This window comes from Psammomys obesus, unplaced genomic scaffold (assembly GCF_907164565.1).
Source record: "Psammomys obesus unplaced genomic scaffold, mPsaObe1.curated_primary_1811, whole genome shotgun sequence".
NCBI lineage: Eukaryota > Metazoa > Chordata > Mammalia > Rodentia > Muridae > Psammomys > Psammomys obesus.
This window is the reverse complement of record NW_026596039.1, coordinates 2,131,746-2,202,711: the sequence shown is the minus strand read 5'-3', so window position 1 is coordinate 2,202,711 and position 70,966 is coordinate 2,131,746. Positions and strand designations below refer to the sequence as shown.

At 38.9% G+C, this 70,966-nt stretch overlaps 4 protein-coding genes across 4 annotated transcripts; 2 read left to right on the top strand and 2 right to left on the bottom strand.

Moving 5' to 3' along the window:
- Positions 1–13,890: 13,890 nt before the first annotated feature.
- Positions 13,891–14,835, top strand: LOC129687729 (olfactory receptor 4D5). The gene has a single exon (XM_055622287.1). The coding sequence runs from the start codon at positions 13,891–13,893 to the stop codon at positions 14,833–14,835; it is 945 nt and encodes a 314-aa protein (XP_055478262.1).
- A 12,031-nt stretch (positions 14,836–26,866) lies between these two features.
- LOC129687510 (olfactory receptor 145-like) lies at positions 26,867–27,814 on the top strand. The gene has a single exon (XM_055621945.1). It carries the CDS (start codon positions 26,867–26,869, stop codon positions 27,812–27,814), a length of 948 nt encoding a protein of 315 aa, XP_055477920.1.
- An 11,894-nt stretch (positions 27,815–39,708) lies between these two features.
- On the bottom strand, positions 39,709–40,668 carry LOC129687739 (olfactory receptor 10S1). Its single transcript, XM_055622296.1, has one exon. It carries the CDS (start codon positions 40,660–40,662, stop codon positions 39,709–39,711), a length of 954 nt encoding a protein of 317 aa, XP_055478271.1. The 5' UTR covers positions 40,663–40,668.
- Positions 40,669–66,248: 25,580 nt separating this feature from the next.
- LOC129687562 (olfactory receptor 10G6) lies at positions 66,249–67,202 on the bottom strand. The gene has a single exon (XM_055622023.1). It carries the CDS (start codon positions 67,194–67,196, stop codon positions 66,249–66,251), a length of 948 nt encoding a protein of 315 aa, XP_055477998.1. The 5' UTR covers positions 67,197–67,202.
- Between the last annotated feature and the right edge of the window lie 3,764 nt (positions 67,203–70,966).

Sequence of the window (70,966 nt, the reverse complement as noted above, 5' to 3'; positions counted from 1 at the left end):
TCTTCTTCTTCTTCTTCTTCTTCTTCTTCTTCTTCTTCTTCTTCTTCCTCCTCCTCCTCCTCCTCCTCCTCTTCCTCCTCTTCCTCCTCCTCCTCCTCTTCCTCCTCTTCCTCCTCCTCCTCCTCTTCCTCCTTCTCCTCCTCTTCCTCCTCCTCCTCCTGTTCCTCCCCTTCTCCTCTTCTTTTTTCTTCTTCATTTTTTAAGACAACATTTCTCTGTGTAGCCCTGGAACCACTTTGTAGACCAGGCTGGCCTCCAATTCAGAGATCTGCCTGTCTCTGCCTTCTGGGTGCTGAGATTAAAGGCATGCACTACCACCACCTAGGGAGACTTTTCTAAACACAAAGACAAACTTAGAATAAAAATTTGTGTAAGTTATAAATATACATACTACTTATGTATACATATATCTGTATATATAATAGTATACTTAAGTGAATGTGTTACCTTTGCCTAGCTATAAGTAAAATACTTAGGAAGAAACAATTTACAAGGAGAAGTTATTTATTTTTGGCTCAAGAGGGCTTGGGCAAAACATCACGTTAGCTGAAGAATATGATAGAGGATGTTCTTCATATCAGTGGTGGGCAGAGAAAAACCGAAGGAGGAGAGAGGGAGGAGAAGAGGTGAGGCCAGGACAAGATAAAGTCCACAAAAACCATGCCTCAATTATCTACTTCTTCTAGGTAAGTCTGACCTAAAATTTCTATAACGTCTTCAAGTAATCTCCATTAACATCATCAGTCTGGGACCGAGCACTCAAAACGAGCCTGTGGGGGCCATGTCATATTCAATCCATGATAGTACAGTACAGGTAATAGTGTACAGTAGCCAGAATTACTGTTTTTAAATTTTCTTTCTTTTATTGGCATTTTGGGAAAGAGTTTTGGTATGTAAACATGGCTGACCTGGCTCTCAACATACGCAACCTGGAGTGGACTTTAACTCCTGCCTCTGCATCTAAGTGTTGGGATTACAGCTGCTTATCACTGTGCCTGGCTTTCAGAATATCAGATTTAATATATCACCTACATATTAATGAATAACACAATAGCAACCTGAAAGTCATTGAAAAAAAATCAAAGGCAAAAGGAACTTTTATCTTTAACAACAATTAAAGTACATATTAAAAGTAGAACTTTAGAAAGCAACTAAAAACCATGTAAAATTGATAACTTATGATAAAATACACAATGTCACTCAATATTTAACAAGCATGCTACTGATTTTGTCTATTTCTGAGAGATGTTTATAAGACATCAACATGCTTGTTTGTTTCCTGCAGAAGAGAATTCATGCACCAAGTTCAACCAGTTATCTAGATGATTTTTAAAATCTTCAGCAGGAATAATGGTGCAAAAAACTGGTACAGAATTCAGAGTGGAGTTTAACGGTAGAACACCCGCTGACCATGTGTGAGGACATGGCTTCACCCACAGCAAGCAGGAAATAAAGGCAGATTTAGGTATATTTGTAGTAGGTAAGTAGATTTCTTTCTTTCTTTCCTTTCTTTTTATTTATTTGTTTGTATTAAACCGGTTAGCTGGCGGGGTTAAAAATCAAACATGAAAGAAATGAAGTAAAGAATTTTGGAAAAAAATGTAAATTTTGGTCTTTGAATTATGGAGCTGAGATATGGAGATGATGGAGAGTAGCTAATTTATCCTTTAGGGATGGCTCATGTAGGTCACTGCTCTTCTCTGCCCTTGTTCCTGGTCCCTAGTGACACTTACCTGAAGATAGCACAGGAGGTTTTCATGCCCCACAGCTGGCATTTACCTCTGCTTTGCCAATAATCCCTTCACAATAGAACTTCAAGTCCTGAAGCCCCCTTGAGGGCCTTCCAAAATCTTTTGATCAGATTTATGCATCACCGTTTTCTGCAGTGATTTCATAAGGGAAAGCTACAGGTGAGGGGATCACAGCTGCCTCAGGAGTTTCTTCACTTGGAGGGTTTGAACCTGTGATTATCCACTGGAGTAGCACAGTGCTACATTCAGTTCAGGCTGGGGTACTAAGTGACCTTGAAGAGTAGGTCATTGTGCTTCTCTGGTCTCTAGTCTTAGGGACTTCTGAACCTAACGGTTAGCTGGAACTCAATCTGCCCTTTATCTGCTTATCTCCACAGTCTCTTATCCCGCTTTCCATGGCGAGTCAGATATTTCGGCTGTGCTCATGCATATTCTCCACGGTGACATATTTTCTTAATCTCTCCTCTCTTTGAAATTGAAACTCACCAGCTCTGCCCTGTTCTGCTTTTGACAACTAACTAGCCTCGCCAAATTACAAGGTTTAACCATGCAAATGCTTATATTCAAGATTTCGGTGGCTCACCTTCTTCTAGGCCACAGGTTAAATGCTTTTTACATAGTGCTTAATTTCCTGACTAACCCCTGCAGAGCAAACGCTATTTTCACTTTACGGTTTTGAAAACTGCGGGGTGGACTTCAGTGTCCACACGTCGCAGAGTCCGCAAGGCAGTGTGATTGTGTCTGTGAAACCTACCTTTAGGAGTTAGCAAATGCCACGTTATTGTTCTTCGGAACCCAAGGCTGACAGGTATGGAGGACCTAAGGTAAAGGAAACATGAAGTCTCTTGTGATCAGGTACTGGCCACTTCTTCCCTGGTAACACGGTATTAATAACCTTGTGCAGATATTTATCAATTATTACATTGGTTCTCAATTTTAAACGTATTTACAAAAGCGATTGCACTTCCTTACCTTTTTACCTGAAGTATCCTATAAGAAGGGAAAGAATGTGGAGGAGTTATTATTACTTTAATACAGGGCATGTTAATGTTAGTGGACAGCCTTGAGGGATCTTGAGACACTCCCTCCCCCCTGCATCTCAGGCTCGCTCTTGATGGGTGACAGGTGTGCGTTACTCCTTTGATGGCTTGTACTCTTTACACAAAGTATTGAGAGAAGGGAATGCTCACGGGACTAAAAGAAACAGATAATTCACACATGTGTGTACAGGATTCCACATAGAAACATATGCTAAAGACAAGTCAGTTCAAACCCAAATTATACATTCACATTTCTAAAAATAAGACAGTGAAGTTCTATCGAGTCTAGGGAAGAAATCAGGCACAATGAAACAGTACGTTCTTCCCGTCTTATTTTAGTCTTAAATGTAACAGTGAGTTGCTTTTGTGCAATTTTCTTTTCAGGCCATTCATCCCTCAGATGGTATGTTTATGTAAACATAAATTTATGTTTTTACTGTATCTGGGACAGCTATAAGTGTAGCCCAGCACATTTATATTTGTTATTTGTCGACCATAATATCATGCCACGGTTTTCAAAGGTTAAGCACTCCCGGTAGGCAGATATTAGAAAAACACAATGTCTTTACATTTTACATATTTGGCATTATTTCATACTTAAAACATCTCAGTGAGGCAAATTGAGTAATTTGCCATGGTTATTATTTCACATACAGGAAAGACTAAAGAGACAGAGATGAAATAAATTTTCTGGGGACACAAACATTTTAGTGCAACGGCAGAACTAGATTTCAGGTTTTGTGATATGGTTTCCATAAGCAGAGGCTGTTGATTGTGAATGAGTGCCTTCTCTGGTACCCCAGACAATCTTGTCCCCTGACTTGTTTTCAAGGCTTTGTGGCTGATTTTGCAAATGTCTCTCATCAGGCACAAGGTCGTCCACAGCCTATGCTGCCTATGTTTTTTGTTCAGCATGAAGAAGACAGTGATGAGGAATAAGTGTGATGTATCACCACTGTGACCCGACTGACTGGAAGACTGTGGTGGTGGTAGAGTGTGAGAATGTGCTGTGTGGGCACTTCAGAAGCACTTCCTGTCATGATGGAGATATCTCATAGCCGCGCGAGTCCATTGAGACTCTTGAAATATGGCTGGAACAACGTTAAGAAAACCCATTTTTAATTTTATTTAGCGAATGCTTTTATGTAAACCGACAAAGTAGGAACACGATTATACACGGGGTAATAGCTACGCTGTGATACTAGTTCAGGATAGCTGTAATGCTGTGCAGTGGATCTCACAAATTTATTCTTCCTGTCAGATGAAACTTTGTAAACTATGACCATCTCTCTTCTTTCCTCCACACTCTAATTTCTCGTTACCATCCTTCCACTATCTATGTGTTCAATGGCTATTCATTCCACATAGAAGTGAAGGCACTTGGTGTTTGTCTGTTAGGTTTCCTCTGTATTACTAATGTCTTCCTTTAGATTAATGCATGTTGGTGTAAATGACAGCATTTTCTTTGTTTTAGAGGTTTTTTTAGTGTTTCTTTGTATGTGCCACATTTTTCTTATTCATGACCCATTGGTAGATGCTGTTTCTGTAACTTGTGTATCTATTCAACATGGTCACACTGGGAATAGGAAGTTCTGTGACCCCACAAGCCAATCTCTAGGCTCTGGCATGAGGATCAGGTTAAGAATCAGAGTTATGCACAGCTAAGCAGCTCTAGCCATGGCGCTCTCCTGCCCATCATTTTTGACACATCATTGTAGACTCCATTCTTTCCTGCAAGGCAATCTGATATGTTGTTTCTTTCCAGGATATGAGCTTATTCTTTGACTAGCATTTTTGTTCTAATTCTTTGTTTCTCTCTTTTCTTTCTTTCTTTCTTTCTTTCTTTCTTTCTTTCTTTCTTTCTTTCTTTCTTTCTTTCTATTTGATGAAAGCAACACAGTTTTTCCATAATAGATTTACTAATGTACATTTCTTCCAAAAGTATACAATAACTTCTTTCCTTTACATTCTTGCTGACATTTGTTTTTATTTTGGATAATAGCCATTCTGACCTGTGTGAGGCAATATCTCACTGTCGTAGGAATTTGCCATTCTTTAATGATTAATGATGTCAGCATTTTATTCATGCGTCTACTGGCAATCTGCATGTCTTCTTTTGAGAATTTTATTTATTAATTTATTTTTTATTCACTTTACATCCTGGTTGTAGCCTCATCCCTCCTCTCCTCCCAGTCTCACCCTCCCCCTTTTTCCTCTCCCTCCCCCCTCACCTATTCCTCAGAAAAGGGGAGTGCCCCTTCTCATCTACCCCAGCTCATCAAGTTGCATCAGGACTGAGCATGCCCTTTCTCCCTGTGGCCTGGCCAGGCAGTCTTGCCAGAGGGAAGTGATAAAAAAAGCTAGCAAGTGAGTCCATGTCCAATGCAGTTCCAGCTTTCCTTACTAGAGGACCCACATGAGACCTAAGCTGACTATCTGCTACATCTTTGTAGGGGGCCTATGTCCAGTTCATGCATAGTCCTTGGTTGATGCTTCAGTCTCAGCAAGCCCTTCTGGGTCCTGGCTGGTTGGCTCTGTTGGTCTTCTTGTGGAGCTCCTGTCACCTCCAGGTCCTTTTCTGTTTCCTCCTACTTTCCCATAAGACTCCTTAGGCATCACCCAATGTTTGGCTGTGAGTCTCAGCATCTGTTTTGAGAAATCTTTATGGTAGTCTTTTGCCAGTTTTTAAAAAAGGTTATTATTTTATTGCCATTGAGAGATTCAATCAATGTAACATGATGTTTTCTATATAATATACAAGTAATCAAATTCTTACATATTTTTAATGGCAATCCCTTATCAAATAATGGCTTATGGGTGTTTGCTCTCATTTTGCTGGCTGTCTTTTTGCTCTGCTCATTGTTTCCTTTGCTGTGAAGGGGCTTGTTAGTTTGATATGATTTTATTCCTATGCTTTCACTTTTGTTTCTTTAACTTTTGTGGTCAAATCCAAAAATTCATTGGTCAGACCAATGCCATGCATAATTTCACTTTCTTAAAGTAGTTTCATCATATTTGATGATATTCTAGTTTTAAATAACATAGTTATTTTCTTTAAGAAAATTACTTACCAATGACACAATTGGCTTTCATTTTGTGCTTCTCAGTGTCTAATTTTTCTATTACCTTTTATTGAACAGAGTGCATTTTTTACCACTGTGTATTCTGATATGTGGCTAAGGGTTGCTCTATTACACAGAAAGAAACTCAGTACATCCTCATTGTCATTCACAAGTAGTTTTCCCAGACTTTTAATTGCCAATCAAATGCATTCTTCTGTCATTTCATTATTCTTTATTCTTTTAATATTCCTTTAAATATTTCCTCTGGTATAGTGGTAGACTACTTGCACTGGAAGTATAATAACAACCACACAGTTCTGCATAAGGGAGGCACTTACGTCCCTGGTGTTGTATCTACTCAGGGCTCTACTCTGGGTACTCCTCTAACCTTCTCTGCTCCTGAGACAAGGTTTCAGAACATGTCCTCAAAGTTCACTTGGATATCCTCCTATCCCTCACTGATTTCAGCTATACATCTAGTACATGGGGCCTTCTAGTGTCCCTGATGCTACTCCCAGGAATTTTTTCAGGGCTTTGTTCCCAAGGCTGAAAGGCGGCATAGTATGTGTCCTTTTGTGCCTAAGATATAACACAGCCGAAACTGCAGTTTTCAGGATGGTAGTGCAGAACAAAAAGGCTCAGGATACAAACGGAAGTACACTTTGATAAAATGGAAGCCCTTTATTGAAGAGCAGAGCTGAGGTTGAAGAGAAACCAAGCAGGTGACAATTTTACCTTTTCATCTTGTAACAATTCCAGAACAGACATCTAGGTGGCCAAAGCTTCCAAAATCAAATCTGCTCTTCTGGGCATCATGCAGGCGTTTTCAAGTGAGCAAGAATGAATTTCATTTAACAGTTTACTAGTATAAGATACAACTGTAAATACACATTAGTTTTGGTCACCGTTTGTACGCTGGTGATTCATCTCCAGAGTGATGACATGAGATGCACTGTGTGAAAGATGACATGATCCTAGGGGGTCACAGGAAGAGAACCTACTTGCTAGCCATCAATGCTGAGCATTCTACCACAAACCCACTCCTTCAGTAACTTTTGATGTCTTTTTATGCGTCATGTAGGTTCTTCTGTTTTGAAAATAACAGTCTGCACTTAAGATGTTGTAGGCTGGTGGGATGCAAACATTCAGGGTTTGATGATATTTGAAACTATGGATTTCTTTAAACTTATATTATGCATTAAGTGACACCATTTTTCCTTCAGCTTGAAATCTAACTGCTATGAATTTTGTAGTTGGTTAAGAATATGCAGTAAATGAAATACAATGTTACTTCTTGACGTTTTATGTATGCTGACTGTACTTAATTCCCCAATTTTAAGGGTGACATAGTTAGCCAAGAAAAGCAATTTCTTGGCATCAGAAAAAACCATACTAGAAGAATCTGTAGTTCGCCTAGCCCAAGGCAGAGAAGACCTTCATTAGAATAACTGTTTAGGAATGGAGGAATCCTTGTGTGGGAACGTGAGATGGGCATCGCAGCAAACTGAGGAGATCAGATCTGAATGTGGCACAGAACAGTGTGAGCAGAGGGAAAGGAAACTTCTAGAGAAATTAGCAGATCATTTCACCCCAGAAAGACGAGGAGAGGCAAACTGTAAAATGTGGTACAGAAAAATGTATGCTCTTCTACCCTCTATACTAGACACACTTGGCAATGTATTGTCAGAGCATTCACTGGTAGAAACCCATTTTCAGGTGTAATGTGGCAAAGTGATGCATACTTAGTTAACTAAAATGCTGGACTTGGAAACTCATATATTTTTAAAACAGCCCAGTGGCGGACGTGCTCAGTTTCTTCTGTGTTGTTAGACCCCCACTAACTAGCGAGTCTACGCGAGGCCAGTGTGATTGCATTTCTCACTTAGCCAGAAGATGATGGAGGAGAGTTATACTGCATAAGGATGGGGTCACGGGGAAGGGAATGGGAAGGCCTTGCTTGATTAATTATACTCTGGGCTTTTAATTACGCAAGCAGTAAGTGAATCCAATTACACAGAATCAAAACAAGCTCACGTGATGGAATGAAAATGTAGACATTACCTGCTTCATCATCTTTCGAATGTCATTAGCTACTGTCTAGAGCTAATGAAGGTTATCCATTCTGAATGCTTCACAAGAATTGCGTGCGTTTGCGTTCTATTCTAACTTCAAAAACCCAAAGCTTCCAGTAACCGGAAAGGAGATCCCATTATGTACTTCATTTTGTATACTGTCCTCAACCTTCTTCTAACTTATTTAAAAGTGTCTTTACAAGAGCTTAGTTATTCCCACTTTTCTGCTAACAAGGTTGTACTTCTCCTAGTATCTTGATTTCTCTCCAAACTTCTTAAGGCTTCTGTATGTTAAAGACCAAGAAGTGGAGTTGTGAATTCCAAATGTATTCAAATTCAAAGTGTATGCTCGCTGGAGTCTTGAGGAAAAGCTGGTCAACTGCTTCCTGAGAGGTGAGAGAGGTTTACATTTAAGTAGTATCTCATTCATCCTTGTGTTCCCCCTTCCCCACCTCTGCATTGCTTTTAACAATCACTAAACTTTAAAAATAAAAGCTCCTCATTGTTTCAAACTCTAGATATACTGGGCTACTTTTGGAGTTGAACAGGCTTCGTGCTTACTGGAGACTCTGTAAGTTATCTTTACATGCGTGTTCTCCTTCGTGCTTTGGGTTTTATTGGTTTTAATCCCATTTTTTTTTAAATGACTCAGTGCCCTGAGGAGATCTTTTCTCACACGTTTGTAGCTTCTACTGATGTCTTGCTCCTCATATGTATGACTTTGTAAATTCTGAACTGGACAAAACATTTTCTGTCATTTCACCTGACTTCTGACTTTTATGTGTTGCTTAGAAATCCCTTCATACTTCAGTGCCTTACTGAGTCCTCCACTTCCTTCTAGAACATTTATTTTATATATTATTTAAACTAAAATATTTAATCCAATTGAAATTTACTTTTCATGTGACTTTTTCATTAAAAATGGATTTGCTAGAAACCCTATTTAAAGAGTTTATAAATTTTTGACAATAAATTTGAAGCCTCAGTTTTATGATGTGTTAACTTCTCAGATAGTAAGCATCCATTTTTATTTTAAATGTATTTTATTGAAGTATATTAATGGTACAAAATGATGGCTTTTCATATGACTTTTCACTCATATATGATGTGCTTTGGTCCTGTTCACTCCTGTTCCTCTCTTATTCTTACTGGCCTGAGGTTGGTATCTCATTGAGGTTTTGGTTTGCATTTTCCTGATAATTAATGATATCGAGTATTTCCCATGCATTTCTTTGCATAGTTGTGTCTTCTTTCGAGAACTGTTTATTTATGTTTGTGACTCACTCTGTCCAGGCTACCCTGGGACTCACTATGTAATTAAATTGGGCTTTGAACGACAGTAATTCCCCTGCATTATTCTCTCAAGTAGTCGGTTAGAGATGCGGCTCTCCATGCCCTGCCATTGTTTATTTTTATTTGGGTTATTATTTATTTTCATCATTAGATTTCAGAATTCCTTGTATAGTCTACATAGTAAGACTGTTTCTTGTTTTCATTCCATTGCCGGGAAGCTCTTTGTTCGGTGTAATCTCATTTGTCTCGCGGTTTTGGCATCATTTCCACACAAAGTCGTTGCCTAGCTCATTGTTTTGTAGTGTTTTCCTGTAATAGGTTTAGAGTTTCAAGTCCTACATGTAAGTCTTTAGTCTGTTTTGATTTGATATTTTTAACTGGGAAGAGACAAGGAAGCTGCTGTTATTCTGCATGTGGAGTTTCCTGTGACAATTTAGTAAAAATGTTAAGGGTTTTGGGTTAAGAGTTAAGGGTTTTAACTCTTCCCCAACAAAAACTTCAACAGCAGTCGGAATAAAAGGAAAAGCTCTGTAATGAGCACAGAAAATCAGGCTTCTGCTCTCAGAGGTTCGCTCATTAGTAGAAACCTGTTGTGGTAGACATAGGATAGGTGGTATTGTGGCCTCAAACTCGCAGAGACCCTCCTGCCTCTGCCTTCCTGAGGACTGGGATGAAAGGCGTGTGCCACCATGCCAGGCTCCAAGTCTTTTTAGCTGCTTTGAAAGAGATTTTCTCCGGAACTAAGCGAATTCCACAGAGGCTGCAATTGCAGGTTTCCAGTTAGAGCACTTTCACTGTCAGGCAAACAGAACTCTAAGCAGCGGTGGTCACTTCTCAACGGAAAAGGCAGACCTGCTTTTCAAAACACAGGAAGCCAGGCTCACAGACCCAGAGCCCGCAGCTTCACAGTGGGATCGTAACCACGCAGAAGGGAAACTCCACCTTCTACTTCTTGTTCTAATTCCTATGTAAATTAGTATTTCCCAAGGAAGTTTGTCAATTGTATTTAATTAATGTCAAAGCTTGGCGTGCTCCCTTTTTCCTTCAGAAGGACCGTCTTTATCCAAGGCCCCAGGGTGCTGCTGTGAGAAGCACTCGAGTTTCCACGAGTGGGCTTCCTTCTAGTTTTCTCTATCCCGCTCAGCATGCCAGCATCTCGCCATATTGGTGCTGACTCAGCGCTGGAGGGTTAGTGTGAGGTCCGGTGGAACAATTACTCGTTTTTTTTGTCTTTTGGCTTATAATTGCTTTATCTAGTAAGTAAAGACTGGTAATTTCAATATTTATTTATTTTCTTTCTTTTTTTAAAACAGTGATTTGTCTTTTCAAAGAACCAGTTTGAATTTCACTTATTTTCTCTTGCTGGTTTTTACATTTTAATTACACTGATTTATATTAAATACATAATATTTATTTCACCTGTTTACTTAGGCTTACATTTCAATCCTTTTTTTTTTTAATCGAGGTGGAAATTTAGCTTATTGACCTGAAATTTTCTTATTTTCTCATCTATTTATTTAATGCTTCAATTTATTTCTGAACATTGCCTTAAATGAACACATTTTGACAAATTATATTTACCTTCAAAGACATGTTTCTTAAAATTAAAATTCTCTTGTGTCTTCTTTAAAGCATGTGTCACTGAGAAATATCTTGTTTAGTTTTTAAATATTTGGGAATAGTATTTTTTTCATTATTGACTCGTAGATTAATTCATTGTAGCGTAAAGCCACACAGTGCTGCTTATCTGCTTCTAGACTTGTTAATTGAACATGGTCCAGCTTAGAGAACGTTTGAGGTCAGTGGGAGGAGAATATGCGTCATGTTGTTGTTCTATCGTTCCTGGTCTATTGACTTACCCGTCCTTCTTTGTCAGTGTAACCGCATTCTGAACACCATGGCTTCACAGTGAGACCTAACATTGGGCAGTGTTTGTCTTCCAGTTTTGTTCTCCTTACATATTGTTAGATATTCAGCATGAGTTGCTTCTCCATAGAAATCATAGGATCAGTTTGTTGATGTCTATATAACAGCATGTTGGGATATTGATTGGGATTGCATTGAACCTACAGATCATATTGGGAAGAACTGAAGTTTTGATAATGTCAAGGTTTATTATGAATGCGGAATTCAATAGACTTTATTCATTTATTTTTTCGAATTTAAAGAAAATTATGAACTTGTAGTTTTCCTCACGTAGATATTATGCATACTTGTTAAATTTCTCTCCAAATATTTGGTGCGTTGTTTGCCCTACAGCCTCAATTTTTGACTGATTATTGACTTTCAGTTTACCAAAATTTTTCTTAAATAGAACGTTGACTTTCAAGCTCCTAGAGTGTTGAGCCTTATATTGGAAATCCCAAATTATTTGTATACATAAAGCATTCCATCAAGTTAAACCAAAGATGCGCAGAGTTTAATAAAGAAACACAGGAAACAAATCTAGGACAGAATGTGTCAAGTTCTGAGAGCTCAAGAAGGTTGGTGTGCTGAGTCACCAGGGAGTGGACTGGTTTAGAAGGATCAGGAGGTGTGGCCTTGTGGGAGGAGGTGTGTCTCTGGGAGTGGGCTTTGAGGTTTCAAAAGCCCATGCTCATGCTGGGAGCCTTGATCTCTGCCTGCTGCCAGCAGATGAAGACATAGCTCTTAGTTATTGCTCCAGTGCTATATGTGCCTGCCATGATGATAATGAACTAACCTCAGAAACTGTAAGCAAGCCTCCTTTTAAATGCTTTTTGAAAATAAGTTGCCTGGACATGCATGCTGTCTCTTCACAGCAATAGAACAGTGACTAAGACACCCAGATTAGCAAGCCATTTGATTCTTTTTGTTTCTAAATTCTTAGCATTTAGTACAAAGTTTCATAAGTAGAAGGTACTTAATATATACAAATAAATGAATAAAGCACAAGGAAATACATCACCCAAAAGTTACATTTAAAATTAAAATTAAGCTGAAATGACACTTCGTGTTTCTGTTAAGTGATATGAGGAAATTAAATCCAAATGCAATTTAAATTTTTGACATTCTAGTTCCTTTAAAAATACTTAAGTATATAGGAACACTCCTACTGTTTTAAAAGTTTCCAAATGTTGGGGTAGTTTGGCATTTAGATGATGATTCTAAAGTTACAATTACAATCTTCTCTTCCCATATTATATATGAGTAAAAGTTACTCCTTAAGTAATAGCCTTGAAATTAACATGCATTCTCAAACTTCTTGGAGTGGATTTAATATTCTAGTAACATTTCCTTGTATTTTCCCAAGGCCTGTAATTTCTCTGGGCTTCCCAGAGCCATAAGATAAGAAACTTTCTTCTTTCACACTTAAAAGAAAAATCTAATTATAGAGAAAACAGTAGTTCTTTGCTGCCTTTATGAAGTGGAAGACTGTTGTTTTCTATCTTGTAACATTACTGAAAACTTTAGCATTCTTTTATTTTATCTTATGTTTTTCCATTAAGTTGCAAGAGTTTATTTTAAAAACCTATAGTTGATTAATAAGAGTTCATGATAAAAATAGAAGCTATTTGAGGAAAGGTAAAGATAAAAATAGAAGCTATTTGAGGAAAGGTTCAAGATGGACTCTGAACACACACTAACCTAACAACGCCGATAAAACAAATGATTATAGCAAAAATGCTTTCACATTAAAATTCTGCTTTTTATGCTTTTCTCATGTTTATACAATTGCAAAATAAAAAATAAAATCCTTTGAATATTAATTATTCCCCCCCTCCCTTTTGGACCAAATATTCATTTTCCTCTAAGTGTTTGGACTTGTAGAACTTAAAATTTATATTTATTTATTTTATTTTATGCATATGAAAATTTTTTTTTCTGCATGTGTGCCTATGCACCACATATAAACCTGATTCCTGAAGAAATCAGAAGAGGGTGTTGATTCCCCTGGAACTGGAGTTAGGGAGGGTTGTAGGCTGCCATATTGGTGCTAGGAATCACAGCTGCATCTTCTGCATGAAAATCAATATTCTTAAGCCAAAGCCATCTCTCTAGTCCCATGTCCTGTGGAACGTTTTATATAATAAAATGTTTCAAACAAAAGACTGAGGTTTCCAAGATGGGTGTCTTAAATGTTTTAGTCATGAATGATTTCATTGTTCTTAGACTTCTTGCCTTTCATCCAGATTTCAAGCTACATCATCTTTAAGATAAAAAAGACCTTTATATTTTAAATAATTGAAAAGAAAAAAAAATCAGAACTATGCTATTTTCAGTTCTACAAAGCCAGGAAGCTTGTCAGTGCTGCCCTGAATTTAATCGCTTGGAGTTTGAACAGATAATGTGCTTGGAGTTCTAGTGAACCAATTCTAACCCTATTTTCTTAAGTTTAAACATATATTGGTTGATTGTGTGTGTATGTTAGTGGTGTTTGCATACTAGTGGGGGTGCCCGCATTCCACTGTGCGCATGTGGGCAATCTACGGAAGTCCTCTCCCCACCCCCACTATGTAAATTTTGGAAACTGAACTCAAGTCATTATGATTGATGGGAAGTATCTTCATCGACTAAGTTTATAATATTCTATGTTAGATAAAATAGTAGACGTTTGTATAGAAGGGGCAAAGAAAATTATTTCGGAGAAATTTGGAGCTCTTTTAATGAATATGTCCATTTGCAGGCTCATTTACCGGGTCATACCAGGCAGATGAATCCATCAAACCATTCCCAGGTGGCAGCATTCGTCCTCCTGGGGCTCTCCCAGGTATGGGAGCTTCGGTTCTTATTCTTCACTGTCTTCTTAGCAGTGTATCTTCTGACTGTTACTGGCAATCTTCTTATTGTGGCCATAGTGACCTCTGACCCACGCTTGCACACGACTATGTATTTTCTCTTAGGCAACCTTTCATTCTTGGACTTCTGCTATTCCTCCATCACTGCCCCCAGGATGCTGGTTGACTTGCTCTCGCATGGTCCCACTATTTCCTTTGGTGCTTGTCTGACTCAGCTGTTCTTTTTCCACTTCATTGGAGGCATCAAGATCTTCCTGCTGACTGTCATGGCATACGACCGTTACATTGCCATTTCCCAGCCCCTGCGCTACACGCTGATTATGAATCAGACAGTCTGTGGGCTCTTCATGGCAGCCTCATGGGTCGGGGGTTTTATCCACTCCATTGTACAAGTGGGACTGACTATCCATCTACCGTTTTGTGGTCCTGACAGGCTGGACAATTTCTATTGTGACGTACCACAGCTGATCAAACTGGCCTGCACAGATACCTTTGTTTTAGAGCTTCTGATGGTATCTAACAATGGCTTGGTCACCCTCATGTGTTTTCTGGTGCTGCTGGGCTCCTACACAGCCCTGCTCGTGATGCTCCGAAGCCACTCGAGGGAGGGTCGCAGCAAGGCCCTGTCTACCTGTGCCTCCCACATTGCTGTGGTGACTATAATTTTTGTCCCTTGCATCTACATCTATGCAAGGCCTTTTAGGACATTCCCCATGGACAAGGCAGTTTCCGTATTGTACACAATGGTCACCCCCATGCTGAATCCTGCCATTTATACCCTAAGAAACAAAGAAGTGATTGCAGCCATGAAGAAGCTGTGGAGGAGGCAGAAGAATTTTCTTGGTCCCTCACAGCATTGACTACTTAGCAGAAGACAGGATCTGAAAACCTGAGAAATGATTCAGAAGACCCACAGAGCAGATAAAACTCCATGCCTGTTACAATTGTTTCTTATGCCTTAAAATCGTTTTTAAGCATAGTTAACTTCTGGTGTCTAGAACATGGGTAGGATATTCTAGATCTGCTAGGAACCTTCTAGCAAACTGTTACGTAGTTTAGAGAGCACATTCCAGAATGAGTGTGGTGCTGACCATGCTAAGAATGTTCCAGTTTGATCTGCAATGTACCCACAAGTGATGAAGCTGGTGACCCTTTCCTGATTCTTTTTGAACACAAATCATAGAATTTTTTTTTCAATTTCATGGAGGCAGATGGGGTCTGGTGAGTAAATAAATGTACTATCCAATGGGTACTTCAGGAGGCTGAATGGCTATCTGTGAAGAAAGCTAATTATTTTGGGAAGGTTAGCTTCAGCCTTATAGTTATTATCATTATCACCATTGCCACTGTCATTACTATCCTCCAAAGTCATGCTTGTATCCTTGCTGTCACGGTCCCTGCCATGATGATCATTGGCCATCTAAAACTGTAGACCCCCAATTAAATGCTTTCTTTTTTAAGTTGCCTTGGCAGTGGTGTTTTGTCACAGCAATAGAAAATTAATTAAGGCAACTAGTATATATGAATACTTTCCTTCCGCACACACCCTGAATACCTCAGTCTTTCAAATTCAGCTGTCTGTCAGGCTGTCCAGAGCTGAGACTGACCGCTGCAATGATGCTTCATTCTCTGGTTCTTGAAAAGAGAGTGGTACAAGAAGATCCATATATGTTATTAGGAGCTCCATTTCAACTTCAGAAGCTTTGGATTTTCTTTGCTGTGCTCTCCTGACTTACTTGGACCAAGACACTGATACATGAAAGAGAAGAACAGATACTTTGGTTTCTAAACCAGCTATAAACCATTTCCTTGAACAATTTCACACAGTTACACAATGTATCATAATCATAGACCAGACCCTGCAAATTGTCTTGAGATCCACCAAACGCTTCTCCCTCCCAATCTCTATTTTGTTTTTGTAACCTTCTGAGTCCAATCAGTGTTGCCTGTATGTGTATGTATGTATGTATATGTATGTACATATGTACATGTATGTTATCTACTTGGGCATAGTACAATGAACTTTCATGACATTATTTTTGAGACAAAGCCTTTCTCTATGGTCCAGGTTGTTCTTAAACTTGTGATGTCTCTGCCTCAGCCCGCTAAATTCTGAGACTGTAAATGTGTATACCTGGCTCATAATATCACCTTGATATAATGATTACAAGACTTAGATTGGTAAATATCATTTATGCCTGCCTTTCTCAACCCCACAATAAATATTTAAAGTAGAAGGCACAATAGGTGCATGTTTTGAGAAGGCTATTTAAACATTTCAGTTTATTGTTCTCAGAGTATTTGCCCTGTGAACTACAAATTAATTCCTGTAGACTATAAAACTAATGTATTTGAGTAGACTGGTGTAACACAGATGATTGGAATTAAATGACTTTTTTTTTAACTTAATTCAGCTATGAATCTAAAATAAAATTTATGAGGGTGAGGAATCTAAACAGACTTACAATCTTAGACATGGTAAGGTTTTATGATTGCTTGGCAGAATGGTGTTATATTGTGTGACAGTTTTCCTGGAGAGATGTAAATGAACACTTACTTTCCTCAGGGAGGAACTTATGACAGGCCAAAGCAATGAGACCATTGATGTCTAATTTATGTGACATTTATCGGATTCCTTACAGAAGTGTGGACAACTCAAAGGCCTTTTCAAACATGAGCGATGATTGAAGAAAGCTGGGAACCCAGAACTCTCTGCATGACTTGCACGCAGCTTGACAAGTTGAAGAATTTCTTCTACTTAGCAATTTTCATTGCTATCTAACTTCCAGGAGAGATCAACCTTGTTAATCTTTTAAGTTTCAGGAATTTCCTGAGATTAGTGAATTTTTCACTTCCAAGTCTTAATGGGTCTACCTTCAGAGATTTCTGAGTTTTAGTGAGCTTCCCTTCAAGATGGAATTTTTCAATTTAGAGTAAATTACTAATCAAAGGTTTTTTTTTTATTCTAGGTAGGAAATCTATTTTAATGTGTTTTAATTGACACAACAAAATGATAAAACAATTGCCAAAATACTGATGCCTTCTTTTGATTTTTTCCTATTGAAATCATTGCTACCATTAAAAAAAATTAGATCAATACAGATTAAGTACCCCAGTGTATATTGTGAGTAGTTGGAGTTAATAACAGTATGATGATTGGCCATCTGCTCATTGCCATTTGGCATGTGTGACTTAGGGACCCTCTACGTATAGACTGTTTTCTTGTTTTTTAAAATGACTTTCATGAGGCAGGATAAAAGTTATTTGGCTTGCTTACAATATAAAACAGTCTAGCTGCTGTCTCTGAAACATGGAGGCTTAATGTACACAGTGTTGTATCCTACTATGTGCTTCTATGTCTCTCTCAATATATACATCTATCTATCTATCTATCTATCTATCTATCTATCTATCTATCTATCTATCATCTCTCTCTCTGTTATGTATAACTACCACCTATTTTACTCCTGCAATAATTTCAGTGATGGTACTTGCTATGATCATCTATTAGAGAAGTATTTTGACCAGGCCTAGGTATAGTTTATATGTCTTTTGGAATCTATCATTGCTAGAGCTCCAAATCATTTTTGTTAACCAGCCAAGTATGATGGTGTATACTTGTCATCTCAGAACTCATGAGGTTCAATGAAGACTGCGAGTTCAAGGTCAGACTGGGCTACATAGATGACTCTCTTGCAAACAAAACAAAACAATGTTGTATTCTGATTTTAAAAATAAAAATAATAAATAAGCTATACAAATAGCAGCAAACAACAATTTAAAACAGAATAGAAAGACTCACTATCATGTGCTTTAAGGACTGTGTGCTCTGTAAATAACCTGGATTCCTTTGTTAAATTGGTGCCATATGTTACTAAATTGGAACAAAGGTGTTATTGCATTCTATGACATTTACAAAGAGATATAAACTTATCCCCAATATTAAAAGTCACTCAACTCAATCTTGTTTTATATTTCTCTTTCTCTCTTCCCACACCATGCATGCACGTGTGTGTGTGTATGTGTGTATGTGTGTGTGTGTGTATGTGTACGTGCTGGGGGACATGAATGCTGGCATGTCTAGGGAAGTCAGAGAACAACTTAGAGCGATTGGTTCTATCCTAATACTGTGTGTTCTGTGTATGGCCTGCGGATCAAACTCAAGGTCTTCAGGTTGGGAGCAAGCACCCTTACCTGCTGTTGGACTATCTTCATACCCTCAATCTGTTTTAAACATAAGGAAACTTACAAAATTAAAAAAAAATTGGCATATGTTCAAGGATGATAAAAGTTTTACCATTCTCACTAAATGATAATACAATGAACAATTGAGGGTCATTAACTGGCTCTTGCCTACCTTTTCACCCAAAAATCTACCTTGCTTTGCCTTATAGGTTTTCATAGTCCTGAATGTGCTCAATGTACTAATGATATAAATTTTTCTCAGAATCACAAGGAAGCAGGCCACATATGCATTCATGCTTTCAAACCCACAACTGTACCTCAGAGAAAAATGTGTCCTGAAACATGGGGAGGGAAGGATAATCTAACATGCATGTTAGATATATAGACTTATTTTTTTCTAGTTCAGGGCATTATTCTAATACTCCACACTTCTAACACATTTAAACAAATTCCAAAAACATTCAGTGTAACAGTCTCATGAGAGTGCTTGCTTTGATTTGTGACATACATTATTTCTTCACAGCAGTGAGCTTAAATCACTTTTTCTTCCATAGAGCTTGAAGGTGAGTGGTTCAGGAGAGGTGTGATGATATAATTAAGGGCAGAGACATTTCTGTTGAGAAGCAAGAGATGACCCTTTGATATATAGTTGTAAAATAAAAAGGTTGACCATAGACCATGAACACCACTGAATGTTCCAAGGCACAAATGGAGAATGCTTTCCTTTGTTCAGCCATTGTGAGGACTTGAGACCAGGATGCAGGTGGATACAGGATAGTGAGGTCAAGGCCAGAGGACAAGTGACACCAATAGCACAATATTCATCGGCTCTACTGGTAGATGGTCCAGCAAAAGAGACTCAGCAAGGGCCATTTAAAACATAAAGTAGTCAATAATTTTCTTAAGATTTATTTTTAAATTTTATTTCATGTGTATGAGTATTTTGTCTACATGTGTACCTGGTAGCAATGGAGACCAAAGGAGGGTATTTTATCCTCTGCAACTGGAGTTACAGAAGGTTATGAGGTGCCTCGTGGGTGCTAAGAATTAAACCCAGGTCCTCTGGAAGAGCAACCAGTGCTCTGACTTCTAAACCATCTCTCTAGCCCAAAGTAATCATTACTACTGAGGTCACAAATGAGGTAGAATGACCAAGATAATGGCAGAACAAAGAACCCAGACAAACTCAGCTGGTCAGGAGGCTAGAATCAGTTGGAAGCAAACATGATTGTACATCAGGGCCTTCACATTGTCAGTTCAGAGTGTCAATATTACTCCACTGGTCTTGCTCTGCTTATTTCCTCTTTATTCCTAGTAACTAATAACCTGCTGCTATCCGTCTTGGTTTACTTCCAAAAATATTGGAGTCAAAAGGGCAAAAATATACTGCTTATTACTGTATTTTCATAGAGAATATGTATATTGATTGTGGCTGCTTCTGCATTTAATATTATACTCTTAAGAGCGAAGTTGAAGAGAGAAGTTGGTGCCCTGAGGATGTGATTTGAAATGTTAACTGCTTTTCTATATCTTCCATTCAGTGGGAAGAAAAAAACACTTCAACCCTACTATGAGCTAGTATCACTTACACATTATAAATGTTTTCGTTGATATACTATGGTTGATTAAAAAAATACCAACCAACAACTTAGTTCCATTTGCAAATCCAAATTCAGAAATACAACCATAAATATGTAAGGCAAGATGATGTCGCCCAAAACTACTAATTCTGCAGCAATGGACACCAGTGAGAGTGAAAAAGATGAAATTCCAATCCCAAAGTCAAAATAATTATTAGAGTAACATGATTAAACTCAGATATAAAATCAAGAAGAATACAGAACAGCTCGTGGATAAGGAAGTCAGTAGAGAAGGGAGAGAAAAAGAAATAACTGATGTTAATGACCCTTGAGACTTATTTCAAGCATTGGCTGAGATTAATAACATGTTGACAAGGATGAATGGAAAGGGTAACACTTATTCATTGCTTCTGGGAGTACAAACTGGTACATCCACCTTGGACATCAGTGTGAAAGCTCTTAAAAAGCCAAATACAGATTTACCACAAGATCCAGCTATACCATTCTTGGGTATAACCCCCCCAAAACTCTACATCTTATGGCAGTGATACTTGTTCACCCAAGTTCGTTGCTTCTTCCTTCATAACAGCAACAAATTAGAAAGAGTCTAGATGTTCATAAACTGACAAATTGTTATTAAAAATCTGATACATTCACATACTGTAATATTATTCAGCTCTTACTAAAATTGAGATTTGTTGGCAAATGGATGGAGGCACAAACAATTATCCTGAGTAAAGTAACCAGACTCATAAAGACAAACATTGTGCATTTTCTCTTCTAAATAGATTTAGCATTTGTGATTTAGATATGTGTGTTTAATTTAGAATACCTACAGATGCTGGGTAATTAGTATGAGACCAGAGGTGGTGAGGAGGAGATCTTTCAAGGAAGGGAAAATAGAATATAGTGTTATGAAGAGATAAAAGAAAAACTAGAGGTGAAAGATTAAATGGGAGGGCTATGGGAAGGCAGGGTAGAAAAGGGGACACAGAGAGAGACAACTGAAACTGAAGGCCTTTTGAAATAGCCATGTAGGAGCTTATGACTGTATATAGAAAATGGGTTTAAATGGAGTTACCATGTAATGGGATATAGCCCAACTAGATATCTTATACTACCAAACAAAGTTTCTAGTACTAGAAATGGGTTACATCGTCTTTATGTATTCATCCCAAGGACAACGGTAATGCTAGTTAGTGGTCGCTCTCCACAACTTGATGGTAAGATGTTTTTGCTGAAGGTGTGGCAACAGAGAGATCTTGTTGGCACTGAACTGGGAGCTTTGTGCCCACTGGCTAGCATTCATAGTTCTGAAAGACGTTATACACTTTTTCCGAGGAAAAAAGTAATTATCGGTTCTCCCAAGTATTAATCCAGTGAGCCACAGTAAGGAGATGCCTGAAAGATACTTGTACAAGAGTGGCATGCATGGAATCTATCAAAATTTAAAGATGAATTTAAGGCCTGTTCCAAGAAATGGAGCCCGTATCTGACACTGTCAATGAGGTCAAGACCCTGAGTCTAGATAGGTCATGGGCCCTATCATACCTAAGACTGTTTGAGAACCCCCTTTGGAACTTAGTGTTTTTGTTTTTTTTTTTAGATTCACATATGTATAGAATATATTTCTTTCTATTTATGCATATCCATACATGTATGTGCGTTATAGTTATTGTACATAGGAAATATTGCTCATTCTAGAGTCCATAAATTGCTACCTCAGTGCCAGATGTGGTATATTTTCCTTAAGTTTTTGTAAAAAGTGTCCTGGAGACTGTCAAAATAAACTTTTGCAATTGCTTTTTGTTGACCACCAGAATTATTACACATGCTACATACACTGGTTACAGGACATGGAGGAATGAATTTGGAACTGAACAGGATACTTCATTCCTACTGGCTTTTCATAGTACTGGAAGATGGTATGCAGCTTCTGGGGGAAAAGTCATTTACACTCTTACTCAGTTGGGAACAATGTGAACTTCAACAATGACTGACGTGTCAATATATGCTTGTTGGTGTAATAGTGGCATAGGTGCTATGGTGGCAAACAATTGTTTTCCGATTGGATTTAAGGCAAATGCCTGGTACTATAAACCTCTCCCAAAACCCATGGCTGGGAGTGATACAAACCCTAGAGATGAATCTATGAATACTATTCTCCTACATGGACATAGTAGCAAACTGCCTTCTAAATATACTCTTAGACTTCACTAGAGAAGTTTAATTTTACAATGGGAAACATTTACTACAGAAACTTACAACTCATCAAAATGTAGAGAACAGGTTTCTGTGTAGTGCTCAGACATACACCTTCTCCCAAACACTGAGGGATGATGTAGGAAGAGGGAGTAGAAAGAGGATGAGAACCAGAGGTGGGAGAGGACTGGGGCAAAGCAGTGCCTTCTTGACATGACAGGACAGCTATGCCTGTTAACTCTCAGTAGCTGTGGTTTGACCTGAGCAAGGTCCAAACCAGTCAATGTAACAACATGGGTGTTGGAGGGGTACACAGGTTCTCTTTCCTAGCTTAAGAGCAACTAAGAGTTGATGGCTTTTTGGGAAAAAGAGTAAATTTTCTTTAAGGGTGTGGCTCCTGGTAGTTGCACCATGGTCCAGTAGATGGCCCCATATTCATGAGTCTATGGGCATCACAAATCAGACCTGGTGAGCCATGAAAAACAAAACAAAACAAAACAACCCTGAAAATTAGGAGGGGGTGTTTGGATGGCTCTTGTAGGAGTTAGGGGATGACTGACTGAATATTATCAAGATACATTGAATACATGTGTGAAATTATCAAAGAATTAATTAAAATACACTAAAAGTAATGAAGTATATTTTTAAGACATAAATGAGGAAAAATTAAAATTGTCAAATAAAAAGCTCATAAAGTCAAATAAAATCTCAGTGAAGAGCTATATAAATAGAAGTGACAAGTAAGACAAGATAATCAGAACTTAGGAGAAGATCTATCATGTATTTTATTTACCATGTTCACTCCAGAAATGCAAGGATGGATTAACATACACAACTCAATAAATGTAATATATTTTGTTAATAGATGATGCAAGTTCAGAAATTATATGATGAGCTCTATAGATGAGGAAAAGGCTATTGGCAAGATCCAACAATGAATGAAACTAGAACAACTAACCTTGAGTCAGAAAACATAAACCATGCCAGTGTGTATAATATAACTTGTATTTGTAGCCAATCGTTTTTATTTTTTAAACATTCTTGGATCTCTAAACATTGCCTCTTCAATAAAATTGAATGGTGAATGTCCGAATAGCTCTCTGCTAACACTGGGAAAGGGAGTTAGTGATGAGCCAGCCTTTCTCCAATTTTCAGGAATTCAAGGAAGCACGTCCCAAGAGTGTTAATTGGACACTGCAAGTGAACTCTGCTTCCTCTATTCTTGCTTTTCTTTCCCTCTGTACCCAGATTTGTCTTTGTTGTTTGTTTCAGTAAGACACACGAGCGGATATGTGTGCCACACCAAGCACACAAACACCAACATCTAAAACATAAGTAAGAGCATGTCAAATGCTGGCCATGATCAGATGGATGATTTAAGCGGCTGTAAAGCTGAATAACAGAGACAATGATACCAGAGAGAAAAGTCCTCACCCCTCTTAGAATGCCTGATTCTAGAAAACTTGTAAATGTGAATCACCGCGTGGGAATTCTGGAGTAAAACATACAAGGGTGAATATAGGGAAGAGAGAGGTTCACTTTGTAAGTATCACACCTTCCCCAGTGCTCTGTTTCTGGATTTCCCCACGTGAGCACGTCACATCAAATTGAGCTTCTTGCTCCTCTAACCTTCCAGTACGATTCCCAGGAGGACTACTTTAATCTCATTCCTAGCAGAACACTAAGGAGACCAACAGTGCCAGTAGTAAGTGCCACTGAGGAGACCAACAGTCCTGTAGTAGCTAGGAACAAGGGAGAAGGCAGAGGCTCACAGACACCAGAGCACAGAACTCAGCAGGATGACACAGTCTTGCTGGCTGGTCCATGGACACCGGGAGGGTGCCATATATTCACCTTGCCTATGCTTTCTCCAAGCTAGCGGGTGAGCATCCTTGTGACTTGCAACTCCATGCCCTTTCATAGTCATATGTATAAATGTGCAAAGCCTACACATACATGCTCACCTAGATGGCACTTATTATAGCAATAGGAGTGACAATTTTGGTTTGGGAGAAGACATGCAACACCGACAACTTCAGGGCATTGCCTTATGGAACACAAACAGCACAACGTAGAAATAAGTTAAACAGTCCTAAGAGGTAACATTCATAGAATAGTTCATATCTTGCATGCCTCCATTTGTGTAACTTTCCTGAATGACTGTCTATAGAAATGGAGAGCGTATTAGTGGTTACCTGTGGCAAGGGAGGAGTAGGGACAGAAGCAACAAAGGCATTATTATTGAATGCAGCATAAGGTACTGCTGTGGTTATGGAAATGTTCAGGGGCTTGAATAAACATTAATCATCCTTTTTTTAATAAACACTTGGTAGTATTCATTTGCATAAATTAACATTTTAATTTATTTAAAACACAATTTATTATTTATTTTCAATATACTTGTCTTGCATATTTAAATTAATATTTATACTTGGTTTTTTAGAGGCAGGGCTTCTCTGTGTAGCCTTGGCTGTCCTGGACTTGCTTTGTAGACCAGGCTGCCCTTGAACTCACAGTGATCTGCATGCCTCTGATGCCTCTACCTTCCTGAGTGCTGGGATTAAAGGTGTGTGCCACAGCATTCCACGCTTCCCCGGGGATGGTCCAAATGGCGGTGTTGTTCTTGATTCCCGGTATAACTTAAATGTCTGGAGCTCTTGATGTCCTGCAGATGAAGGAGGAGGATGTCCTCAAATTCCTTGCCACAGGTGCCCACTTAAGTGGCACCAATTTTGACTTTCAGATGGAGCAGTACATCTACAAAAGGAAGAGTGATGGAATCTACACATAAATCTGAAGAGGACCTGGGAGAAGCTGTTTCTTGCATCTTGGGCTGTTGTTGCCATTGAGTACCTGCTGATGTCATCATCATCTCCTCCAGGAACACCGGACAGCAAGCTGTGCTGACGTTTGCTGCTGCCACTGCAGCCAGTCAGTGGCTGGCCGCTTGATACCTGGGACCTTCACTAACCAGATCCAAGCAGCCTTCAGGGAGCCATGGTGGTGACTGATCTCAGGGCTGACCACCATCCCCTAACAGAGGCAACCTGCCCACCATCGCTTTGTGCAACATAGATTTTCCTCTGCATTATGTGGACATTGCCATCCCATGTAACAACAAGGGAGCTCACTCAGTGGGTCTGATGTGGTGGATGCTGGCCCGGGAAGTACTCCGCATGCGTGGCACTATCTCCCGTGAGCACCCATGAGAGGTTATCCCTGATCTTTACTTCTACTGAGACCCAGAGGAGACTGAAAAAGAGGGGCAGGCTGCTGCTGAGAAGGCCGTGACCAAGGAGGAGTTCCAGGGCGAATGGACTGTGCCAGCTGCTGAGTTCACCACTCTTCAGCAGAGGTGGCAGACTGGTCTGAGGGTGTACAGGTGCCCTCTGTACCCATCTAGCAGTTCCCTACTGAAGACTGGAGTGCCCAGCCAGCCACTGAGAACTGGTCAGCAGCTCCCACATATGTATGTATGTCTGTATGTATATATGTATGTGTGTATATATATATATATATATATATATATATATATATATATATATATATGTATATTTTTATAGTTGTAAATTTTCTAGGCATTTGTTGCAGATTAGTCAGCACTGAAAACACACATATAAATAACATTATTCAAATAGAGCAGGTTATATTTTGAAATATATATGTATATATATAACATATATCTATGCATACAATAAAAATTTTTAGTAAAAAAAGATGTATGAATTTGAAGGAGAACAGGGAAGGATATATGGGAGGGTTGGGAGGAAGGAAAAAGAAGGAAGAAATGTAATTTTATTATCATCTCAAAAAAAGTTAGAAAAATTTTCTTTTGGAAAACAAACAAGATCCATCCTGCTAAACAATTTTCTTTTCCATCATTCTATGATAATATAGAATAATATAAAGCTTAAATTTCCACCAACATATCTATATTACAACATGTTGGGCTTTGGTAAATTAAAAAGAGAATCAGGGATGAGCAAAAATAATGCCAACAAACAAAACATTTTATAGTACTGAAGAGATTTTATAGAAGATACTGAATATAAAGAAACAGTCATCTTGATTTTTTTTAATAACTTGTGATATGCCCAAATATACATAAAATTGTGCCATTCTAGTAAGCTGTTGTCATTATTGACTAGGCTGTACATGCAGGGTACCGAATTTTGCTTAATTTCAAAGCCTGATCTTCAGAGAAAACCCTGGGGAATCACAGGCCTTCCAACTTTTAATCAGGTCCCAAGGATTATCCAGCTCATTAAGCCCCTTGGGCCGTATTATCATGTGGCTCTTTTGATTTTAGTAGGGTTGGTGAAGACACTCTGGGCAAAGCCACCCTTGAATTCACAATCTGCAGCTCATAGTTTTTCAGAGCTTGAAGGAATAGGGCTGGAGTAGGAAAAACAACAATTGAACAGACCTGTTTTTTGCCCTGCATGGTCATTTCCTAAAATTAGTTGAAGCTATTTGCCCTGCATGTGAATAGGGCAGAAGAGTTACCTTTTTCTTTCTTGAAGGGGATGTAAAATGGTTAGTCTTCAATTGTATGTAAGGTACTTTGCTTTTAGAAACCTCATCTAAGACAGCCAGAGGGGCTTTCATGGGCTTCGTCTCCTGTCTCCTTGAGATCTCACTGAGATCTGAGTGAGAAGGGAGTTAGACTGGCAAGGCATGAATGGGGCAGGGAGAGTGGAACAGACATTCTGAAAATCAAGAGAGCGGTCATTAGCACGCTGAATAAAATTGACTTCTGTGCTTTCATATTCATGCTGTATAATTATGTGCTCTCAATTATATGAAATTTAGACAAACAGAAGGGCCAAAAAATGTAGGGCTAGCATTCATCTCTTCATTCTGGCTTTCAGTCTCATCATATGGGTTTACTTGTAATGCCCCTCCTTTTCCCATTCTCATAGCTATGACTCGAGAAATGGCCTCAGAAAATAATTCTTCTGTGAAGGAGTTTATCCTGCTGGGCCTGACACAGCAGCCAGAGCTCCAGCTGCCTCTCTTCTTCCTCTTCTTGGGAATCTATGTGGTCTCCATGGTGGGGAACCTGGGCTTGATTGTTCTGATTGTTTTGAACCCTCACCTGCACACCCCCATGTACTACTTCCTGTTCAACCTTTCCTTCACTGATCTCTGCTACTCCTCTGTCATAACCCCCAAAATGCTGGTGAGTTTTGTGAAGCAGAACATCATCTCTGATGCTGAGTGCATGACTCAGCTCTTTTTCTTTGCCCTCTTTGTTATTGATGAATGTTGTATTTTGACAGCGATGGCCTATGACAGATACGCTGCCATCTGTAAGCCCCTACTTTATAAGGTGACCATGTCCCATGAGGTCTGCTTTGTATTGATGGTGGGTGGGTACACAATGGGGTTTGTGGGTGCCCTGGCCCATACAGTGTGTATGCTGAGACTCACCTTCTGCAATGGAAACATCATCAATCACTATATGTGTGACATACCCCCTCTGCTGAAGCTCTCCTGCACAAGCACCGCCATCAACGAGCTGGTTGTTTTCATCGTGGTGGGTGTCAGTGTGATAGTTCCAAGTCTCACCATCTTTATTTCTTATACCTTGATCCTCTCCAACATTCTCCGCATCTATTCTTCAAAGGGCAGGTCCAAGGCCCTCAGCACCTGCAGCTCCCACATGATTGCTGTCTCTCTCTTCTTCGGATCATCGTCGTTCATATACTTTAAGTCTTCTCCTGTTGGATCAGTGGATCAAGATAAGATATCTACAGTGTTTTATACTGTTGTGGTTCCCATGATGAACCCCTTCATCTACAGTTTGAGGAACAAAGATGTTAAAATTGCATTGAGTAAGACTTCGAAGAAAAGGTGTTCACTTAAATAGAAGATGTATTGATATACATGATGAATCCTTAGATGGGAACATACATGATACATAAAGGTATGGAGGAAAGACTCCACCATTGTAATAAAATGCAAATAATCAAATGATAGAGAAAATGAAAGTAAGTACATATCTTAAAATTATCTTAAGTACAGTTAAAGCTAGTAAGAGAGAGAAGGGAAAAGTTTATTCTCTATGTTATTTGCAGAAATTACATGAATTCAAGGAAGAAAAGGAGGTAATACCCCAGAAAAGTCAAGCTGGTCAAATTCTGGAGTTGAATTTTTCTAGAATTCTTGTGTAGCTGTCATGGAGATAACTGACTTTCAGCCAACCGCTAACATATTCATTGAATCTATTTCTGTTAAATAATGGAGATGGTTTAGGGGCTGATTTTCTGGTTTTGAAAAGGGCAGAAACATGTATCTATCTTTCTGGTCTCTTCTTACTTTATTCTTAAGGAAGGCCAAAGATTTTCCTCTGATTTTAGTTACTAGGAGCAGGAACCCAGATTTCAGTTTTTTTTTTTTTTTTTTTTTTAATCGCAGAAGTAAGCATACAAACATGAATGTAAGCTCAAATGAGGTCTTTGTTGGGAAAAAGTTGAACCACAACTGTTTGTCAGTTACTTGTAGAGGAATTGTGGTCGATCTAATTCATTAGTACTCTGCGTTTTTCCTTCATTATTAAGTTTTGTTCTTTCTCTGCCTCAGAATTTTTAAATGGTGATAATGATGATTTATTAATCAAGGAATATAATCAGAATATTTATCCTGTGCTAGGATGATTTTAAAAATAAAAATGAGTTGGTGAGGAAGATACTAATTATCTGTGGTCTCCAAAATTTATTTGGTTATAGTAAGGTCCAGATGAGTGAAAAAATCCAGCAGATAAAGAATTATTAGACAAAGATATATCTGAATATACTTGAGGAGTACCGTGGAGACTCTTTCTTAACAGAGAAGGTACAGACACTTACAATGTGTTTACTTCCTGTTGCCTGGTCAGGACAGGCTGTTCTGAGGAGGGTGTGTGCAATCAGAGTTTTCAGACAAGCCAGTCAGTAGAGCATTACAGGAAGACTGAAAACTGGACATTCTCCCAGATGCAGGAATGATTTTAATGCTTTTGAGGCATGAGTACAGATGATTGTGACTCTGATTAGTAGAAGAGAGGTAAGCACAGAAGTATCTGGCATAGAGGAAAATAATTAAGGGATGTGGTTTATGTATTTGGGCTTCGAAGGGAAAAATCGTCATTTGTTTATTTTCATTTATTCATGGAAGTGCTAAGGAGTGATCTGAAATGCTTTCAAATGCTAAACAATGTTCTACTACATCCTGAAACCCTGACATTTAAAAGTAGTAAAAATCTAGGTGCTACTAGTCACACAAAGGAATTAGCTCTTATTTGCTTTGATTTTATTTATTTTTTGACTCAGGCTCATCTATTGCTCAGGATGGCCTTGAACTACTGAGCTTAAGCAACCCTAGTGTATCAACCCCCTAAGTGGCCAGAATGAAATCTCCCTCCTCTGTGCAGAAACACCGTGAGTGTTTATTTATAAACAATCCTGGGCATTTCAGGAGCAGCTTGCTGTTAAAGCCATGAAGCAACATACTGTAAGGGACATGGAATTTCCATGGCCCGCAGGAGGGGTGATGTTTCTTTTGTTAGTTCTGCATGAGGAGAGATGAGTGTCAGCTAAACCGGAGCACAAGATAGGTGGAAATAGCTTTAATCTGGCGTTTTTTGCTTTCCCTATGCAAGAGTCTACACTTGGAGAAACTGCTGGATTTGGACCCACGTGGTCTGGTTTTGAGCCAAGGTCCTGCAAGTTTTATTATTGGTGTTCTCTTAGTATTGACATTTTCATATTAAACTAACAGTAGTTGCTTTCATGAAACTGGACACAGGGAAAACCTGTAATCCCACAGTGGACAGGTATTCAGGAAGCCATTTTTTTTTCTTTTTGAAAAGTACCATTTTCTCACTTGGGTTCACAAAGTAATTAAAAGCAGGATAAAAGTATAGACATCTGCCTTCATTTGTTTCTGTCTCCTTTTCTTTGAGTTTACTTCCTGATTTCCTCTGCATGTTAATTATTTGGTTGTTTGTTCCTGCCCTCCTAGTAATTTGCTTTACTTAATCTGTCTTAACTTCCTTCAAGGCTGAAGGCCTAGAGATAAGAATAACTGAAGTATCTTTCTGCCAATTTTCAGTGTCCCATTCCAGACTTCCAAAACATGTCATTAATCATTTGGCCCTAAATTTATAGTGACAATAGATTTTGGGATTAACAGACACATCCTCTATGATGAGGTCACCTCCAATTAGATGTGATCATGGGAATTACATTATTCCTGCAAGTGCTAAGAAACCTTCCAGGTCTATCTTTCAGAACCAGAGCTAAGGTCATGATTGGTTGGGTCCACATTTTGACCCAGCATTGATTAATTATGCAAATTCACTTTTGAACAGTTTCTTTCTCTAGTTAAACCTAAACTTCATGTCACTATCTCAAAGACAGGCTGAAATACCTAATTTCCATTTTTCCAAACATCCATTCTAATTGACATATTTCCCTGCCTTTTAATGGTTGGTTTCATTTGCTTTCTTGTGGTGACCAACTAGAACAGTCATACTGAGTGTCCAGAATCACAACTCCGGGCTAGGACTTGGGTTGAATAAGCCTTTCTTCATAGGAGAATGTTTAGAGATAGGCCTCTACGCAGGTGATAAGATAAAATGAGGTCTTTAGCCTGGGTCCTGATTTAAACTGACTGCTGTCCTTTTAAGGATAGAAAACAGGGTCTGGGGACATGGCTCCATGAGTAAGGGATTGATGGACAGGTGTGAAGACCTGAGTTTGAACCTTCTAAACCTATGTGAAACTTGGCATTATAATCTATATCTACATAGTACATATGAATACAAGAAAAGAAAAACTCAAAGCATTTCTAGGAGAACCATAAACAAGATAAATATATACATACTCTCTATCTCTGGTCAATACAGTGCTTGAAGTCTTAGCTAGAGTAATAAGACAGTTGCAGAAGATCAAGGAGAGACAAACAGAAAATAAGAAATCAAAATATTCTTATTTGTAGATGATATTATCTTACACATAAGAGACTAAAATCTAAAGACTCAATCAAAAAACACTTACAGCTGATAAATACATTGAACAAAATAGCAGGATACAAATTTAACATAAAATAAGTAGCCTTTCTAAAGTCTAACAACAAACATACTTAGAAAGAAATCAAGATAATAATCTCGTACACAATAGCCTTAGAAATATCTTATAATAAATCCAAACAAAGAAGACAAATACTTCTGCAAGGAAATGTTAAGACACTGAAGAAAGTGATGAAGATTCTAGGAAATGGAAAGCCCATGTATGTTCATGATTTGTTACAATTAATATTGTGAAAATGGCCATCCTACCCAAGCAATATACAGATTCAGTGCAATCCCTTTCAAAATTAGAAATAAACTAATCTTAAATTTTATATGGAAACACAAAGACACAGAATGGCCAAAGTAACTCTGAATAATAAAAACGGTTCTGGAAGCATTATGCTACCTGATTCCAAGTTATTCCACAGAGGTACAGAACAAAAACCGGCATGTCATTGGCATAAAAACAGAATAGACTTGTTAATAAATGTAATAGAACTGAGGACCATGCATAAGTTCACCTATCCACAAGCACCCCATTTTTGAGAGAGAAGGTAACAACACATGTTGGAGGAAAAAAATAAACCTATCATCTGTTGGGGATTGGTTTGGTGCTGTATATTCAAATGCTAATTTCTGGTCACCAAGATCTGTTGCAGTCTGGATGAGGGCATTCTCATGTACCCCAAATGATGTTGTGTAAACTTTCTCTCCAGAAATCTCTATAGGTTATATAAAGTTGCTGACAGTCTGTAACTGGGTAGAAGAGAGGTAGGTAGGTAAAGTTTTGGTACCATGGGGCAAACGGTCCATGACCATATGGCCACAAGAGCTGGCCTGAAGGAATAGAAGTAGCCCAGGCAGGAACAATTATGGCAAGTAATATTGGGGTACAAAACTGGAAAATAGCAAAATAGCTTAGAGGGTTGATATATGTCCAGCTCTAATGCTTTAAGGCTTATTATGCAGCTAAAAGATCTTTGTGTCTTTTATTCAGGAACTAAATGGTCTTAAATGGGGTAGAAACCATTAATAGTTATTTACAAGCAAAGGAGGACATAGCAAATTCCCACCAAAATAATTATTACTATAATCATCAACAAATATTCAAACAGATCTTTGTCTCCCATCTGCCACAAAACTCAGCTCCAAATGGATCAAGGATCTCAACCTAAGACCTGATACCCTGAATCTGACAGGGGAGAAAGTAAGGAAGATACTGGAGCTTGTAAGCTCCAGAAAGAGCTTTCTGCACTGATCAGGACTCTAGTAGTAGAGTCCTTAAAACTGTTGATTAATAAACAGTATGCATGAAACTAAAAAGCTTCCATATAGAAAAGGATGTAATCACTTGAGTGAAGAGGCAGTTTACCAGATGGGAACAAAATATACCCAGAAAACATACTACATCATGGATATAAAAAGATATTAAAATCTAAAGGTCAAAAATACTTTGGTGATTAGAATAAGAATTGTCTCCATAGGGTCATATATTTGATTGCTTGGTCCCTAGTTGGCAGAACTACTTGGGGAGGATTAGGAGGTGTGGTCTTGTTAGATGAGGTGTGCTGCTGGGGTGGGCTTTGAGGCTCCAAAGGCTTTGTTTTGTGGATCAAGATGTGAGCTCACACTCACTGCCTCAGTACCATGCTTGCCTGACTACTGCAATATACCCCACCATGATGGTCATGGACGCATCCTCTGAAACTATAAATCCCCAATGAAAACTTTCCTCTAACGCTTGCTCGCCTTGGTCATGGTGCCCCTTCTCAGTGACTGAAAAGTAACTAATACAAAAACAATCAGTTAAAATTAGAAAAAGTAATGAAACAAAGCAAAATATGAAATAAAATGGCTGAGAAATGTTTTTTTTTAAATGATCAGCATTTCAAAATCTGTCATGAAAATGTAAACTAAAACTACTTTGGAATTTTATATTGCCTCAGTCAGAATGTCTAACATGAAAAACAAAAGCAATGACAACAAATGGTGATGTGGATGTGAGAAGAAAAGGAACACACATTCACCGAGGGAGTGAAAAGCCATGCAGATACGAGAGCAATCAGTATCAATCTATCATATACCATTACACACATATGTAAAAATAATGTAGCTATACCATTTCGCACATATGTAAAAATAATTTAAGTAAGCCTCTAATTGGGAAACCAATGCTCCTCTTCGTCATTGTAGGCTGTGGAATAGCACAGTGCTGGAATGGAATACCTCTTTTGGTGCTGCTGGTATAGTGGTGTTGTGGAGCACCACATATGCTGTAGAACACCAAATATTTCACCCTACTGCCATTGCTCTTGGCTACTGTCTAGAACCTGATGACAGACCCTATTGCTGAAGACACCACATATTTAAAATATTAAACATGGAGAAATCAGGCTGGTTCAGAGCTGGGAGCTTTGTCTCCACTGGTTAGTTTTTATAATGCTGGAAGGTACTATACACAGTATTGGGGGAGAAAGTTTGTCATCAGTACTACCCAACTATACACTGTGAACTATAGTAATGGTGCAATAGTGGCATGAGTATTATAGGAGAAACCAGGCATTTCCTGATTGATTAGGGCCTTTTCCACAAGAAGGGCCTTGTGCTTGACACTGTTTTCAGAGCCAAGAACCTGTGGCTGGCTAAGTCTTCCACTATGGAGGATGATATTACTACAATTTTGCCAAATGTACACAGTATTAAACTGACTTTTAATGAGTTATTATTATACTCATATGTTAGTTCAGTCTTCAGTCCTCATCATCAAAGCTTTTTTTTAGCACTAGGGATGAACACAGAAACTGATAATTGACCAGCATATGGATATTTGGAAACTGCAGAGTACTCAACTCTAAACGGTTCATCTGCATCATACTCCCGCCCCCCAAGTCTTAGGGATCATCATGGAAGAGTGAATAGAGATATTGTAAAAGCCAGAGGTAATGGATGAGTACAGTCAGCCAGTGTTTTTAGGACACAGTAGGGCTGCTGCACTCATGAACTGATAGTGGTCATGTCAAAATGCCAGAAAAATCCCAGCATGGACAATTTTTGGGGGGAGGGACATGAAGTTCTGCCCTAGCTGAAGAGCTATTGACAATTGGTGGCTCTTGAGGGGAGAGAGCTTTATTCAAGAATTTGGCTCCTGAGAGACTATCCACATTTCACTGTGTTTCTGTAATGCATATACATACTAGATGTGCTGAATATATTAAATGAAGCAAAAAAGAAAACATGAAATATGGGAGGTCAGTGATGGGAAGATGAATAAACAATTGGAGTGGACTTGATTTAAAGAAAATAAATAAATTAAAAGTAAAAATATATTCTATATTACATAGCTATTATTCATTTGTAAGTGAATATATTCCATGAGTGTCTTTCTGTTTCTGGGTTACCTCATTCAGGATGTGCTTTTCTAGTTCTATCCATTTGCCTACAAATCTCATGCTTTTAATAGCTAAGTAGTATTCCATTGTTTAAATGTACCACAATTTCTGTATACATTCTTCGGTCGAGGGACATCTAGGTTGTTCCAGATTCTGGCTATTAGGAATAAAGTTGCTATGAACATAGTGGATATTAGTCATTCAATATGGGATAAACATGCTAAAATCTACAGACCTAAATAAGCTAAACAACAAGAAGGACCCTAGAGAAGAGGCTTAATTCTTACTCAGAAGGCAAACAGGATAGACACCGGAAGTGGCCGAAGAGAAGGAAGAGGATGGGAGCCTACCATAAATGTCCTCTGAAAGACTCCATCCAGAAGGGGAATGAGGCAGAGTCAGAAACTCACAGTCAAACTTTGGGCAGAGCGCAGTGAGTCTTATGGAAAAAGTAGGGGATAGAAGGTCCCGGAGGGGACAAGAGCTTCATAAGAAGACAAACAAAGCCAAAAAGTATGGGCCCATGGGTGCCTGCAGAGACTGATTCATCAACCAAGGATCATGCAGGGAGATAACCTATACCCTCCTGCTCAGATGTAGCCCAGGCAGCTCAGTCTCCATGTGGATTCCCTAGTGAGGGGAGCAGGGGCTGTCTCTGACATGAATTTGGTTGCCTGGTCTTTGATCACTGTGGCCTTGCCTGGCCACAGAGGAAGAGAACTCAGGTAGTCATTCATAATGAGACTTGATAGGCTAGGGTGAGTTGGGAGGGGAGAACTCCCACTTTCAGTGGACTGGGGGGGAAGAGAGAGGGAGGAACAGGAAAAGATGAGGTAAGGGGGCTACAATAGGGATATAAAGTAAACAAATTATAACAAAGAAAAGATATAAAAATGTACAATTTTAAGTTAAAAATCTTTTGGAGACAAAATCTTATATAAAAGTATAAAACTTAAACAGTACTATTTTGTATCAATGTATCAAATATATGAGGATAAATATAACACACTATAAATGTCAAAACGAGAACCAAAGCAAATAATAACAAAACAATGATGAGTGTAGAGATAGGACTTGTAGGGGAAAGGGTGTGTTGTAGATGGGAAAAGAGATTACAGAAAGGGAGTTACAATGACTACAGTACAGGAACAAAATGAACTTTATAAAGAAACACATGATGATTTAAGTGGTGGGAGCATTCTGGAGATGTTGCTTGTTCGATAGAAGTGTCTACGACTCGAAAGAGTCACCACTCAGAATGTAGAATCTGAAGAGCCTGGGATGCTGGTCCTGTCCCTGCCATTTATCATTTATGTAACATTGATGAAGCCCTAACTGCTGTGGGAACCTGAGACTTCTCATATATAAGACATCAATTAATGACTCCCTTTGTGTGTACGATGACCACATAGCCTGTTCAAAACAAAAAAACAGAGTGGAAATATTCAGTTTACATGGCTTTTAAATGTTTGAAATGAAAATTAAATACAGTTTTTTTTAATTTGTATTCTTTTTCAATTAATACTTTAAAACTACATTTTGTTTTAAGAATTGCATATTTAGTCTCCTCTTTTGAGCTAATGTTGTTTAATAATATTAGATTATTAAGTATCTGTTTAATTAAATAAATCTGTTCATGTAAATTAAGCCTATTATCAATTATGTTTTCTTGGTTGAAGTATATTAACATCAAATGAAATGCATGACGTTAAGTTATCGATTAATAAATTGTGACATGCATATTTCCACAAAACCACAACCACATTCAAGATGTATCCGTGTAGTAACTAACCTTAAAACTTTAAAAACAAAAATATTTTTTAAATTTTATTTTATCTTATTTGTAGAAAAACTAATAAAAATTTATATACCTAGAATTTAAAACAAATGAAATTTAAAAGTTCTTGAATAGGTTTAGAAGTTATTGATCTAACACAGTAAATGAATGCTGAATTCAAAGGCAAATAAAGGACAATATTTTTAAAAAATGAAAACAGCAACAGACCTCAAATATAAATCAAAAGTAAACAGAGGATTAAGACTTATGCAGCTCGTCAGAACATCTCTTTGCCTTTAGAATTAACAAAATAAGGATGCAAGAGCAAGAATATAAACAAATTTTAATTGCTGAGTAGTATTCCATTGTGTAAATGTACCACAATTTCTGTAGGAGGACCTCCCCTTTCAGTGGACTAAAGAAGGAGCATAGGGGAAAAAGAGGAAGGGTGGGTGGGACTGGGAGGAAATGAGGGAGGGGGCTACAGCCAGGATACAAAGTGAATAAATTTTAATAAACAATAAATAAAAATATTATACCACGCCTACACTCTCAGCTCTTACATATATCCATGTGTATGTATAGGCTAGCATCTGCATGAGAAAGAATGTGTAGGGTTTTTTATTTGTTTGTTTGCTGTTTTCATTTGTTTGCTGGTTCTTTGTTTGGGTTACCTTACTTAATAGTATACAGTCTACACATACCACATTCCTGCAGATTTTTTAAATTTCATTTTAATTAAAGCTGAATAGAATTTAAAAAAAAATAAAAGAATAAAAATGATTTTTAAAGCTTGAATGCATTAAAATTTCTCAAAGCTAAAAGGCATAAGCTCAACAACTGCCAAACTTAGTTATCCACCAACAGATGAATGGATGATAAAAATCTGCTACATATATAAAATGGAATGCTATTCAACTCTAAAGAAGAATGGAATAACAGTGCTGACCCCTTTATCACAAAGGCTGTGTCCTTTCGTTAAAAGTTGGTACAAAAATCTTTCATTTGACGCCAACATTATACACTTGATAACATACCTGTTAAAATACTACCTCATCATAACTTCTTCACAGACTGTGTACTTTTTATACTGTTTTGGATTTTCTTTAATTTACATGAAAAAATATTAGCAATGAGTACCTGAATCAGAACTGACATAAATGCAAACTAATGTAAACTTGACCCAAAATTCTATGTAAAAGGATATTTTTCAAAGAAATGGTCCTTTATTTATTCACAGTGAAGCCAGCTAAGAGCAGGAACACAGTTATTTCTAGAGCATATTATTTTAAGAATGGCTTGAAAACAATGACCATTTGGCATTTTCATCATTGGGGTAATTGCTGCTACTCAATTACTACAATCATGATTTCTTTCACATGCTCTGCCTTCCAGAGTATTGTAAAATTGTGAATATGAGCTATTGAACACAAGGCAGGATATCAATCAATCTTTTTTTTCAATCAGTGTTATTTAACTTCTTTTCATGGCTTTGGATAGCCTGTGTGAAGAATCTTTAATCACTCTTACAGGAAAACCTTTCCTGCAAATTAGAACTGAAGTTCTAGCTTCAGCTATTAAAATTGCACAGTCCTGAGAAAGCTTCTTTGCCTCTCTAGGTCATGGTTTCCCCATCTGCAGGTAGAAAGGAAAATAAAAATGTCTATTGAAATATACTCCTTATGGGCATAGTGGTGCATGCCTTTAATCCCAGTACATAGGGAGGCAGAAGCAGGCAGATCTCTGTGAGTTTGAGGCTAGCCTGGTGTACAAAGTGAGTTCAGGACAACAAAGGCTACACAGAGAAACCCTGTCTTGGGAAACCAGCAAAAAGAAAAAAAAAAAAAGAAAGAAAGAAAGAAAAATACTGCCGATGAGCAATAATATAGGTAATGCAACCATCACACTGCCTTGAGGAAATGCATTTGATAGGGGGTTATAATTACTGTATTATTCAGGGTTTTCTGGAAGAAAGAGAACAGATAGAATGAATGCATACTAAAGTGGGTTTATTAGTTTAGCTCCCATGGTATATTTTCTGTAGTTCAACAATGGCTGACTCAAACTTGGGAAGGTAAAGAACTCTGTAGATGGTCAGTTCATGAGGCTGGAGGTCTCAGCAATCCCAGTCTGTCTCTGTAGGTCTGGAAGTTTCTTAGAGAGATGCTGATCTTCAGTCTACTTTGGAATCCCGAAGAGTCTAGTTCTGATATCAGCTAAGGAAGGTAGCATTTGCAACTACAGAGGTGACGAGCTTGTTAGCAAGTGTGAAGCCAAGCAGGCTCCCCGTTTCTGTGTTCTTTCATCTGGGCTGCCACCAAAAAGTGCTGCTCAAGAGTGAAGCCTTCCACTTCATATCATATGATCAATAAAATCCCTCAACGGTGTGCCTGTCATTTTTTGGTTTAGTTTACTCCAGACCCAGTTAAGTTGATGACCACGATTATCCATTATAGTTGCTATTCTAATTCTAACACACATTCAATTATTTTCCTTCATAAATAAACCTGTAACAACATCTTTGAATTTCTAAGACCTGAGTCCATTAATACAAATTCCATCCTTTTATGTTTATTGTATTGTATTAGTTTATGAACTGATCATTCTATAAGTTATTTTCATTTGCTATAGAACATAGCATAAGGAGTAGTTTGTTTGGCTGTGGCTGTTCCTACAGAAGAACAGTACAATTAAAGTGAAAAAGTGCTGTGGGTATAATGTGTTTAGCTCAGCAGTGAAAGCACATTTATCCAAAGGTTAGGATCAGTCACTTGTCCTGAAAGGCATCAGAGTTCCTTCCCTCCACCCTATCGCAAATTACTTTAAATAGAATCATGATGGTTTTGTCACCTCATTATCGAGAAAATTTTGTTCTTGTGGTTCTTCACCAATGGAAATACCAAAACCTCGTCAATTATCTCATTTAAACCTGATACAATTCTACATGATAATTATTTTTAACTTTTTTCTTAAACTGAAGTTACAGCTATATGATTTTACAAAATTTTCTATCTATTTTGACTAGAAGATTCAGCGTTTGGGACATGGGTATGTCTCAACTCCAAGTTGGTTATCTTACCGTGAGTATGGTTTTAGGTATCAGTACCTGGAATTGGAAGAGATAAGGTCATGACTTTCTAAGTGAGGCTGGGCAAGCCACAGTTCTTGCTGGGGTTTTATGTTTAACATGATAAAACCTAGTCTCTTCTCTTAAACCAGGGGGTAAACCACAGTAATTTGGACCTTGTACTTTTGCTTTAAGAATTCATAATGGATATAGAGTCAACACAATTACTTTACAAAAAGTACTAAAAAAATAAGCATTTGAATAATATTTTACATACCCTTGAGCTTAAGTGTTGAAAATACTAGAAGATGACACCTCTGCACTCTGCATTTTATTGATGAAGAGTTTGTAATGGAATTGCTGTTGAAGGCCAAAGAGAAGAACATGCGTCCCAGTTGACACTCATCACTTTCCTCCTTAGAGTAGGACTTGAGTGGTTGTCTTCCTGGCAGGCAAAGAACACAGCTGCGGGCTCAGGTTAGGGGGCTGGGCTGCCTGCTGGAGACTCTCGTGAGCTACAAACCAGCCTTCGCAGAGCCCGCTTGACTTCCTTGTTCCTCAGTGTGTAAATGAAAGGATTGAGCAGTGGAGTCACTATGGTGTAGAAGACCGCTGGAGCTCCCGCCCCTGCGCCGGGGGAGCTTGGCTGTAGGTAGATGCAGACCGGGGGCGTGTAATACAGGAGCACCACTGTGAGATGTGCTGTGCAAGTGGAGAAGGCCCGCTGCCTTCCCTCTGCTGAGCGTAGGCGAAGCACGGCGGCCACGATGAAGACATAGGAGATGATGATGAGGATGAGGCAACCTGCAGCCACCACACCGATGTTTGCGAGCATGACGAGCTCGTTGATGGTGGTGTCTGCACAGGCTAGCTTCAGTACTGGAGGGATGTCACAGAAGAAGTAGGCAATATGGTGAGGTCCACAGTAGGGCAGGCGGAAGGGCAGGGAAGTGTGAATTGCAGAGTGCACAGCACCTATGGCCCAAGTGCTCCCAGCCATGCCTGCACACACCCTCCTGTTCATGGCCACTGGGTAATGCAGGGGCTGACAGATAGCCAGGTAACGGTCATAGGCCATGACTGTATATAGAAAGCACTCAGTGCTGGCTAGGAAGTGAAAGCAATAAAGTTGAATAGCACAGCCTTGGAAGGAGATCACTTTCCCATCTAAAGTCAGCAGGCCTGCCATGACCTTGGGCACTGTTACTGTAGACAGACATGCATCCAGGAAGGAGAGGTGCCCCAGGAAGTGGTACATGGGGGAGCGGAGATGAGGATCAGAGCCCACTGTAAAGAGAATGAGGAGATTGCCAGTCACAGTGATGCTGTAGATGAGGAGAAAGAGGAGGAAGAAGAGGCCAGGGTGCTCAGCTGTGTACATTACACCCTCCAGGAAGAAGTGGCTCACTGTGGTCTGGTTGAGGTACTCCATCTTCTCAGCCAGCTTCACACCCCCTGTTCAGTAAAGCTGACCATGGGAGAGTAAACAGCTGCCCTCTTTCTTCAAATATATTTATTGTTTGATGCAGCCCATTTTGGCCTTGTCTCAAAAGCTAAAAAGATGAACAGGTTCAATTCAACTTCCTTCTATGCTTGCTTTTCCACATTACTCTTTCTTGCAAAAATGAAGTTTTGGAAGTGTGATCTGCAGTCTTGGGTATATAACGGATTGAAGGATTGTCTGTAGAAATGCAGTTTCTAAATTAATTATATAAAGAGTATATATTCTGCTGTCATTGAGAAAGTGATTTTGGCATATGCTTCAAAATAGTGATGCTCCTGCCTCCTACTTTCCTCTGCTGTGCTTTACCTGCATCCAGCTACACTCTTAATTGCTGTTTACCATCTGGGAATTGCATGCATCTCTGGCCTTGCCTAGAGTCAGAGGGCTATTACATCAGCCAGGGACACATCTTCCCACCCATGTCTCACTCAGAGGGAGTTCTTTGGAATGTCAGCTGCCCACAACCCTCAAGAGTATGACAATGAAGCCCCTGAGAACAGACTATGTAATTACCCAAACTATTTCTTCAGTACAGTTTAGGTTCCCCCTATTTTACCTATTCTCACACTTTTGGGAGTTGTTTTCCCAAGACTTTCTTTGTGTTCCGTTCTACTAGTTCAGAGCTGGAGCATCAGAGTTCTCTTTGATAAGTTCTGTCTTCTGCATTAGATCTTGTATTATGTGAAAATCTCTCTCCTTGAATTTTGCCTACAATGTTTTCAGTTCCTACACACTTGCCCCAAGGATTTTCCTGGACTGGAATCTCATGTGCAATCTCTTACTTCCTGGTATTCCCATGATTATACACTGTTTCTCTCAGCTTCCCGAAAACGTCTTTACTATTGTTGCATCATTTTGTGACAGTCAAAGTACTGATATATCTTTCCGTTGTGATGAGAGAATCATCTTCTTCAGTCTTCCCATCCAGATGTGCCACTTATCTTCTTTTCTGCTATAATTCTCTTTGATACAATCACAGCATTCTTTCCAAAAATGAACAAAACCCTTTCAATATTCACCTATTCTGCAGGGCTAATGTTAAACTTTAATTCTCCAGAGATTCACATTTTTATACACATTTTTCTTTATACTGATTTAGATATTCCTGAAACTCAGTGGAAAATATGAATTCTCCACAATGCTCTGCCTTGGGTGATTTGATGAATCTGTGTTAGTGTCATCTAGTCTCAAGGAGAACACAGGGAAGAGTCTTATACCTTGTCTACTTTCTCCCTGACAGTTGGAGACAAAATGTTTAAAATAAGGAAGCACACAGTTTTAAGACTTGCACGAACTTTAGTTTGAAGTCCCTGTTGACCACTTATCACCTGAATGACATAGATGGTAACAATAGATCTCTCTGCTGTGTTTATTTTTCTTTCCTTGTGTTTAAAATATGGATATTACCAGTGACTACTTAATTTTTACAACTGAGTGAAGCATGTAACATAGGATCTTAAGTTCTTCATATCAAATGCATTGGTAATTGCCCTGATGTTTTTCATAAAGATCTAAAACCCCTCTGCTTGGCTAAGATCAGGAAAGCGATCGCTGTATCAGGAGAGTTCCAAGTCCAATGTTGGGTAGGCTCCTGGAATTCGGTTTTATTTACATGTTTTGTGCATTTATCCATGATGTTTCAACCAATGAAATTTTGATTTCCTTGTTCAACAATCACTCGAATGAGTATGATTAAAAACAAGAGAAAGGGCCAGCAAGATGGCCCCAAAGTCAAGATGCCTGCTGGGGAATCTGGCAACTGGGGTTTGAGTGCTAGAACCTATGGTAGAAAGTGAGACCAGCTCCTGTTCAGGTTGCCCTCTGACCTCCACACATGTACCGTGGCACACATGCACTCCTCCATGCTTAGACACAAAGCAAGTACATAAATGAATGCAATAAAATTTAAGAATCAGTTAAAGAGTAACAAGCATTTAAGATACGGAGAAACTGAAACACACACACACACACACACACACACACACACACACACACAGTGGGATTGGGTCAGCCAGATATGTAAAATGGCCTGGCTCTTTCTTGGTTAAAAGTAAACTAAGTCTACTTAACACAGATATTTTTTTAAACCCAGGAATCTGTGCAGGTTAAATAAAATGTATGTCTCTGCAAACACTTTTATCCCTGCAGAAAAATGTTCATGGCAGTTATTTGATATAGCCAAATCCTAGAAATAAGTTTGTTGCACATCAACTAGTGAACAAATAAACACAGCACATATCATAACTAAGTATTAGCAACAGAAAATTATTGGAGTACCTAAAATTCATCCAGAAATAAATCCTACTTGCATTTTCCATGTTTATGAAATATGCTGAAATAATCAGTTTAGAGCAACAATGAAAAACCACACAGTAGTAGATGCCTGAAATGAGGATACTAGTAAAAATGGCCATAAATGTTTTTTTCAAGTGCTAGAAATGTTCTAAAATGAAATTGTGGCAATAAGTAGATAGCATGCCAATTTTACCTTGTAAGCAGAGGGATTTTATTAGATATAAAGTGGGTTACATAGTAATGGGAAGAGGGACTGCCTCTGACATAATTTGACTGGCCAGCTCTTTGATCACCTCCCCCCTGAGCAGGGAGCAGCAGAAGATGACAATGCAGCTACTCCTGATGAGATCTGATAGACTAAGATCAGAAGGAAGGAGAGGAGGACCTTCCCTATCAGTGGACTTGGGGAGGGGCATGAGTGAAGAAGGGGGAGGGAGGGTAAGATTGGGAGGGGAGGAGGGAGGGGTTTATGGGGGATACAAAGTGAATAAAGTGTAATGAATAAAAAATAAAAATAAAATAAAAAAATAAAAAAAGAATAGTTTAAGCAGCTCTTTAGAAGATGCTTAGGGTCATAAAACAGAACTCAGATAAATGAGGAAAAAAATCATTGCTCAAGAAGATAATAACACTTAATATTTTCTACTTCAAAACACCCTTGATGTGAAATATTAAACCATATAAACCAAATAAAGTAGTAAAGAACTCATATATATTCATCCAACCTCTTCAAGTGCTTATGATCCCCAAGTAGATTTTGTGATGAATAGATAGAAATGGTGCAGTTTTGTTTAATATTACCTCAGAAGAGACACCCTTTTAAGACTATTTGTCAAACATGATGCCGGTGTATCTTGTTTTTAGTCAAATGCTTAATGTCTTGGGAAAACATACTTTGAGTTTATCTTCTCAAACTCTCCTGTACCACTGTTCAGATTCTGTAAAGAACTGCCTACTAATACACACTTATTTATTCAATTATTCATTTATATCACCAGTTCTGTGTAATAGAATAAATGTCAATTTGTCACCTGCTCTAATTGACATTTTCCAGTTACTCTATACTTGGTTAGTGCCCAGCTATGTCCTGGCAAAAAATTACTTTTTTATGTCCTGGACACTTTTTTATTCTCACTGCCACAACCCTAGTCTCAATGACACCTCAAAAGTTCTTTTGATGGTAACCCCACAGAAGGAAAAGAATCCCAAGGGCAAGCAGAAAGAGTCAGAGACACACCAACTCCCACATGAGGGCTTTTGCTTTGTCTTAATTGTATCATGTTTTCTCAAGTTTGGTTGTTGTCTCTTGGAGGCATGCTCTTTTCTGAAGGAAAGTGGAGTAGGAGTGGATATGGGGAAGAAGAGAGGTAGGATGCGGGATGAGTGGAGGGAGGAAAAACTGTGGTTGGGATACATTATATGAAAGAAGAATCTATTTTCAATAAAAAGCTCTTTTAAATGAAAACACTATCATAAAACAAAGGTAAAAATTCTAGGTGTACTCTACTTGTTACTAGGAGCTTGTATTCCTAAGTATTTTCTCTGTGAAAATAGGAAATACATGTATAAATAACAAGCCATCGGAATGTTCTTATTTATTATTTCTGTATCTATCCGTATATATAATAAAGTCTGTGCATTTATACTTGTACTTCCAGACCTAATTCAATAATGTCTGTTTATTCAATATGAAGACATATGGCTCTTGTCCTAGGGTTTTTATTGTTGAGATAAAAATACCATGACCAAAAGTAACTTGGAGAAGAAAGGGCTTATTTCATCTTTCACTTCCATATTACAGTCCATTCTCAAAGGAAGTCAAAGCCGGAGTTCAAGGCAGGAACTTGGAGGCAGGAACTGAAGCAGACACCATGTGGGAGCTCTGTTTACTGGCTGTTCTCCATGGCTTGGTCAGCTTTCTTTCTTTTTTAAAAAAATATTTTATTTTATTTTTTTATTTATAATTTTTATTTTTTATTTTAATCAAAGGTTATTTACTTTGTATCCCAGCCGTAGCCCCCTCCCTCAGTCCCTCTCAATCCCACCCTCCCTTCCTCTTCTCCTCCCTGCCCCTTTCCAAGTACACTGATAGGTTTATTTTTAATTTTATTAGTTACAGTTTATTCACTTTGTATTCCACCTGTAGCTCCCTTCATGGTTCCCTCCCAATCCCCCCCTCCCTCCCTCCCTCCCTCCCTCCCTCCCTCCCTCCCTCTTGTCCCTCCCCTAGTCCACTGATTGGTCTTCCTCCCCTTCCATCTGATCCTAGTCTATCAGTCTCAACAGGGTGAGTGCATTGTCTTCTGTGGCCTGGTAAGGCTGCTTCCCCCTCAGGGGGAGGTGATCAAAGAGCAGGCCAATCAGTTCATGTCAGAGATAGTCTCTGTTCCCATTACTAAGGAAACTTGTACAACCACTTTGGAAATCAATCTGATGCTTTCTCAGAATATTAGGAATAGTGCTACTTCAAGATTAGTTATACCACTCCTACGCATATCCAAAATATGCTCAGGTATACAACAAGGGCATTTACTCAGTCATGTTTGTAGCAGCTTTATTTGTAATAGCCAGAACCTGGAAACAACCCAGTTGTCCCTCAACAGAGGAATGGATACAGAAATTGTGGTACATTTACACAAAGGAATACTACTCAGCAATTAAAAACAAGGAAATCATGAAATTTTCAGGCATGGTGGGAACTAGAAAAGATCATCCTGAGTGAAGTAACTTAGAATCAGAAAGACACACATGGTATATACTCACTTATAAGTGGATATTAGCTATATGATATAGGATAAACATAGTAAAATCTGTACACCTGAAGAAGCTAATCAAGAAGGAGGACTCTGGGTAAGATGCTCAATCCTTGTTCAGAAAGGCAAAGAGGATGGACATCAGAAGAGGGAGAAAACAAGGAACAGGACAGGAGCCTACCACAGAGGGCCCCTGAAAGACTCTACCTGGCAGGGTATGAAAGCAGATGCTGAGACTCATAGCCAAACTTTGAGTGCAGGGATTCTTATGAAAGAAGGGGGAAATAGAAATACCTGGAGGGGACAGGAGCTCCACAAGGAAAGCAACAGAACCAAAATATCTGGACACCGGGGTGTTTTCTGAGACCGATACTCCAAAAAAGTACCATTCATGAAGATCACCCTGCAAAGATGTAGCCCATGGAAGCTCAGTGCCGTCTTATATGCTCTGGGAATCACCTCCAATAGTGACAGCACTGCTCACGGTAGACTGGGATCTCTAACATAAAACTGCAGTCAAGGAAGTTCCTCATAGTCTTGACCATGGTCTAATTTGATGGAGGAATTTTTTTCAATTCAGGTTCCTTCTTCTCAAATAACCAGCTTGTATCAAGTTGACAAAACACTAACCACGGCAAACAGCTCTTATTAGGTAAATATTTATTTATACATTCAAATATTTTCTTAAGTCTCTTATGTGTCTTGAATCATAAAATTACACAGTAGAAGAATGATACCTTGTTTTCTTTTGGTACTTGAATAGTCTTAAGTTTTATATTTATGTATTTAGTTCAGTTTCAGTTTATTATTTTATTCTTGTATATAGCCAATAAAATATAGATATTAATGGCTGAGTAATACTCCATTGTGTAAGAAATACTCCATTGTGTAAGAAATACTCCATTGTGTAAAGATACTCCATTGTGTAAAGAAAACCATGTTTTCTTTATCTGTTTTATTGCTGAGGGACATCTATGTCTTTTCCAATTTCTGACTATTAGAAAAAGAGCAGCAATGAATGTGTCTGAGAGAGTGTCTCTTTGGGAAGATGAAACACCCTTTGGATATATGCCCAAGAGTGGTATATATGGATCTTAAGGTAGATTGATTTCTATCTTCCTGAGGAACGGTCACACTGATATCCAAAGTGGCTTCACAAGTTTGTATGTCCACCAACAATATATAAATGTTTCTCTTATTCCACATCCTTGCCAGTAGGAGCTGTCACTTGTTTTGTTGATCTGATAGCCTTTTTGATAGGTGTAAAATGAAACCTCAAAGTAGTTTCATTTTCCTGATGGCTAAGATTATTGAATATCCTTTAATTGTTTCTCAGCCATTTTAGTTTCTTCTATGGAGAATTTTCTGTTTAGATCCGCACCCCATTATTTAATTGGATTATTATTATTTTTTTAAATATCTGGTTTCTTGAGTTCCTTATATATTTTGTGGTTTTGACAACCTGAAGATTGCCATATTTCCCTCTGGGTACAGCTTAATTTCTGAATTCCTGTGATTTCCAAACCTGTGCACCTTCCATATTCCTGACTGGCTCACCTGCTGCTCTTCTGTTTTAGTTACACCTCCCATCCCCAACCTCTTCATGTTCTCACAGTGCAGTAGTGAAGAGTGAGGACTCTGCCTAAATTTTATAGGGTTAATTCTATTTTATCATTTACTAATATAGTATTTTTCTCACTTACATGTTCTTATCTTTAGGTGATTAAATTAATGTTAAATTATTATTCTAAGTTTATTAACTTAAATAATTCAATACGTGTGAAGAAAACACTGTCTGATCTATTATTATATATATTCACTTGACTGTTAATAATCAATTTTGGAGTACTGGGTCTCTGACATTGGAAAATTATCCCTGAGATTCCCTGCAGCTTTCTGGGTGTTTCCATGGTAACATGTCCACAGACTTTAGCACAACTGACATCATGTTAGAGGCACCATTCTAAACTTAAAATCCAGCACAGAGGCCACAACTTGCCAAAAAACAAGAACAAAGACCCAATCTAACAAAGAACTGGGTCCATTATTCCAGGTTCTAAGAAAGTCCCTAAATATACTAAACTTGATTTTTAGGCTTTGTAGTTCTGCTTTTTGGTAATTGAAGTATGAGCCTGGATCTTGTTTTGAGTATAAAAGATAAAGAACTGTGAGGATTGGGGCTCCTTGAGTTAGACAAGTTCCCCATGTAGACACTGACCATCAATACAGACTTCCTTTTTAGCTTAAAAAAAATCTATATTTTGCCCAGAGACAGCAGCCACCGGGGACTATCCACAGTGAAAAGGTTTGCCCCACGCCCTCTGCCAGCCAGATTCAAGGTCCCAGCTCTGTTGGCAGTTGCAGAGGCTGCATTCATTAGGGACTACCAGAGGCAGCAGACAACAAGGAGTGCCAGCAGTGGTGAGGTTTGCTCTGTGCCCTCTGTGCACTATTTCCCATGCTCCAACTTTACCTGCAATTCCAGAGCTGGCAGCCATCAAGGACTACTGGGGACCGCTAAGCCTGCCAACACCAGGGACAACTAGATAACTAAAGGACAACATAAGAACACACTCAACAAAACCCAGGGCAATAAGATACCGCCAGAACCCAGCTATTGTACTACTACAGCAAGCCCTGGATATCCCAACACACCTGAGGCATAGGAAATGACTTTAAATGTAAGCTTCTGAAGATGATAGAGGCCTTCAAACAGAAAATAAATAAATCTTTCAAAGAAATACAGGAAAATACAGTCAAACAGGTGAAGGAAATGAATAATTCCCTTAAAGAAATACAGAAGAATACAAACAAACAAACAAAAAAGAAAAAAAATGAATAAAACTGTTCAAGACGTGAAAAGGAAAATAGAAGCAATAATAATAATAATAATAATAATAACAACAACAACAATAATAATAATAATAAACTGAAGCCATGCTGGAGATGGAAAACCTAGGAAAGAGAACAGAAACTAAGGATGCAAGCATCACAAACAAACTACAAGAAATGGAAGAAAGAATCTTAGGTATAGAAGATAACACAAAAAATTCAGGAAATTTAGGACACCACGGAAAGACTAAACCTAAGAATAGTAGGAATAGAACAAGAGGATTCCCACTTCAAAGGTCCAGAAAATATCTTCAACAAAATTATAGGAGAAAATATCCCAACCTAAAAAAAGAGAGGCATGTAAACATAGAAGCTTACACAGCATAAAACAGATTGGACCAAAAAAGAAAATCCACTTGCCACATAATCATCAAAACATTAACTGGATAGAACAAAGAAAGAATATTAAAAACCACAAGGATAAGAGCCAAGTAAGATAAAAAGGAAGACCTATTAGAATTACACCAGATATCTAGACAGAGAACTTAAAAGCCAGAAGGGACTATGCAGATGTCTTACAGACCCTAAGAGACCACAGAGGCCAGCCCAGACTACTATACACAGCAAAATTTTCAATCACCATGGGTAGAGAAAACAAGCTATCCCATGACAAAACCAAATTTAAACAATACCTTTCCACTATCCCAGCCCTACAGAGGATACTAGAAGGAAAGTTCCAATACAACAAGGGTAACGATTGTTAACAGAGGAAATAAGTAATTTCACACCAACAAAAACAAAAGAAGAGAAGCACACACAGTCATAATACTACCACCAATGTCAAAATTAAAGGAATCAACAATCATTGGTCATTAATATCTCTCAACATCAATGGAATCAATTCCCCAATAAAAAGATACAGGCTGACAAAGTGGATGTGAAAACAGGACCTATCATTCTGCTGCATATAAGAAATACAACAAAGAGAGACATTACCTCAGGGTAAAGGGTTTGAAAAAGGTTTTCCAAGCAAATGGACCCAAGAAACAAATAAGAGTAGCTATTCTAATATCCAATAAAATAGACTTTCAAGCAAAAGTAATGAAAAGAGATGGGGAAGAATACTTCATACTCATCAAAGGAAGAATCCACCAAAATGACATCTCAATTCTGAAAATCTATGCTCCAAATGCAAGAGCTTCCACATTTGTAAAAGAAACATTACTAAAAGTTAAACCACATATTGAAATTCACACATTAATAGTGGGAGACTTCAATACACCACTATCATCAATGGACAGGTCAACAAGACAGAAACTATACAGAGAAATGATCAACCTAACGGATGTTATGAATCAAATGGACCTAACAGATATCTACAGAACATTTCACCCAAACACAAAAAAATATACCTTCTTCCTAGAAGAAAAAAATATACCTTCTTCACACGGAGCCTTCTCCAAAATTCACCATATACTCAGTCACAAAGCAAGCCTCAACAGACACAAAAAGATTGAAATAAGCCTTTGTATTTTAACAGACCTCCTGGACTAAAGCTGAAACTCATCAACAACAGAAACATCAGAAAGCCTACAAACTAATGGAAACTGAACAACTCTCTACTCAATGACCATTGGGTCAGGAAAGAAATAATGAAAGAAATTAAAGACTTTCTAGAATTTAATGAAAAATGAAAGCACAGACCAGCCAAACTTATGGGACACAATGAAAGCAGTGCTAAGAAGAAAGTACATAGCACTAAGTGCTTCATAAAAAAATTGAAGTGATGACATACTAACAACTTGACAGCACATCTGAAAGCTCTAGAACATAAAGGAGAAAACATACCCAAGAGGAGTAGACAGCAAAAAATTATTAAACTTATCAATAATTATTAAAATTATCAATAACTTAGACTCAAAGAGAATAATACAAAGAATCAACAAAACTAAAAGCTGGTTATTTAAGAAAAAACAAAAAGATAAACAAACTCTTAGCCAAATTACCTAAAAGGCCCAGAGATAATAATCATATTAACTAAATCAGAAATGAAAAGGAGGACATAACAGCAAACACTGAGGAAATCCAAATAATCATTAGGTCTTACTTCAAAAGCCTGTATTCCACAAAATTAGAAAATCTAAAAGAGAAAAAAAAAAGAAAAATATTTTCTTGATAGATTCTATTTACCAGTGTTAAATAAAGATCAGATTAACAATTTAAATAGTCTTATAATCCCTATGGAAATATAAACAGTTATTAAAATTTTCCCAACCAAAAATGCCCATGCAGAATTTTACTATAATTTCAAAGAAGAGCTAATACTAATACTCAAACTATTCCGCAAAATAGAAACTGAAGGAACATTGCCAAACTCATTATACAATGTCACAGTCACTTTGATGCCTAAAGCACACAAAGATTAAACAAAGAAAAAAAAAATTCAGGTCAATAGCCCTCATGAACATTGATGCAAAAATACTCAATAAAATATTTGCAGACTGAATCCAAAGATCAAAAGATACCATCTACCATGATCAAGTAAGCACCATAGCAGAGATGCAGAAATGGTTTAACATACGAACATCCATCAAGGTAATTCACCATATAAACAAATTGAAAGAAAAACAACAACAACAACAACAACAACACCTGATCATCTCATTAGATGCTGAAAAAGCCTTAGACAAAATCCAGTACTCCTTCATGATAAAAGTCTTAGAGAGATCAGGGATACAAAGCCCATACCTAAACATTGCAATGGGCATATACAGCCAGCCTGTAGCCAATATTAAATTAAGTGGAGAGAAACTCAAAGAAATTTCACTAAAATCAGGAACAAGACAATACTGTCTACTCTCTCCATACCTATTCAACATAGTACTTTAAGTCCTTGCTAGTGCAATAAGACAATTAAAGGAAATCAAGAGATAAAAATCAGAAAGGAAGCAGTCAAAGTAACCCTATTTGCAGATGATATGATAGTATTCATAAGCAAACCCCAAAATTTTACCAGAGAACACCTATAGCTGACACTTTCAGCAAAATGGCTGGATACAAAGTTAACAACAACAACAACAAAATCAGTAGCCTTCCTTTATACAAATGATAAATGGTTTGAGAAAAAAAATTCAGGGAAAAAACACCCTTCCTAATAGCCACAAATACTATAAAGTATCTTGGTGTAACTCTAACCAAGAAAGTGAAAGACCTGTATAATAAGAACTTCAAGTCTCTGAAGAAAGAAACTGAAGAAGATATCAGTAGATGGAAATATCTGCCATGCTCATGGATTGGTAGGATTAATGTAGTAAAAATGGCCATCTTACCAAAAGCAATCTACAGATTCAATGCAATTTCCATCAAAATTTCAATACAATTCTTTACAGACCTTGAAAGAGCAATTCTCAACTTCACATGGAAAACAAAAGAAAACAAAACAAAACAAAACAAAAACCCTCAAGTTATTGAAGACAATCTTCTTCAATAAAAGAACTTCTGGAGGTATCACCATCTCTGAATTCAAGTTATACTATAGAGCAATAGTAATAAAAACCACATGATATTGGCATAAAAACAGACAGGTTGATCAATGTAATCTAACTGAAGACCCAGAAATAAACACACATGCCTATAAACACTTGATTTTTTACCAAGAAGCCAAAATCATACAATAGAAAAAAGAAAGTATCTTAAACAAATGCTGCCAGTCTAACTGGATGTATGTATGTAGAAGGATGCAAATAGATCCAAATTTATCATCCTGAACAAGTGGGTCAAAGAACTCAACATTAAACTGGGTCCAGTAATCTAATGGAAGAAAAAGTGGGGAATAGCCTTGAACTCATTGACATAGGAGACAACTTCTTGACCAGAGCACCAACAGCTCAGGGTCTAAGATCAAAAATTGATAAATGGTAGCTCATGAAACTGAAAAGCTTCTGTAAGGCAAAAGACACTGTTGCTAGAATGAAATGGCAGCCTACAGATTGGGAAAAGGTCTTCACCAACCCTACCTCTGACAGATGGATAAACACATAAAGAACTCACATACACAAACTCAAAACACATAAAGAACTCAAAAAATTAAACACTAATGAACCAAATAATCCAATTAAAAATGGGTTACAAACCAGACTTGAATTCACAAAGTTCCACCTGTCTCTGCCTTCCAAGTGCTTGGATTAAAGGCGTGTGCCACCACACCTGACAATAACTAATTTCATAACTAGATACTTTTAAGCATTTTACATTAACATTGAAAACAAAATGTTGTAAAGTAGCATTTTTTGTTATTTATTACAATTTATTCATTTTGTGTCCCGGCTGTCGCTCCCTCCTTCATCTCCTCCCAGCCCCTTCCTCCATTCCTCTTCTCCCCCATGCCCCTTCCCTAGTCCACTGAAGTAGTATTTTTAAAAGTCACTTCAAGTATATCTAAAACCCTTCAGCTTGAACAATGATGCCCCTGATTTTGTCAGTTTATACTCAACTGACCCCTAATCTTTTATTATACAAATTGAGTTCCAGGACAATTAGAGCTACAGAGGGACCACCTGGGAATGAGAAACAACTGTGATTATTTGAATTGAAGCCAGGTGCAGAGAGCTCTTGAAGGGCGAGGTGAACTGTTCTGAGAAACAATCAGCTGTAAACTATCTACAACCAGCTGTAAACTATAGAGCAAAAGTGATCTGACTTTCAGGTATAAAAACCCCGTGCTTTGCATGTTCGGGGTCGTCTCCTGTCTTTGGAGGGGCGACCCTATCGAGATAGCAATAAAATCTCTTGCTTTTGCATTGAGGTGTGGTCTGTGAGAGTTCTTGGGAAGGGCATGATCCTGAGCTCCTGAGTAGTGAGACTCCAGGTCTCACATTTTTGGTGCGTTTGGCCGGGAGACGGCATGCCCCTTCCCAACCCTCATCAGACTGGGCTCAGAGATGGAGCTCAGAACTAGTCTGATTTGTGGTATACCACTCTGTATCTGGGAACTGGAGGATGTTCCAGATTCCATCTGGGGAGGCTTGGTCTGTGAAGGTCTTCCTTCCATCTGTAGGAGTCAGCTGCCAGGAGGCAGCCTCTCCATCTGGGGAGGCTAGGTCCGTCATGGTTCTCCTCCCATCTGTTTCTCTTTGGAGATGGCTGCCATGAGGCAGCCTCTCAATCAGAATTCTGTAGTACCACCTGTAAGGGCATCCTTATCTGAATTGCCTGTTGTGTTCTCTTTGTTGGATGACTTTATTATGGAAGAGACTGTGACTTCTTTTTGACCTTCCACTTCCTTATCCACCAGCTTTCCCCCCACTAATCCCCCAGCAGGTCTGCAGCAGGGTGCCACCAGTCCCTCGGCACCACCAGATTAAAGTGAACCCCCCTTTTCCAAAAATCCCCAAGCTCTAGCTGATTCTCACACCAGCCAGTATTGGGATAATTGCCAGCAACTCTTGCAGGCGCTTCTGACTACCGAGAAACGGGGATGGGTTCTTCTTGAGGCGAGAAAGAATGTGCTGAGAATGGACGGGATGTCTTCCGTCCTCCCTAATGAGATTGATGATGGCTTTCCCCTCACCTGCCCCAACTGGGATTGCAACACACCTGGAGGTAGGGAGCACCTGAAGGTCTACTGCCAGATTTTAATGGCAGGTCTCCGTGGGGCCGCTCAATAAGCCCACCAATTTGACAAAGGTAAGAGAGATGGTTCAGGGGCCGGATGAATCCTCCTCAGCCTTTCTTGAATGGCTGATGGAGGCTTACTGTCCGTTTACGCCCTATGACCCTACCTCAGATGAGCATAGGGCAATGGTGACTATAACCTTTATAGACCAGTCAGCCAGAGATATTCATAGAAAACTCCAGAAAATAGAGGGTTTACAGGACAAGTCTAAGGATTTAGTGCAGGTAGCAGAAAAGGTTTTCTACAGCAGGAAGACAGAAGAAGAGAAAGAGGAAAGAAAGCAGAAAGAGCAGGAAGCAAGAGAAAGAGAAAGGGATAAGAGGCAAGACAGAAAGTTGGCTAAGATCCTGGCCACCGTAGTGCAGGAGAGTCGTAATGATAGGGAGAGAGTTCCTAGCAATTGGAGGGGCCCTCTGTCTAAGGATCAGTGTGCCTATTGCAAGGAGAAAGGACACTGGATCAAGGATTGTCCAAAAGGAAGAAAAAGCCAGTCCACTTCTTGGTGGACACTGGTGCCCAGCATTCTGTTCTGTTATAACACTTAGGAGCTAAAAAAGAGAAAAAAATCATGGGTCCAAGGAGCCACTGGATGTAAACAATATTCATGGACTATCCGAAGAACGGTGGACCTTGGAGTGGGCCGGGTATCCCACTCATTCTTAGTTGTCCCCATATGCCCATACCCACTGTTAGGGCGAGATATCCTAACTAAGATAGGGGCCCATATTCATTTTAGACCAGATGGCCCATAGGTGACAGACAATAAAGGGGATCCCATTCATGTGCTGACGATTCAACTGGAAGATGAATACCACCTGTTTGAAAAGGTGGTAAGTCTGGAAAAAGATATTAACTGGTGGCTAGAGAGACATCACAGGGCATGGGCTGAAACGGCTGGCCTAGGAAAAGCAGAGAGACAGCCCCCAGTTCAGATAGAGCTGAAGTTTCAGGCTACCCTGATTGCGATGCGACAATATACGATGTCTAAGGAAGCCCGTGACGGGATCCACCCTCACATACAGCGGCAACTTGACCTAGGGGGTGCTCAAAAGGTGCCAATCCGCCTGGAATGTTCCATTGCTGCCAGTTCGGAAGCTTGGGAGCAACGACTATCGACCCGTACAGGACTTGAGAGAAGTTAACAAACAGGTCACGGACTTACATCCTACCGTGCCCACCCCATATAACCTGTTGAGTTCCCTTCGCCCTGACAGGATTTGGTATACAGTCCTGGACCTTAAAGATTCTTTTGTCTTCAACTTAGCCCTACCAGCCAAGACATTTTCGCTTTCAAATGGAAAGACCTGGACTCGGGGATCTCGAGCAAGCTTACATGGACCATATTTGATGAAGCCACCGGCTGTTGCAAGAGCTGGGTGAGCTTCGCTACAGAGCATCGGTGAAAAAGGCCCAGCCCTGCAGGAAACAGGTTCTAGCAGAGGAACAGGGATAGCGAAAGGACTTGAGATTCTGGCTTTGCTCAATGCCTTGTTGCTGCCCGCCAAGGTAAGCATTATTCATTGCCGGGGACATCAGAAGGGGAACTTTCAGGGCAGCAAAGGGGAATAACATCGCTGATCAGGACGATAAAGCAGCCGCCAGAGGAAACTCTGTCCCAGTGGTACTGACGGCTGAGCTGCCCTGACCCGTCCAGCAGGTCTGTCACTGGAGATCCTGAATGGGGGAGTGAGAATGAAAAAGGGGACAAGGGCGCGAGAAATGAAGACAAAGACAGTATCTCTGATCAAAGTCTCCGTTTATTCAAGTTTTCCATACAACTATATAGGCAGAAGCGGAAGGAATGTAATTGCCTTTGGCAGGGTTACTAAGTGACTAGAAATCATAGGATGGCCCACCAAGATGTGCTAATAATGGTAATTTGGAAAGTTCCTCAGAAGAGTTACTTAGGAAACCTTGAGGGAGAGGAGGATTTAAGGCATTTCAGGAAGATGATCTTATCGAAAGCCCCAGGTCAGCCAGGAATGCACTATTGTATCCGGGCAGTAGTCCGGTCAAGCCAGATGCCACAATTCAGGGAGCAGCAAGGTGCCAGATGGCCCCTGACACTGCCCAGAGAAGAACGACTAAACTACTCAGAAAATAAGATCATTCTACCACAGAAAGATGCTGAGAAATTAATAACTCAGATGCATAAGTGGACTCATTTGGGGCAAAGAAATTGGCTGAAATTGCCTGCCAATCCCAGTACCGAATAATAAACCTCACCACCCTGACCGAGAGAGTGACATGGGAGTGTGAACCCTGTCAGAAGGATGGGTGGAAGCTTTTCCCACAAAGAAAGAAACCGTTCTGGTTGTAGCCAAAAAGATTCTGGAAGACATTTTTCCTCAGTTTGGTATTCCAAAGGTAATTAGGTCAGACAATGGGCCGGCCTTTGTTGCTCAGGTAAGTCAGGAGGTGGCCAGATTTCTGGGGCTTGATTGGAAATTACACTGTGCTTATAGACCCCAAAGTTCAGGACAGGTAGAAAGAATGAATAGAACTCTAAAAGAGACTCTCACCAAATTGACCATGGAGACTGGCAGTGACTGGGTGGGGCTCCTTCCCTTGGCCCTTTTTAGAGTCAGAAATACTCCCTCCTTACTGGGGCTGACTCCCTTCGAACTACTATATGGGGTTCCTGCTCCCCTGACTCTTCTTGGGGACCCTCTTGACATAACTAGCAGTAACTCTGACTTGTTGTCCAGGCTGAAAGGACTGCAGCTTATTCAGAAAGATTTGGAGCAAGGTTGGCAGAGCATATGTGCCTGGGTCCTTGGAGGTGCCCCATCAATTCCAGGTTGGTGATCTGGTATGTGCGGCGACACTGCAGCCAGAATCTGGAACCTCAGTGGAAGGGTCCTTATTATGTCCTGCTCACCACCATACCAACTGCCGTCAAAGTTGAGGGCGTTGCAGCTTGGATCCACGAGTCACACATTAAGCCTCCTCTTCATCAACCTGCAGACACCTGGAAAGTCCAAGCCTCCAGCAACCCACTAAAACTGAAACTCATCAGGAACAATAAACTCTCCAACCAGTACTCGCCTTCGTCAAGGAACATGTAAATGCAGTTCAGGTCCTGATGCTCCAGAGGCAGTATCAACCTCTCCCTGAGGTTGATCCACAATTTTAGGGTTAAAATTGAGGCAAAAAGAAAAGGGGGGAATGAGGGACCACCTGGGAATGAGAAACAACTGTGATTTGCATCGAGCTGTGGTCTGTGAGAGTTCCTGGGAAGGGCGCGATCCTGGGAAGGGAGCAGTGAGACTTCAGGTCTTACACTACAGAGAAATCCTGTTTTGAAAAATAAATAAATAAATAAATGAATAAATGAATAAATAAATAAATAAATAAATAAATAGAAAGTCTACTATTCAATTCTAGTACATTTACCAATCACTTTAATTTTTTTTTTATAATTTCTTACATGTACACAATTTAAGAATTTTTGGGGAATTTCATATGTGTATATAATGTATTTTTGTCAGATTTAGTTTGGTCCTTTTTCATCTCTCCCCTCTTCTTCCCCACCCCTTCTCTTTGTGTGTTTGTATGTGTGTATATATTACCCAGTGATTTTAATTAATGTTGCTTACATGAGCATGGAAAAAAATGGGTTACAGAGCTAAACAGAATTCTCAACAGAGAAATCTCTAATGGCCAAGAAGCACTTAAGGGCATGCTCACCATCCTTAGCCATCAGGGATATGCAAATCAAATGACTCTGAGATTCCATCTTACACTCATCAGAATGGCTAAGATCAAAAACTCAAGTGATAGCACACGCTGGTGAGGGTGTGAAGAAAGGAGAATACTCCTCCATTGCTGATGGGAGTGCAAACTTGTACAACCACGTTGGAAATCAATCTGGCATTTTCTCAGAAAATTGGGTATAGTTCTACTTCAGGACCCAGCTATACCAGTCTGGGCAAATACCCAAAATGTTCCTCCACATCACAAGGACACTTGCTGAACTATGCATATAGAAGCTTTAAACAGCCAGAATCTGGAAACGACCTAGATGTCCCTCAACCGAAGATTGGATAAAGAAAATGTGGTACATTTACAGAGTGAATTTACAAAGCAAATAAATAAATTAAAGAGAATAAAATTTATCTCTCACATATTGTTTGATTTTTTTAACGTATGACTACTCACTTTTACTAGAACTATTTATTAAGAAGTCAATGAAAACGATATGAAATTAAATAAGATGAATATAGCTTTACCCTGGTGAAGATACCAGGGAAGCCATATACTAATCTTTTTAGTATATAGCTTGCAGCTATATCTTGAGTTTCTATTACATCATCTGTTGTTCTATCAGACATTGGTACCACAGAGTGTGCCAGATTCACGAGACCCCAAAAGACCACCAGGAGTCGAGTCCATTCAAAACACATGAGGATCTTTTTATTACAAGCTATAGCTCAGGCTCATACCCTCACCGCCAGAGTGGTTGAGACCAAAGAGCCCCATGCTCAGGTTAGGAGGTTGATTTAAAGAGTCTGGTCCCTCCCAGCGAGCCCAAAACAGGGGAATTACTGCCTGGCAAGTGTCTATTGGTTGAAACACAAAAGGGGATGTTGCATTTTGATTGATTTGCTACAGGAAGGCCCCCAAACCATGGTCTGGCTTCCCTTGTTTAGCTGTCCGAGGGGAGGGGATGATTTGGGCCAGTTTCCTGGCAACTGTATCTCTAGTTGGCAGGAAAGAATGCACTTGGCTGGTTCCTCCCCACAGGTGGCTGGACATGTCTCCACCTGTCTGGTCTTTGTACAGGCTTGTGCTTTAAACTTTAAACCAATAACCCCCAAAACACTAATTTTTAAATCTTTGGTCTCTCAATAGCCTTAAGCATAGAGGTTTTTATGATATATTTTGATGATCAGCAGAGCTAGTTTTCTTTATTATTTTTTTTTAAATATACTTTTTTAAGTCTTGGGGGCTGGAAAGATGGCTCAGCAGTGGATAGTTCTTAACTGTCTTCCAGAGAAACAGAGTATGATCACTGGCACCCAAGTTTAGCATTTCACAAACACCTGTTATTTCAGCTTCATTCTTGTTTGTCTTCCATGTGTACCTACATGCCAAGCTTAGCAATAAGCACCTTTTTCCATTAAATTGTCTCACTAGCCCTAGAACAACATGAGAAATTATAGAAATGTATTTCAACCTATAATTCCATAACCAACTAAAATTGCATAAAATAAAAGTATTAAATGTAATAAAATATAGTATAAAATACATTATGTTATACTATGTGTATGGTACTCCAATACAAATATATTATACTATAATGTAAATCATGTAACACACATTTCTAGGTAATTGATTGAAAAATATGGGAAGTCAGGAAAATATAGAAGACTAAATCAACATTTAAGAAATCTGAGATAATTGATGATTCAGAGAAATTTCATCAGAGTAAGCTTCTTTACAAGTAACCTCTCTAGAGGGATATTAGTAATCTTAAGATGCTAAAAAGTAACTGTCAGACTGTAAAAACATCCCCCACTTCTTTCTTTCCTATACTTATTTATAGCGACTTGTCTTCTGGATTTATTTTTCCCTTGAATTCTGAGATTTTGAAATGTAAGGGTTCCTCTCACTAACCTTTGGTTGAAGAGATAATGTGATTTGAATAAGAATGTTTCTTACTGCTTCAGGAATCTGAAACCCCCAGGTGGAGTTGCTATTTTTGGGGTGGAATATGGGGACTGGAGTTGGGTTGGGCTGCTGAAGGATGGGGGTGGGGGTGATACAGCTTTTCTAATGTAAGGATGGGTTGCCTTGTTCAGCCTCAACATGATGACATTTACTTTATCTTATTATATTTTATTTTGTCATGTTAAAAAAAATATCTAGAGTTAACAAAATGTAACTAATAAGAAAAATAAAATTAAGAACAAAAATCAATGCACATGAATCATTTTTAGCCTATTTTGCTGTGGAAGGATCTGAAACAATTTTTTAAAATATTTGTTTATATTTTTCTTAACTGTGTATTAAATTCAATTTTATTTCAATAAAAAAATATCCAGAGTCAAAAAATATAGAAAAAATTCTAACAGACAAGTAGATAAACAAAATGTGACTGAGAGACCAAAGATTGGATTTTTTTTTTTTTTAATATTAGTTGGAGTTTGGAACACAGGCCTGCTTGAAGGCCAGCCAGGTGGAGACATGTCCAGCCACCTGGGGAAAGAAACTAGCTTTACTGCATTCTTTTCCTGCCCACTAGAAATACAGTTGCTAGGAAACCAGCCCAGATGGCCAGGACAGAACCGTTTATGGCTTTTTTTTTTTTTTTTAAATATAATTAAGTTTATTAGAGAATATCAGAGCATTGTGAGATGAGTCCCCAAGTCTGAGAATTTTTTCTTTTTTAAAAAATTTTTTATTAATTAAACTTTATTCACTTTGTATCCCCCCCTGTAACTCCCTCCCTCCTCCCCTCCCAACCCCTCCCTTCCTCCATTTTCTCCATGCATGCCCCTCCCAAAGTCCACTGATAGGGGAGATCTTCTTATCCTTCCTTCTGATCCTAGTTTATTAGGTCTCATCAGGAGTGGCTGCATTGTCTTCCTCTGTGGCCTGGTAAGGCTGCTCCTCCCTCAGGGGGAGGAGATCAAAGAGCAGGCCAATCAGTTCATGTCAGAGACAGTCCCTGTTCCCATTACTATGGAACCCACTTGGACACTGAACTGCAATGGGCTACATCTGTGCAGGAGTTCTAGGTTATCTCCATGCATGGTACTTGGTTGGAGTATGAGTCTCAGGAAAAACCCCTGTGCTCAGAATTTTTGGTTCTATTGCTCTCCTTGTGGAGCTCCTGTCCATTTATGGTCTTGATGCCTAAAGTAAACTAATCATTTCAAAAGTCAATTTCCCCTACCCAATCATGTAACACTAAGGCACGTAACTCCCTGCTTGCATTTTTCCTTTTAAAAACCCGTTCCCCTAGACCATGGGGTTGCATTCCTCCTCTTCAACCATGGAGAATGCTGCGACCCAAGCTTGAGCTTGCAATAATAATAATAATAATAATAATAATAATAATAATAATAATAAAACAAAACAAAACAAAAAAAAACAAAACAACAACAACAAAAAACCCTTCATGTGTTTTGCATTGGAGTCGATTCCTGGTGGTTTTTGGGGGGTCTCACGAACTGGGCATAACAGTGACAATTGTGTTTGTTAGAAAATACTGCACATTTATACAAAGGATGATATAATGATATGCTTTGTAGCTGGTCTTTGCTACTTTGTGGGTTCTTCTTTTTCCCACCCTTTATTTCCATGATTTCTCCCCCTAACAGTAGATACGAAAGAAAGGAGGATAGAGAGAAAAGAGAGAGAGATATTTCTGAATCTAATTTCTTTCTTGTTTCTTTTTTGAGTATATTACTAACAATCTGCAACCAACCCCCCTGAATGACCAAAAACACCATCCCTACCTCCAAGGGACAAAGCATTGCTCTATTCTCTGAAGAGTTTCCGGAATCCCAAATATCACATAGTTGCAGAAACTATCTGCAGCTGCCAAAACCATGCCTCTATTAGAGCACGAGGTAAATCGTAGTCAGCTTCTGCAGACAGTTCAAACCAGCCCCATATCCGTATACCTGAGATTATAACTAAAGCCCATTCTTATAATATTTTTGTGTTTTTTTTAAAAAAGCAAAATTCCAGAATTGTCACTACACATACTATAATGTGGATAAACCTAAAAATCATGTAAAGTGAAAGAAAATCAGGCACAAAATACATATGTGTGTGTGTGTGTGTGTGTGTGTGTGGTGGTGAGGGGGAGTGGGGAATACAGATCCATGAAATAGAAAGTAGATTATATCTACTTTAGTCACTGGAGCTGTGAGTAAACACGGATTGATTAAGTTGGAACACAATGGTAGAGAAGTTCTAAAGTTTGGTGGTAAAGACGGTTGCACATGAAGAGCTTAAGATAGCCTGAATATAACTCCATTTTGAAATAAAGATCTTGACTGGGAACTGAATTCAGGTACCAGGAAATATCACAGAATGTACACCTGGCAGAAAACAAAGTTAACTCTCCTAGCAACAGCCTCCAGGAAATATAACAGAATAAATCCTTCATAGAAAATAGAGACAAACTCCCTGGCAATAATCAATGGGAATCGGTTGAGAATCGGGTGGGAAAATTCTCCCCAATGTTTCAGATATGGTTTAGAAAAATAGCCATTGTGATTATGTGCCTCAGAAAAGGTCACCCCGCCCTGCTAAACTTCACCCAATTCTGTAACGCCAAGGCTTGTGCCCCCCTGCTTGCTGCCATGGAAACCCCCTGCTCACAGACTTTCCCTTTAAAAATCCTGTTCACTCAGAGCTTGGGGTCCCACTTCTCTACTGCTGCGCCAGTGAGACTTGGGTCCCGAGTTCGATCGCTCTCGTAATAAAGCTCTCTTGCAATTGCATCGAGTCGTCTCCTGGTGGTCTCTGAGGGTCCCGTGAACCTGGCATAACACACACTGGCGAGTTAACAAAGCGCACACATAACACGAGTAAATATTACCTCAAATAAACTTATAAACCATAATTAATATGGTTTCCTGTGTAATGATGAGGCTCTATAGTTCATGAGCCCCACGTGCCATGAACAAGTATGGAAAGAGATTACACACATGCAAGCTTAGTGTAAGCCAAGGAGCCTGGTAAATTATTTGGAATTACATTTAAGTTTACACTTTTAAGTTTTACTCATCTGTAATTTAGAAATGAATGAGCATTTTAAGACTTGATATACATTATAGTAGGTATATGCATTTATGTATGAAAATTAACTAGATAATCAATTCCACATTTAAAAAATGGAAACAAAAAGCTGTGTAGAATAGCCCCTAGTATCACAGCAACATGGAGCTTATTATGAAAGATGAAATTTTAGTTTTTCTAAATCAATTATTCTATTAATTTTTCCATTACCCACCCCCCAGTGTGAAAATATTACTACTGCATGAGAAAACTTATTCAAATACAGACTGAATCATGTGTGCAAATAGCCTTGCCATGTGGCTTAAATCAGAATGCTTAAAAATCTTACAATCACTTATTTGAAAGGAAGTAAATAAAGTAAAATATTTGACAAATACAAATAGAAATAAACATTTCAGCAAAGTAAATCATACCTGCTGCATTCAACTAACTACATCATAAAGGATAGAAATCGTGGATGTAGCAGTGTCTGGCTGAAGAGTTTCAATCTTTTTCTACTACACTCATTATCTTTTTCTCAAGAACACTCTCTTGCATTGTGTCCACTTTTTAGAACTTTGATCATAACTTTTTATAGATATAGTGTGACTGGAATATTTAGAGGACACCTGAATCTCAAAATACACTGTACCTGAAGATCATCTTGTTAAACTTTATTTTACAGAAGATTAATCTCACGAGGGTTATGTGGAGTGTGGTAAGAGAAAACATCCTGTAGAGAGTTTAGAAATAATGAGTATCAGAGCTTCAAGTACCAAATACTAAAATCACCACAAACATGATCTGAGCCAGATAGAAATCAGCAATCTTTGTTGAACATGTTTTCCACTTGTGGCAAGAAATAGCAAATTGCTCTTGAGTAAGCCAGTCTGGTGAAATGTGAGGAAAACTTGATACACAGAATAGGCATCTTCATGCTCAAAGACACAGTGAATAAATGTGAAAAGTATCATTTTTTAGACCAAAGTTTCTAAAAACAAAGTGAGCTCATGTAAGATGACTGAATCTCTTCTGTTCACTTAGTGTTTGAGAAACTGTTCTGAAATTAACCTAAATAAATTGATGAGACAGAAATAATGAACCAGAAAAAGAAGTAAAACAACTTTTGTATATTTAAGGGTCTTTAAAATATTCTGTATAAGGAAGTTTGATACTAGCAAACTTATATTAATAAAATCTGGTTGTATATTCATACATAGGTATTGCGTGTGTTTAAATACATGTATTTTAATACATGCATGTGTATTGTTGGTGCTGAAGTAGCTACACAGACTAACACTACTGTTATTTTTTCCCCCTTATTTTTAAGGATAGATAAGCTCAGACAAGTATTTACATCTGTATCCTCTCAAGAGGTGAAAGTTAAAATGCATAGCTTGGTCTTGTTTTTTTTTTTTTTTTTTCTGGTGAATAGTGTAGGAAAGATGCTTTTAAACTATGATTAGGGAATAAACCTTTTTGGGACTTTTTATTTTAATAAAATGATGAATTCACATAGAATCTTCATTAGATGTATACAATGACTAATTAAGTTTGTTCGAATGTTGTGTGGTGTGTTTGTCATTGGCTTTGATTAGAGGTGATGTTTTTGTGTTTGCAAGAGGGCTGGTTTGAGCCACGGGCAATATTACTTATGCTTTGCCTCCATTTTGGCTTTGGAGTGTGATTGTTGCCTGTGGCTTTGTGGTTGTGTGTTTTTACCTGAAAGCATAAGTAAGTATCTTGGGGTGTTCTTCCTCAGAGAGTTAATCAATTTCCCTAGAGCTGCCTCCTCCTCTTTCTCCTCCTCCTCCTCATTATTATTATTATTATTGGAATTCTTCCCCTATCATATGGAAAATTTCTATACTTCTTTAATGAACTAGGTCTTACAATACTTTCAAATCACACTTTACTATATTTTCCCAAGAAGCCATTTTTACAGTTCAAGCCTAGTGTCCTTTTTAGCTTTTCTTCAGTTCCTAAAGAATATTAGTATAAGATAAACTGTATCAATCATTTCATAACCATTTTGTTCATGTATTTCATCTTTTTGCTTTATATGTAAATGCCTTTCTGGTCTGAAGGTTGGAGGCTCATTTAGGATAACAATAGTGCCATTGAGTGAGAGATGTATTGACCAATCAGTGGCGAGGTGAGTCCCATTGCTCATTCACACAGATTCTGAAGTTTAACGTTGGACAGTATACATCCATTAATATTTTCCCTCATCTATCTCTCTAAGCCTTAAAAAAATCAGAATAGGAACTAAGTTCGGGAAATACAGAGACCTTCCTGGACGGTCTGTATACTTTCTGAAAGCCAAGGGCAAAAATACCCAGTCCTGTGAATGAAGGACCTCCCCTTAGATTCTGGCAGTATTCCTATAAAAAAGGCCACTAGGATGAGCTTCAGATGACTGAATATTTTCAGTCAGTCAGTTACACACCTATGATACCTCTGTCCCACAAGAACAACTCTTTATCTCTGTAATGAATGCAGGAAGGTGGCAGCTCAAACATGTATTCACCATAGCAGATAATCTGTTTCATTTACATTCACAGAAGATCAGAATGATCTGCTTTATGATTACAACAAGGAAACTTTTCCTTGATACACCTACTTAAATTTTACCAGAGTTCTGTGAAAGTTCAGCTGAATGTACTCAGGCCATTGGGCAGTAAACATGTAATAGGTCCTTCATACTGCAGGAAAATTGCCCCTTCATGTTCAAGTTCAATGGTAGTTCCTTTGTTAAAGTAAAACTCAAGAGAAGAGAGTTGGGTGAGTCAGTTAGCACTTCCCTGAATTTCAGTTTTATGATAATGACAATAATACTTGACTCACACAAGGTTTATTGTTCAAGGATGAGTCTGACAGTGTACAGGTGGGTTATTTGTGTCAAGATAGGGCTTAAAGCTTAAAAGTGCACACACAGATGGTGCCACAGACAAATAACCTTTCTGTGGTCATTATGCTTATCTCACAACTTTCCTGATAGATGCTACTTCTGCCCAGTGGGATTTTGATTGATTTTCCATGGTGCTGAAGAACGATATGGAAAATCTCGGGTACCGACGGGTTATGATGAAGAACTTTCCAGGTTCCCACTTCTTTTAAAAGGAGTCCTTTCCTCCCCACACTAATCCTTTTTTAACTTTCTGTCTTAATTGCTCGTAGTTGTTTGGCACAATGTCACCTCATCCCTGTGCTGGGTGAAGTCAACGGGGTTGCACCTCCTTGAGGCCTCCCAGCCTTCGCAATGCTGCCTTCATCTCTTTGTTTCGCAGCGTGTAGATGATGGGGTTAAGCAAAGGAGTAATGACTGTGTAGAAGACGGCCACCACCCCGTCCAGAGGTTCCTGGGAGCCAGGCCGTAGGTAAATGAAGGTGCAGGGCACATAGTAAACGATGACCACCGTGAGGTGGGCAGCACAGGTAGAGAAGGCATTGCGACGCCCGTCTGCAGACCGGATTCGCAGGATAGCAGCCACGATGTAGCCGTAGGAAGTGAGGATGAGCATGAAACAGGTGAGGGCCAGGAAACCAATGTCTACAAAGGTGACCAGCTCATTGATGGTGGTGTCTGCACAGACTAGGCGGAGAATGGCAGGGATGTCACAAAAGAAGTAGTCAACTCGGTTTGGGCCACAGAAAGGCAGCCTGAATATGAAACTCGTTTGGAAAAGTGAGTGGATAGTCCCTCCAACCCACGTGCCCAGAGCTAGGTAGTTACAGACACTGCGAGTCATGATGGTGGCATAGTGTAGAGGTTTGCAGATGGCCAGGAATCGATCATAAGCCATGAGCGTGTAAAGAAAGCATTCAGTGCAGCCCAGGAAATGGAAAGAAAACAGCTGAATCACACATCCCCCAAAGGAGATAATCCTACTATCCAAGAGAAATCCAGATAGCATCTTGGGGACAATAGCAGAAGAAATTGTCATGTCTAAGAAGGAGAGGTGACACAGGAACCAGTACATGGGCCGGTGGAGCCGGATGTCCACCAGGACCGTGAGGATGATGAGCCCATTGCCAGAGACAGTGAGGAGGTAGATGACAAGGAACGCCAGAAAGAGCAGTGGCCCGAGCTGAGGTGGGTGGTGCAGGCCTACCAGAATGAAGTGAGACACAGAGGTCTGGTTGCCACTTTGCATGTCCTTGACCATCACATCTGACAGGGGACAGCAGGAGGAGAGACTTGATGTTCTTGTGAAGTATCTAGACATGGCACATATATTCTGCATTATTCTCAAACAATAATAGAAAAGGTTTCCTGCCTCCCCTCCTCTCTTTCCCTCCCTCTCTTGCTTCCTGTCTCCCTCTTCCTGTCCCTTCCCCCTTTTACTTTTGTATCACACTCTTGTCCTTATCACTTTTTCCCCTCTCACCCCCTCCAACTGAGATTCTATTTGTTTGCAGAGACCATCTCAGCATTAAAACTAATGATCTGCTCTCCTTATCCATAGTTTTTCTTTCCAAATTTTCAGCTGTGGCCACCCATGGTCTGAAAACATAATTTACCTCACTTTTTCAGGAGAGTGAGAACGCAGAACTTTTACTGCAGTGTATTATTACCCTTTACTAACTGCTGTTGCAGAGCTCATCTTTTCAACCTTCTGTACTGCCACAGAAGTCGCAGTTCTCGGTGACAAGTTTGCACAATGCACTACCAGTATCCAGCATCTGGATCTCTGCAATGCTTAAGAAGGCTCATGACTGAGGACACCAAGGCCCATGTAACTGCGTGGTCACTGTTTTGTGTGTTCTGCATGTTCTGAATTAGGCTGAAGGATAACTCTGAAGATAATCTGGATCAGAAAACTCAGAGACAAGACTGACCTTTGCTAAATAGTGCACAAAAACTCTCCTTTCATGCCTAATGCTTTCGGTCTCAGTTGTCTCCTCTGTGCCCCAAACCTCTAACATTTGATAAAGTTGCATTTCAGAGGGATCCCCATCACCATACCTCTCCTTCCCTTTTGGATTCTGCTGATGAGCTCTACTCAGATGTGAAGCCTCAGTGAGGCCACTGCCAGCTGTTTTCCCCAGCCTCTTCTTGCATGTTGCTGTTTCTCAAGGAGGCCCATTTCTGCAGCTTTATGGGCTGTGCTGCTTGTTTGTGAAATTATGCTCTTTCTCCTTCCCCTTTATAGACTCTGTGATGCTCTTGGCAGTGGGGCCCCTTGTTTTTGGCCTCTGGGGTCTTGCTTTCCGCCCAGCGGGCTCTTCCTTCTTACAGTCGCAACGGGGAATGAGTTACGGGGGTGCTGAGACCATCTCTGCCTTTTCCATTGGGGGCAATTAACTTACTAAGTGTAAGTAAATTTCACTGGGCTTTGTTAGTGGCAGACCATTTGGAATTTTGCTTAACTGTTGTCAGAGTTCCTGTAGCACAGGACCCTGAGAAGAAGCATGTGGTAAACACACTGAAAGCCCCCTTCCTCCTCTCCGGGTTTTAGTTTTCTCACCTTGAAACTTCCGATAATGCTCAATTGCTCACTTGTCCCATGAAGTTCCGGGTGGAATTTGAAAGAACTTTAAAGCTAAAAGTATTAAATGAATGTCATTTACTAATTACTTTAAATGTACCATTCAGATTTAACTTGGAGTAAGTTACTAGGGCCATGCATTAGAGACTGTCATACTATCTGTGGCAGAGTGGTGTCTGGTTTTCCAGAATAAACACAGCTGGATTGTGAGGGCCTTTGGAGAAGTGTCTCAAAATACATACAATGTTACACTTGAAGAAATGGAATTACAGGAAGTAAAGGCATCTTCAAAAGTTAATGTTGTACAATTGAATGAATTAATCCTATGCAAGTCTCTGTAGACAAATCATATGAATTTATTCAGCTCCAGGCATAGAGAAGCTTGTAGTTCTGAACTAGGGTTGGTGAGCTGCATATAGCAAACACTTGCTAAAACATGTATCTTCCGGTGTTTAATACAGTTTAAATATTAAAAACGATTACTTCGCATTTTAAGGAACACATTCGTGAAATAACACATTGCTCTTGGCCTATATTGACTAAATTATTCTGTAATAAAGGAGTCACACCAAGTATTTTGGTTAGCGTTCACCTGTTTATTTCCCTATTGCATGGATATTATTTCCCCTACTTCCTGATGATGGGAAGTATAAACCAGATTTATCTTTGATAGTAGATCATTCCACCTAGAGAAAATAATGTGGAAGGGACTTAGGACTGTACCTACATCATCCTTCCATTACAGGAAGGATGTCCATTAGACATCCTAGTCTAATATTTCTGAAAAGAGTATACATTTAAAGTGAATAATGTGAGGAAAGAGAACACTTGGTTATACAAGGGCTTTGGCTCAAAATTCTAGTGTGGATCCCTGGTCTTCAGAAGTTAGGGCAGATGCTTCATCTGTTTGGAAAAAAATGGTTGTTGTTAGTTTGTTAACTCTAGACCTCCTATAATTTGATTTTCTTACATGGATGGGTATATGGAAGGAAAGAAGGAAGGAAGGAAGAAAGGAAAGAAAACATCTTCTAAAAAGACACTATCTTATCTTTTTTCATTTTGAAATAGAAGAAAAAAAAATGGAGCAGGAAAAATTTTGTTTTAAGAGGGGGAAGCAGCATTACCAGGCCACAGAAGAAGACAATGCAGCCACTCCTGATGAGACCTAATTGACTAGGATCAGAAGGAAGGAAAAGAAGACCTCCCTTATCAGTGGACTTGGGGAGGGGCATGAATGGAGAGGGTGGAGGAAGGAGGGAACCACAGGGGGGATACAAAGTGAATAAAGTGAAAAAAAAAACAATGTTGCAAAAGAAAATAATAAATTTAATCACTAGTGAGAAAAAAAAAGAAGGTATGAAGAAGGGAAAGAGCATGAAGAAACATCTGGGACTTAAAAGGTAGGTAAGAGTCTTCCTACTAGAAATAGAGTGATCTAGTTGAATGAGTAGAATTACAGACTGGTTGGATAGCTCACTGTGTAATGGTGCTTTCTGCCCAAGCCTGACCTGAGTTTGATTTCCAAGAAGCCATTTAGAGGTGACAGGACAGAAATAATTTCACAAAGTTGTACCAAGACAGGCACATGCCTCACCCTGGCACCATACACACAGGCACACTAATAATTGTTAAAAATACAAAAAAGTTAAAGAAAGAATGAATGGGTTTTCCTGAGGTATGCAAAAGAACTTGTGGTGAAAACTCACACATTTTAGGAGGGAGCTTATCTATTCATGTTGCTAGGCTTTATGTATTTTAAACTCTCTTTCTGAGAGGAAGGCTGTTTTCTGTAACGAATTTAGATAGAGAGACAATGAGGTGTAGTAAATGCATTGCAGGAATATGTTCTGTTTCCAGGAAGCATCAGTGCAAACATTTACTCACTAAGTGTCTGTGATGATATATGGTTTGTACTGGCAAAAAAAAAAAAAAAAAAATATATATATATATATATATATATTTTATATAAATAAGGAAAATTAATTCACTATGGTTAAATAAATAAAAGTATCATGCCATTATGAGATATCAAACAGCAGTAGAAAAAACTAAAATATAACCACAGTGCCTAATACTGAATGTTTACCTGAGATAACTTCAGTTGGTGGAGAAAGCAGGAGGAGAAGTGTGGTTAACCAACCTTTCACCATTTTCTCTAAAGCAAAGACAATTCAGATATTATGTGAACATAGAGAAATGGGCACAAGAATATGAACTGGATTACTAGTACAAAATTAAGGGATGGTAGTGATTAAGAAAAACAAAACAAAACAAATAGCCTCACTTTACCTAAAAATAAAAATAACACTGTAGCAAGTATGACATAATTTAATACTTTCGAAGTTTCTTGGTCTCTCTCATGAATGTCTATTTGGTACCTGTGTGCATATATATGTTTTCTCGCTCAGTGTGTGTGTGTGTGTGTGTGTGTGTGTTCTACTGGGGAA

Coding starts and splice junctions, on each gene's coding strand:
- LOC129687510 (XM_055621945.1), top strand. CDS start 26,867: ATGACTCGAGAAATGGCCTCAGAAAATAATTCTTCTGTGAAGGAGTTT.
- LOC129687562 (XM_055622023.1), bottom strand. CDS start 67,196: ATGGTCAAGGACATGCAAAGTGGCAACCAGACCTCTGTGTCTCACTTC.
- LOC129687739 (XM_055622296.1), bottom strand. CDS start 40,662: ATGGAGTACCTCAACCAGACCACAGTGAGCCACTTCTTCCTGGAGGGT.
- LOC129687729 (XM_055622287.1), top strand. CDS start 13,891: ATGAATCCATCAAACCATTCCCAGGTGGCAGCATTCGTCCTCCTGGGG.